This window comes from Manis pentadactyla, chromosome X (genome assembly GCF_030020395.1).
Source record: "Manis pentadactyla isolate mManPen7 chromosome X, mManPen7.hap1, whole genome shotgun sequence".
In the NCBI taxonomy this organism is placed as follows: Eukaryota; Metazoa; Chordata; class Mammalia; order Pholidota; family Manidae; genus Manis; species Manis pentadactyla.
Genome location: NC_080038.1, coordinates 35153342 through 35225430, shown reverse-complemented (window position 1 = coordinate 35225430; position 72089 = coordinate 35153342).

The window sequence follows — 72089 nt, the reverse complement described above, 5'->3', positions numbered from 1 at the left end:
TTCAGTCTCCCCTCCCCAGAAATCATGGTGTGAGACTGAAAGTTCCAACCTTCTATTCATGACTGGTTCCCCTGGCAACCAGCCTCTATTCTTAGGTGCTTTCCAAAAGTCACCTTCATTAACATAAGCCCAGTTGTGGTGGAAAGGGTCTTGTTATTAATAACGACACCCTTTTCACCTTTATGGCTCTGAAGCGTTTTCAGAAACTGAAGACAAGAGACCAAATATTATAACAAAAAATGCTCCTGTTGCTCTTATCTCTCAGGAAATTCCAAGGGGAGCTGTGAGCCAGGAACTGTGGATGAAAACCAAACATATGAGAAATATATTTCGGTTATCTGAATGACCAAAATATATATATTTTCTTATAAATCATGCTATTGAAGAAACCAAGTCCAAGCTCTTCAAGGTCTGTGTGCTCCCTTATCAAAGCCATAGCCCAGCAGCAGATAATCCAGCCCACGAATTTGCTTACGTGGAAATTTCCTTTGTTAAAAGATACAATCATTCGGTAAGTTAAAGTTTCTTCTTTTCAGTATATATCAGGCAGTGATTCTAGATTTAAGCAGCTTAATCATTACTTTAGGAAACCTAACATTTCTAGTGTTTTCCTTTAGGATAGTTCATACATAATGGTAAAAATTTCCCACAAATACTGCACTTCCTTTTTGATCCTTGGTCAACTTATCAGTTAGGATTAGGTCCCACAGCATGTCATAGAAACCAAATTATAGCAGCTTAAACATGGCAAAGGTTTATTTGATCCCTCGCATAAAAGGATTTTAGGGGTAGGCATCCAACGTTGATACGGCAGCTCTACACACATCTAGGGCCCAGGTTCCTTCTTTCTGCTCCCCTATATTTGGTGTGTGGCTCCCATCATCAAGATTGCTTCACAGTCTGTGATGGTGGTTACAACTCAGACATTATATTCACATTTCCGACAGCAGTTAGGAGGAAAGGGCAAGGGCACAAGGTCAAATCACTCACATCAGTCAGTTGCCTTTTCAAAGCTTCCTTAGGAGCCGCACACAATGATTTTTGCTTTTACCTTATTACTACCAATGCTGCAGGGAAAGCTGGAAAAGTACCATCTTAAAGCTGAGCACACTGCCACCCACAACCATGTAGAGAGTAGTAATGAAGAAGGGGAGAGTGAAAGGTAGGTAGGCTTGGATTCGGTGACTCACACACTGATGCCTCAGTCTATTTCCATTCTAGGCTCCTGCTTGGGTCACTCGGCCTGAGGACCTATCCACATCCCCTCCTGTCTGATTTTAACTCCCATCCCATTTCCAGTTTTCCAATTTCCAGGTGGTCCCTGGTGTCCTAAAAGAGCCCAGCTTTCCATAAGGAATAAATCCCAGTCCTAAAGGCTGATAGTTGCCATCTCCATCTTTGTGTTTATCTATTAAATTGTAACCTTCAAATGCTTGTGGAATTTTTAGTAACCAAGGGTTAATTGTTTAGTGGAAAGAGTGACAAACTAGTAGGTAAGAACCAAACATGGGTTCTACACCTTCATTCTTTATTCTTCAACCAATAGTTTTTGAGCACTTTGTGTGAATCACTGGCCCAGCTCTGCTAATAATTAAGTGAGGGATCTGGGGCATGTAACCTCAGCTCTCCACACATTTTTTTCCTGGACTAAATGAACTTGAAGGCTATTTTAGTTTGTGCTCTTCTAGAAGCAGACCCTTAGACAAGCATTGAATAAGCAGTCTATTTAAGAGGTGAAGAAACACTGATAGAAGAGTGGGGAAGTGAAGGCAGCCAATAAAGGGTGTGTTATCAAGCAAAAAACCACGGTGGGCAACTGGGATTTAATCTTTCTGGGGATCTACAGGAGGCAATGTGGACACACACCAGAATTATCCCACCTGAGGGGCAGGGAGCTTGGGTGTTTAAATATCACCTCCAGCCAATCATTGGTTAGGCCTGCTAGGGCAGGGAGATGAATTTTCTGATACATCCACATACCTCTTGGCTAGCAAATTAGGCTCTGGAGGCCAGAGGAAGCTCTCAGGAGAGAGAAGCAGGTGATTGAAGTTGGGAGTCAGACTTGTGCACAACCGATGATGTCGGGGTGAGGGAATAAGGGCAGGGTGTCCACAATTTCTGCTATAAGAGCCTTTCTAGCTCTGACATTCTAAGACACAGATCTAATTTATTTTACAAATGAAGGGAACTGAAACACTGAATGAGTTTCTCTTTTTAAACAAGAAAGGCTTCCTGGGCAATCCTACTTACAACACTTTCTGTAGGACAAGGGGAATTATTACTGTAAAATGAAAACTCCCATTATTGCATTAAAGGAAAATCACTTAGCAAACCCTATGGGATGTTTAGAGTCCTCATTTTCCTCTTAGACTGTAAACTCCTTGAGGTCTGAGATAAATTTTAACTTACGTAAGGGTCCTTACAAATGCCAAAAATGTTACTGATACAAAACAGGTGCTCATTAAATGTTTGAATTAATCATTATTGATTAATGAATTAATCAGTTAATCTCTAAAGTATATAATATAATCTTTATAGTTTCAATAAATTTCTTATGTTAGAATAGTTTTAGGTTTACGGAAAAGTTGTGAAAATAGTACACAGGGTTCCCGTACACCCTACACCTAGTTTCCCCCATTGTTAACACCTTACATTGCAATGGTATGTTTGTCACAACTAATGAACCAATACTGATACTTTATTATTATCTAAAGTCAATATATTACTCATATTTCCTTAGTTTTTCCCTACATCCTTTTTCTGTCTCAGGAAATATCCAGGATCCCGTTTAGTTGTCATGTCTCCCCAGGCTCCTCTTGGCTGTGACAGTTTCTCAGACTTTCCTTGGTTTGGATTATCTTGACAGTTGTTAGAGGTACTGCTCATGTGTTTTGTAGTACACCCTTCAACAAGTATTTGTCTGTTTTTCTAATGATTAGACTGGGGTTATGGGTTTTGAGGAGGAAGGCCACAGAGGTACAGTGCCATTCTCATCATATCAAGGATACACACTGTCAACATGACTTATCACTGTTAATGGTGTTGACCTTGATCACCTGGATGAGGTACTGTTTGTAAGGTTTCTCCATTGCAAAGCTACACCCTCCCCCTTTCCATGCTGTCCTCTTTGGAAGGAGGTTACTATGCACAGCCTACACTTGAGTGGGAGTTAGGTTCCACCTCCTTGAGGGTGGAGTGTTTACATATTCCATAGATGCTTTTCCTCTTCTTCCCCATTTACTTATTCAATTCTTTATATTAGTATGGACTCATGAATATTTGGGTTATAATCCAATGCTACTTTATATATTTTGTTGCTCAAATTGTTCCAGCTTTGGCCACTGAGAACTCTTTCAGTTGAGTCATTGTCCTTTGACATATCCTCTACTTGTGTGCATGTGTGCATGTTTGTATGTTTAGCACTTCCTTACCTTCTGGCACTACAAGATGCTTTAGCCTCATTTGTGTATTCCCTGCCCAAGCTCTAGAATCAGCCATTTTCCTTGGGTTCCTTTATTTAATTAGAAAATAGTATACAAGATTTAGGTACTAGGTGTGCTCATTGCTACCAGCCTATCATTGCTTTTAGATATTTTCAGCTAATGGAGCAAAAAAATGTGTGTGTATACTAACCAGTATTTATCTACATATCTATAAATATTTCTACATATATCAATCTATATCTACATTAAGCTAAATATGTGTCTCCATACTGATGTCTCCAACTTTTTTGCATGGTTTGATAGCACATTCCTTTTTATCACTGAATAGTATTCCACTGTATGGATGTACCACTGTTTATCCATTTACCTACCAAAGAGCCTTTTGCTTGCTCCAGTTCTTTGTAATTATAAATAAAGCTGCTATAAACATTCACATGCAGGTTTTTCTGTGGCATAACTTTCAAGTCAGTTGGGCAAAATTACCTAGGAGCACAACTGCTATGTTGCATAATAAGATTACATTTAGCTTTTAAGAAACTGCCAAAGAGTCTTCCAAAGCAGCTGTGCCATTTTTGCATTCTCACCAGTAATGGATGAGAATTTCTGTGGTTCCATATCTTTGCCAGCAGTTGGTATTGTCAGATTTGTGGATTTTAGGATTCTAATAGGTGTTCATTGGTATCACATTGTTAAATACAATCTTTGGTAGAACATATTGTTTTTCTTGTTCTGAGAGTTTATGCTGCCTTCCCCTTGGGCACTGACATCTGGGCTTTTGGTATCCTTTATGTAATAAGCTCCTTACTTCCTCCAGATTTCTTGGTGGAAAAAGAGCTAGCTGCAGCTTTGGATGCAGCTTTAAATGCATTGCTGATAAGGATGCTACAACATTTCTCTGTAATGAAATGGGGTCTCTAAAGCTGGTACTTCCTTACTCACAGCCCTCCAACAGCATAGTATTGAAGGTGCAGTTCCAAATTTTTGCTGGCAATTGGCTGGCCTGAGCTATGATGCCCAGAGAACAAAGTTGCTCCAGGAAATAAAGTATGGTTTTCTCAAAACAGCTTCTGGGCCCTTTTCCATCCATCTCTGCCAGGATTTCAAAACTCTGTCTTGGCCCAAACTCATAGCACAATTCAGTTGCACCTGCCCATAGGGAGCTGGGCAAATGCTTGGCCCTGAGGTGGTCTCTGGCGGCTCACCAGTTCTCTCATCATCTTTCCTTCTACTCAGCTGGCCACATCCACATGGCAGTTCTGGGTGACTCATACTACTACAGTTCATTCTTGATGCCTCACTTAAACAGGTTTTTATTGTAAAATAAAACAGGAAAAAAGTACACAAAGCAAATGTATAGAGTAGTGAATTATTATGAAGTCACACCTTTGTAATTACCATCCAGGTGAAGAAGTAGTACCTTGCCAGCCACTCCAGAAGTCCCTCCATGTCCATGATCCTGGTTTTTATAGTGCTGTGGTAATTTCCTCACACTCCTTTATTGCTTCATTATGCAAGTGTGCATCCTTACACCCTGTAGTTGAGACTTGCTCATTAAAAAATTATTGAATCATCTTTTAAAGCTCTTTTAATCTATAGATTCCTTCTTCATCCCTTTCTTTTCCTTATAATTTACCTGTTGAAGAACATGGACAATTTGACCTATAGAGCCTCCTTCAACTTGAATTTTGCCATGGCAGATTCATGGAGCATTTCAATATGTATTCTGTCTCCAGCGTTTCTTGAGAATAGTCACCTGGATCCAGAGGTTTGACTAAACTTAGGTCGGATCTCTTTTGCAGGACTATACCCAGTGCTGAGTTCTATTATCTGGAGATACAGAATGTCTGGTTGTGTCTCATTTTGCAACATTAGCAGCTGTTGGTTCTCATTGCCTAGATCAATTAATTCATTAAGTGTTGAAAAACAGTGATAATATAATTCTGTCATTTTATTTCCACTTATTAGTAGGAATAATTTTACAACATGCCTCCCTGATGTACTGTTTGGTTACATAGTGGTACAGTTTCTATTAAGAGAAGCAGGATGTTTGATTCTTTCCCTTTTTAAAATCAGTTTTCAGATGATGAATTGGTACCCTGACATCCTCCAAGGTGGCTAGTTTTTAAATGTCACTATGAATTTTAAAAATTTAAACATACTTCATGGGTTTTAATCATTAAATTTTTTTTATTGTGGTAAAATATACATAAAATTTACCATTTTAACCATTTTCAAGTGTACAGTTCTGTGGCATTAAGTATCCATTGCATTTTTATACTTACTGAAGCTCAAATTGTCTCATCTGTTCCATTTTTAAAAATCTTTAAATATTTCTTAGTCCAGAGCTTTTTGAATGAAATTAGGAGAGCTCTTCTACCACATGTGCTTTCCTCGGATGTCCCTACTTTCCAATCAGCAAAAGCAAACATGAGCCAAAGTGAGAAGTGAAACACCCCCCCTCGCAGATGCTGTCTGCAATGTCAGAAGCTATGACTCATGGTTAACCCAGAGATTGTTGCCAGAGTCAGCAGGAGGAGACAGGCTCTGTAAGTTTGTGTCAGCTGAGGTTTTAAAATTAAAACAGCTTAAACTTTGATGATGTTTATAGCTGAGCTGAATTTCTTCTATCCTGCGTGTATGCTTTATTGAAATTCATCACTGGATTTTTCATGTATGAAAATATTTGAGTTTCAAACACTTGGACATTATTTTACATTGGAAAATATATGCATATAGAGCTTTCCCTTTTGAACTTTAACCCAGACTTCAGCAGCTGAGCAGACAGCTGCAAGTAACTTGCACAATACAGCAGAATGGACGAGTTGTCCTAACCTTTATCCATTTCTCTCCTTTTGAGTCAGTTGATTCCCTATTTTAATTTCCCCCATGTTCCTTCTGGGTCTACCCATTCAGTTGGACAAATATTTGGGAATCCAGCCAACAAGTATACAGGGAAGCATTATAAGTTTATTTCTAAAGTCTAGAAGAAAAATTTCATAAAGAAATCAAAGTTCATATGTAAATGAATTTTAGAAAAGTGGGGACAACATCCCTAAGAGGCCAGGTATAACTGTGTTAGATATAAGGAAGCCCTGTATTGGGTACCATCCCAAAATAATTAAAAAATTATGATATTCCCAAGTTCCCCAGTGCTGTGATGCCACTGTTTTCACAAGTATTGGAGGGAAAAGCTTACTTGGAGTAATCATGACAGGAAATTGATGACATGTCAAGGACAATGATATTTTCAAGTCTATTTTTTGAAAATAAAGAGTAAACAAAAGGATTAATTTATTCATTTGACAAATATTTCTGAAGTGTCAATTAAATACAAGCCCTGTGCCAAGCGCTGGGAATATGGCTGTGAAAGGTCCCCATGGATCCGATGGTTGAGAGGGAGAAGCCACTGATGTCAGTGACCGTGAAGGATCTGAAGTGGATAAAAGCAAATGTGGTATATACATGTATACAATGGAAAACTATTCATCTGTAAAAAAAAAGAAGGAAATCCTGCCATTTGTGACAACATGGGTGGACTTTGACACTATTACGCTAAGTGAGATAAGTCAGACAGAGAAAGACAAATACCACATGATTTCACTTACATGTAGAATCTTAAAAAAACAACCACCAAAAACCAAATTCATAGAAAAAGAGATCAGACTTGGGGTTACAAGAGGTAGTGAGTTGGGGGAGGAGAAACTGGATGAAGGTGGTTAAAAGGTACAAAATTATAGTCATAAGGCAAATAAGTACTGGGGATGTAATGTACAACATGATGTCTATAGCTAACACTTCTGTGTGGAATATTTGAAAGTTGCTAAGAGAGTAGATCCTGAAAGTTCTTATCATAGGGAAAAAAATTTTTTTTGTAAGTATATGAGGTGATGTTAAGTAAACTTATTGTGGTAATCATTTCACAATATTTGTAAATCAAGTCATTATGCTGTACACCTTAAACTTACAAAGTGCTATATGTCAATCATATCTCAATATAACTGAAAAAAAATGGTGATGGGTCTGAGATTTTACCCTGTTAACTTGCCAGTTTCCTGGATACTGGCAGGAGACTTGTGACTTCTGGGTCAAAGGCAAAGGATTTTATTTCTCATGGCACAGCAAGTAGCAGGAGCATGAGTGTATTTGCATCCATTCCCCTTGATCCCCAAGTCTGGTGAGGGTGATGTGGATGAGCTCAGATAGATGCCTGTGCACACAGTGGATCATGTTATAGGAGAAAAACTCTTAAGTTAGGGAACTGGAATTTTTTACAATAGATGGTCACCATGCTTGCCCTTTGCTCTGGAGGGAGATAACATCTCTATCTTCCAAACCTGTTAGCCATACCAACATTCAGGAAAAGACAGCCCAGAACAAACCAAGCCCTGTCTAGATCAGCTAATTGGCAACCACTCTCAGACATGTGAATGAGCTTCAGCACGACCAGCAGGGTCGCCTAGCTGGCCTTCAGCTGACCCCAGACATGTGAGCATAAACACTGTTGTGTATCTTGTATATTGCAGAGATTCTGTGGTTCTTAGCTACACACCATTATTGTTGCAGTAGACAACCGATACCATCACCAATGGCTTCATAATTCCAAAATCTAATTTATCTTTCCCATTGTAACCAGAGCTCTCCTTCTGAAAACAGATTTTATCAGACCATTTTCCTGTCTAAAAGCCTTCAACTACAGACTGCAACCCAGACATGGCATCCAAAATCCTTACTGGTCTGGTTCTCATTTTCATTTTCAACTTTACCCTTCTGCTCTCTTCCCTTCCATCCCCTTTCTTGCTTCTGGCATTCCACTACCATAGACCACACAACTTTCTCTGCACTTAAAAAACGAAAAACAAATTCTTTAGAATACTTTTTAAGATTATAAAAGTTAGTTACTCATTTTAGTAAACTTAGGAAGTTCAGAAAAGTACAAAGGGCATTACCCAGGCAACTGAATACTTTGTATGGTCACTCCCATGTATATCTAGGTGAATAGCTATAAAATATTTCTTTAAAGAATATGCTAAGATATTATGAGTGGTTATCTCTAGGTGGGATTATGTTAGTTTTTCCTTAAGTTTTACTTTTTAATTTGTCTAAAATGAAATATGGATTACTTGTATATTTAATTAGGAAAAAATGGAGGATTGGTGTTTTCTTTTAGTTATTTTTATTATATTTTCTTATATTTATTGTATGTACCTGTTGCCAAGAAACAAGTTTAGAACACAACAGGAAATAAGTTTAGAACATTGTTGGTTATGCTTTAATGGATTCCAGACACCAGGCTACTTCATAATTACCCTGAAGTTGAAAAATCTTTAGCTCTTCCTTCACTCAGTCCTTGGGTGGCAGCCTTGGGTCAGGCAGCCCTGGATCTCTGTGCGAGGTTTTCAAGACTTCCACGTATGGCACCTGTTCAGAGATTACCAATTTGACTTGGGTCAAGCATAGTTCATTTGACAAGATTTTAGAATAATGACTTTGCACGCTAAGGGAGGAAGGATTTAAATATAAAGTGGTATGAATGCCAAAGGCTCAAATAGGATTTCCCATGTGAAGATTCTGATGTCCTTTTCTTCTAGAAACCACACTCTTTCTTACAGAGTTTCTGTATTATTTTATCTATTACTGAATGATAAATTATTCTAAAACTTAGTGGCTTAAAACAACAATAATCATTTATTATCTCTTATGGTGTCTGTGGGTCAGGGATTCAGACAGGGGACAGCATAGACAGCTTGTCTTTGGTCCGCAGTGTCTGGGCCTCAGCTGGGAAGATGCAGTGACTGGGAGCTAGGAGCATCTGAAGGCTCACTCACTCATACATCTAGTGTCTGATGACAGCTGTCAGGCAGAACACTAACCCATTGCCTCTTCATATGGCCCACATAGCATGGTGGCTGAATTCGAAGAGCAAGTATCCAGAGACAGCACAGAGCAGAAGCTGTACCTTTTCATGACCTAGGCTTGGAGGTCACATTAGCATCATTTCCACCACACTCCACTGGTCGGATCAGTCACAAACTTCCACCCAGATTCCAGGGGAGGGAACAGAGACCCCACTCTTGGTGAGAAGGATGTCAATGGCACATTGAAAGAAGAGCATGTGGGATGGGAGACGGATATTCATGCAGCCATGTTGGGGAAACACAATCTGTCACACTTCCCAAATTTCTATAGGAACTTTCTTGGATCTTGGATCTGTAGTTGTATAAGAGAAATAAAAGTCCTAGAGGACTTTCTTCTCTTTCTTCTTTCCCTCCATCTGCACCTTTACCTCCCTCTTTCCCTCTTATCCTTCTTTCCTTCCAGTTATGAATAGCCCAACCATCAGTGAGTTATTGTTTCATGGCATGAAATCTTGCAAGCAGGGTCATTTTGATGGTCTGCCTGGGGCTCCCTAAATAAATTTATTTTTGCTTTTATTTTACATTTTATTGTCCACATCGCCAGAAGAAGGCTTTTTCCAAATAGTCTTTTGTTATATATTATCCACTCATTTTCAAGAAAGATCTTATAACATTAAAAACATTCAATTTGGGACAATGCTTTTATTTAACAAGCTTATTATGTGTCAGCAGACACATAATATTCCAAGCAGACTCTTTACAAATATCAATTTACTTAATCTTCATAACATTATTCTCAATTTATAGAGGAGAAAACTGAGGTACAGAGAAGTTAAGTAACTTGCCTGAGGTCACAAAACCATCACATGGCAGAGCCAGATATCAAACTCAGGGCATCTGGCTCCCAAATTTGTGTCCCTGACCACCGTGTTATGCTGCCTCTCTATCATTGCTCTGCTCCATTGCCCCTTATTCACTTGAGCAGTAAGGAATAGATAGCCCCTGGAAAAAACATCAACTCTCAGATATACAAAATAATTGGAGGCTAGGGAAATATGCCTGGATGCAGGGGACAGGCCTGGGATGCAGGGGCTTGTAGGAGCCCCAATCCTGTCCCTGCCCCGCAGAGCAGGTTCACAAGGAGCCGTTCCCCTCCCCCCTGAGGCTGCCCTCTGGCCAGCCTTACCACTCCTCACAGTTCTCGGCCCCAGACTGACTGACTGGGATGAGGGAGATTAGTTTGCTAGATCTAATATGGTGAAATATTCAAGAAGTTCAAAGCATTTTGTTAATATTTTGTAATATTTTTCTCATAGTACTTTTGTAATGGAGTACTGTTGCCTCCGTATTGTGGTTGAGAGAGACAAAAAGATGTAGAGTGACTTACCCACATCACAGTCAAAGGAGTTCTGAGGAGTGAACAAAATTCTACAGACATCAGGCCTCTGACTTTGACCACTTCAAAGTAATCTCCCTCCAACAGCCTCTCCCAACAATATCAGGTTTCCTCAGCTGAGTATTTAGGAGGCTGCTGGCAAGTCTAATCACCTGGGACATCTTAATAACTGAAGTCACGTTTGATGGAAAAAGTCATAAAGAAGCTGTGGGTGATTGAGGGGATTTTGTCAGAAGCCTGGCTCCAAATACGTGTGATGCCACATATTTGGAATTCTGAGATGAGAATGCGGAAATATTTCAACAAAAGCATCAGAGAGGTTTATCTGATTCTTTTAATACAGTGTTTTCAAAGGAGAAGTATGTTTTCTCAACAAGAAACAAGTTCCCCCATGAGCTGAAAAGAAATATTTATTCAAAATAGTAAATGAAGTATTCGTTATTGGTACAAACAATAACATAAAATGAATCCTCAGGCAGACTTCCAGGAAGCCAGGGGCAAAGGGGAGAAAGGAAAGAACAAAAAGAGAGAGAGAAGTCTTAGAAAAATATGCAGTTTTGTCTTGAACATTTGCCAGGGAAAGCAGGGTAATGAAGGATTAAAAATAAAACAAAACAAAAAGGAAGTAAGGGTAAGGAAAGTGCTACAAGGAATAAATTGCTGGCCACATTGTCAATATGGATGAAAAGATCAAATCTTGTAGGAGGGGGCTGGGCATGGGGGCTGCAGGCTGAGGTGAAACTCAGGGGGAAGAAATAACAGGAAATAAACGAGCTGAGGGGAAAAGATGAATAAAGAGCAAGTCTAGAAAGAGGAAAGGAAGGATATTTAACAGGAAACCAACCAAAATAGACATGCATAGTGTCATTTGAAGAGAAAGGGGAAGAACAGACCATGAATACTCTGGAAGCCAAGGAATTTTAATAGAGGTGATTTTAAATATTAAAAATGGAGGCCTTTCAAGTTACCTGCAAATTCTGTCTATGAATTATAGAGGATGGAAGCTCTGGATGTTGTTACAGGAATGATTGGCTCCTACAATCTTCCATCCCTGAAATCAGCTGCCTTTCTTTCTTTTTTTTTTTCACTGAGGAAAAACCCAAAGTTTAATATGGACCCAAAGAAATGACCAAGATTAGCATCTTTTATACATTTTAGACAAACATAAATCTGTGAGGAATTGACAGGACAAAGAAAACAGGTTTGGGAGCTTCAATTAGTAAGAAATTCTAAAAGCATTTGGGCTGGGATAGCAAAATTAATTTTTTGTTTTTTTTAAATTTTTTATTAAGGTATGATTGATATACACTCTTATGAAGGTTTCACATGAAAAAACAATGTGGTTACTACATTTACCCATATTATAAAGTCCCCACCCATACCCCAATGCAGTCACTGTCCATCAGTGCAGCAAGTTGCCAGAGATCCACTATGTCTCTTCTCTGTGACACACTGTTCTCCCTGTGATCCCGCACACCATGTGTACTAAACATAATACCCCTCAGTCCCCTTCTCCCTCCCTCCCCACCCGCCCTCCCACACCCCTCCCCTTTGGTAACCACTAGTTCATTCTTGGAGTCTCTGAGTCTGCTGCCATTTGGTTCCTTCAGTTTTGCTTCATTGTTATACTCCACAAATGAGGGAAATCATTAGGCATTTGTCTTTCTCTGCCTGGCTTATTTCACTGAGCACAATGTCCTCCAGCTCCATCCATGTTGTTGCAAATTGTAGGATTTGTTTCTTTCTTATGGCTGAATAGTATTCCATTGTATATATGTACCACACTTCTTTATCCATTCATCTACAGTTGGACACTTATGTTGCTTTCATTTCTTGGCTATTGTAAAAAGTGCTGCAATAAACATAGGGGTGCATATGTCTTTTTGAATCAGAGAAGTTGTATTCTTGGGGTATATTCCAAGGAGTGGGATTCCAGGGTAAACTGCTATTTCTATTTTTAGTTTTTTGAGGAACCTCTATATTGCTTTCCACAATGGTTGAGCTAGCTTACATTCCTACCAGCAGTGCAGGAGGGTCCCTTTCTCCGCATCCTCACCAGCATTTGTTGTTCTTAGTCTTTTTGATGCTGGCCATCCTTACTGGTGTGAAGTGGTATCTCATTGTGGTTTTAATTTGCATTTCCCTGATGATTAGTGATGTGGAGCATCATGTGTCTGTTGGCCATCTGAATTTCTTCTTTGGAGAACTGTCTCTTCATATCCTCTGCCCATTTGTTAATCAGGTTATTTGCTTTTTGGGTGTTGAGGTGTGTAAGTTCTTTATATATTTTGGATGTTAACCCTTGTCGGATATGTCATTTACAAATATATTCTCCCATACTGTAGGATGCCTTTTTGTTTTGTTGATGACGTCCTTTGAAATCAGCTGCCTTTCAAGGCCAGTGGGCAGGATCCAGATTGCCATTTTTTAAGTGCTCCAAAGGCTTAGGCTGGTGGTCAGCATGGTGGTGGATGAGGGGATGCTTGAGGCCATGAAGAGGGCATTGGGATGGATGGGTGGGCTGGTTGGCAAGAACTCCTGACCACCTAGCTGCAAACCCACATAGGGGGCCAGGTCTTGCCTGGGCTCAGAGAACTTTACCCACTATTGCTAGGGCTGCTGCCCATCTATTGGAGCAGCCTTCCATAAGCTCCAGACAACTTCTGGCTTTAGGTGGGACTCTCAGGAGCCCTAATGCCATATGCTGGAACCCAGAAACAGGGCATCCTTGCTCTTTCTGTTATCTTGACCTTGGGCTTTTTGTTTCCCTAATTGGAAGCTATTGTTCAACTTGTGGCCTTCTCCTGGACTTGGATTTGTTCTCTGTATTTAAGGCCCTGCGTCCGACAACCTGTTTGGTTCCTAGAACCCTCTAAGGTTGGGGGCCCTGACTTATTCTTGGTAGTCTCCCTCACAGAATCCAGAGTTGTGTCCAAACCCTTTCTTGGTGATTGGCCCCAACTACTGGAGACAGATAGCTCTGCTACCCACTGCCTATCTTCTTGGCTCTCTAAGCATCACCTATGCCTGGATTCCCCTCACATGCTCTGCATACCTTTAGGGATATTTTGTTCACTCAGGTTTGTCCTTCCTAATGCAGCCTAGATCACACAGTCAGCTGGGCTCTGCCCCAGCTGTCAGATGTCATGGGCTGTCTGCTATACTGGACTGCTCTCATCTTAGAAACTGGGACCTGTGCCCTGTGTCCCTGCAGCTGAGTCTGTCCCACCAGCATCTGTGCCATTCCAGGGAATGAGGGGGCAGTTTGAGGTGTCAGTCCTTTCCAGTCTGTCCCTTCCTACTGCAGCCAACCTGGTCATTCCCAGGTGGTTTCTGGGACTTAAAAAATATATATGCATATTGCTTGTTTCAGTATCCTCAAAAATATTTTACTAATGGGGTTGTGTACTTCAGTACACTAGAGTCAAGAGGAGATTGGGAAAAATGCATTTAGAATTCAGAGATGTGGCAGATACTACCAGTGCCTCACTCACAGGCCATTGGCAGTCACTCTTCCAAGAAAAGACTAAGCTTCCTACTGCAAGTACTGGTGACAGCCTGCACACTTTCTCCCAGCTGTGGGCAGGGCAGAGCAGGCAGGAAATGCCAGGGAGTTAACACCCCTGGGAGCAGTCTTCAGCCAAAGATGGAGAGGAGTTCAGGATAAATACCCTAATTTCCTTTCTTCACTGTGAAGCAGTGACTAGACAACCCCAAAGTGTGTTCTATGCCATCTCCCAGAGCTCCCCGGTGGGCCTGAGCTTCAGTTGCCCATAACTGTAACCTGCTCCATAACTCACACTTTTTGGCTTTTTTCTCCTCCCCATTTTACTTTCCCTCTCCTCTACTGATGTTTCCTGAGATTATCTTCCTCCTGCCTCCCAAATCTGTGCTCAAATCCTTGTCTTGGGATCTGCTTCTTGGGGAGCCCAAACTAAAATGAGGGGTATTATATGCAAGGTTATGGGTTTAATTGTTTTCCTGAGAAGATATACCTGCTTCAAACACTGGCATGATACTTTCTATAAATGAAAGGAAAGAATACCCAAGTCCTCTGTGAATAGCATTTCCTATCTGGGTCACAGACTCTGCCGGCATTTGAGATGTTAATAGGTGTTATGAGATTTGAGGGTCAATTATGCTTAGGTCAACAAAATTAAGCAGGTTTCTTCACTTCAGTACTCCTGTAGCCTTCAAGAAATTAATGGGCTTTGTAAACTTCCAGAAGTGCAAGCTACAGGGTTCCAAAATTCAACTGATCTTAGAATCTCTTTTCCTCAAGAAGCCCTATTAACTACTTGCAGGAGGCTGACATCACAGGAAATACAGTTTAGGAAAGGCTTTGGTGCCCAAGATACAGAATTAAAATATAATAGTGAGAAGTACATGAGGAAAGTTTTTCTAGAGGTGAGAATGCTGCCTTTCAGACCACCCATGGTTTCTTTCATGTGTCTGCTAACTAAAGGGACAGCCATCTGTGGGCTTAGCTCAGGTGTTAATGTTTTTTTTTTACATAGAAAACCAGTTATTTAATTTGGTTGATTTAAGGATTACTCATTGAGAAAAAAGGCAGAGAAACTTGTTCTTCAAAGTGTGTTCTGTGGAGCAGCAGCATCAGAATCACTCAGAAGCTTGTCAGGAATGCAGAATCTCAGGCAACATCCCAGACTTATTGAATCAGAATTTACATTTTAACAAGAGCCCCAACTGAGCATTAGGCACATGAGTATTTGAGAAGCACTGGCATAGACGTCAACTCATCCAAACTTCCACATGGTGGAGGAAATCTCCTCCACTCTGACCTTGGGAGAGTGATTTGTCACCCAACTTCTGCTTGAATATTCCTGGTGAATGGGAACTCACTACCTCACTGAACTGTTAGAAAGATCTAATTGTTAGAAAACAGATCCTCTTATTGACCAAAATATGCTACAATGTACCTTCTACCCTTAGTTCCTGCTTTATTCTTGGTAGAGAATACCACAAAACAATTTGAACCCTTCTTCTATAAAACAATCTTTTGGATATTTGAAGGCAGCTATTGGGTCTCCTCTAAGTTTTGTCTTTTTTCAGTTAAATGTTTATTTAATTTTCAAATAATTTAGGCCACCAATTATGTGCCAGACACTGTGTTAATTGCTGAGGATATAGCAATGAGCAAGACAGAAATGATCCTTGCCAATACAAAGCTCATTGTCTAGGAAGGGAAACAGAATTCATAAAATTTTATTAATCTTGACTTCTCCTTCTGGAAAGATAGAGTAGAAGTGTATTTCCTTGTCCTTCACACAAAGTGCAGCGAAAACCCCTGGATATTATATATAAAATGAACATAAAATTCTGAAAGGTGGAGAGGAGATAGACTGGCTAAGGACCTAACAAACGACATAGCAGTGAGTTCCCTGGGTTTTCCTTTTTGCTTCATCTATCCCTCTGGATACTGGGAAGGCCAACAGCCCAGAAATGCCAGCCTTTCCCCAGGCTGTAAGGAGGAGCTCCAAACCTCTACCAGGGATTGTCAGAGAAGGCCAAGTAGGGAACCAGGACTTTCATTCCTAGTGTGTGGCAACACATACCCCTCTCTTGTCACTGGAGACCATTTGGGGGATCCTGGAGATCTGCCTCATCCCACCAGTAATGAGAAGCCTGAGGAAGTATCAGAGGAGTCCTGCTAGAGAGTCAGGACTTTAACCACTGCTCAGCGGTAATGAGGATACCCCCCCACTGGTGTCAACAGAGACAATGAGATACCCTTTCACCTCCCAGCCAGGATAGTATCAACAGAGGCCTAATGGGGAGCCTCAACTTCCATCCCTACCCAGAAGTAACAAGGGGTTCCTCCTCACCACTATCCCAGCATCAACATAGACTGAGTAGAGTATATAGACGTCTAGGCCTACCCAGCAATAATGAGGTGACATCCTCCATTGTCTTGCCAGAGTGGTGCCAGAGGAGGCCTGTTAAAACACACAATTTAAATAGAATCCCAAGTCTCACAACATATGATTCAATAGAAAATCACTCATCCTACTGAGAGCCATGAAGGTTTCAACTTGAAAAAGATTATCAATACATGCCATCGCTAAGATGACAATGATATTAGAATTAACTGACAAGGATTTTAGAGCAGCCATCATAAAAATGCCTTGGTTAGTAATTATGAATATGCTTGAAACAAATGAAAAAATAGAAAGCCTCATCAAAGAAAGTCTTAGCAATGAAAAACAAGATATGAAGAATAACCAAATGGGATCTTTAGAACTTAAAAATAAATGCTGAAATGAAAAACACAATGAATGGGCTCACAGTAAAATGGAAAGGACAGAGGAAAGAATCATGACCTTGAAGATATAAAATAGGAATAACACAATTTGAACAATAGAAAGAAAACAGACTGAACAAAAAAGAATAGAGCCTCAGGGATACACAGGACTATAATAAAATATCTAACTCTTGTCATCACAGTCCCATAAGCAGAGGGAAAAGTATTCAAAGAAAGAATGGTTAAAAATTTCCCAAATTAGGCAAAAGACCTGCGGATTCAAAAGCTGAGTGAATCTCAAACAGGATAAATCTCAAGAAATCCACACCAAGACATGTCATAGTTGAACTTCTGAAAAATAAAGAAAAATTCTTGAATGTAGCTAGAGAGAAGTGACACATTATCTATAGGGGGAAAAACTCTTAGAATTACAGTGGGTTTTTCATCAGAAACCATGGAGACCAAAAAGAAGTGGCACAGCATTTTAGTGCTAAAGAGACAGAACTGTCAACCCTGAGTTATATGGATTCATATAGATACTACCATTTTAAATACTATATAGATTCATAAAACACTACCATTTTAAACATTGTTTACTGTTTGTCTTACATGCAAAGAAAATATACTTCAGGAATGAAGGGGAAAAAAAATTCTCACATAAAGGAAAACCAAGAGAATTTGTTGCCAGCAGACCAACTCTAAAGAATGTCTAAAGAAAGTTTCCTAAACAGAAAGCAAATGGTAAAAGAAGGAATCTTGGAATTTCAGTAAGAAAGAACAAAGGAAAGAGTAAAAATATGAGTAAATGCAATAGACTTTCCTTCACCTTTTCGGTTTTATAAATTATGTTTGATATTTGAAACAAAAATTATAATGTTATCTGATATGGTTCTAAATGTATGTAATGAAAATATTTAAGACAATTATAAATTGAGAAGGGTAAAGGGACACAAAAGGAGGTAAAGTTTCTACATTTCACTCAAACTGGTAAAATGATGGCACTTGTAGACTGTGACAGTATGTGTGTGTATATGTGTGTGTGTGTATGTGTGTGTATTAATACTGCCCAGAAGAACCAATAAGAAAACTATACAAGGAGATATACTCAGAAACACTACAAATATATAAAAATGTAATTCTAAAAAATATTCTAGTAACCCAGAGGAAGGCAGGAAAGAGAAAACAGAAATGAAGAGCAGAGAATAAAGAGTAAACAAAAAATAAAAAGGCAGACTTAAGCTTTTAACTTATGAATAATTACATTACATTTAAACAGCCTAAATACATCAATTATGACAGAGATTGACAGAATGAATTAAAAAACATGATTCAATTATGTTATCTATAAAGAATACATTTCAAATATGATATGGGTAGGTGAAAAGCAAAAAGATGGGAAAGATATGCATTAATTAAAACATTAATCAAAAGAAAGCAGGAGTGGCTATATTAATATTAAATAAAGTAATGACTGCAGAGAAAAGAAAATTACCAGGGACAGATGGTGATATTACAAAATAGTAGAAGGGTCAGTACACCAAGAAGACATAGCATTCTAAATGTTTACACACCAAGAACAGAGTAGCTAAATATTTGAATAAAAAACTGATAGAATTGTAAGGATAAATAGATAAATCCATAATTATAGTTGGAGATTTCAACACCCCTCTCTTAACAATAAATGAACAATTGGACAGAAAATCAGCAAGGACATAGAAGAATGTAACACTACCATCAACCAACAGGATCTAATCAACATTTATAGAACACTTTAACAGAGGGCGAACATACATTCTTTTCAAGTGCCTATAGATAGAACATATCCTGGGTCATAAAACAAACCTCAAAAAATGTAATGATAATTACCAAAGGGAAAGGGACTGGGGACAATGGGTGGGAAAGGAGGGATAAGGGCGGGGAAAAAGAAAGAGGGCATTACGATTAGCATGTATAGTGCATGGGGGGCACGGGGAGGGCTGCGCAACACAGAGAAGACAAGTAGTGATTTTACAGCATCTTACTACGCAGATGGACAGTGACTGTGAAGGGGTATGTGGGGGGGACTTGGTGAAGGGGGGAACCTAGTAAACATAATGTTCTTTCTGTAATTGTAGATTAATGATACCAAAATAAAATTTAAAAAAAAATTTAATGAAAGAACTGAAATCATATAGTATGTTCTATGGCTATAATGTAATCATACTAGAGATCAATACCAGAAAGGCAACAGGAAAATGTCCAAACACTTGGAAACTAAATAAAATCCTTCCAAATAACCCATGTGTTGAAAAGGAAGTCTCAAATGAAATTTTATAAAATTCATTGATACCAAAGCCAGATAAGAACAGTACAAGAGGGGGATAAAAGGGCACAAAAAATTTCAATCATAATATAAGTTCATCGTGGGGATAGTAGTACAGCATGGAGAATACAGTCAATGATTCTCTAACATCTTTCTATGTTGACAGATAGTAACTGCACTAGTGGTGGGTGAAGATTTAAAAATATGGGTAACTGTTAAACTACAGTGTTGTATATTTGAAACCAATATAAGATTGTATATTAGTGATACTTCAATAAAAAAAGGAAAAAAGATCTCAAACTATTTAAAAAAAAGTACAGTACTAGAAAAGAAAATTCCAGGCCAATATTCCTGATGAACACATACACAAAAATCCTCAAGAAAATACTAGCAAACTGAATTCAACAGCACATTGAAAGTATCATACACTATGATCAAGTGGAGTTTATTCCTGGTATGCAAGAATGACAGTTTTTGACTTCAAGTCTATTTTGTCCAATATAAAAGTAGCCACTTCTGCTCTCTTTTGCTACCATTTGCATGGAATGTCTTTTCCATTCTTTCATTTTCAGCTTATGTGTATCCTTAAATTAAACTGAGTTCTATAGACAGCATATAGTTAGATATCTTTTTCTTCATTCAGTTACTCCACTTTTGATGGGGAAGTTTAATTCACTTACATTTAATGTAATTACTGATTGGGAAGGACTTAATTAATACTACCATTCTAGACATTGTTTACTGTTTGTCTTACATCTATTTCTTTTATCCCTCTTGCTGTCTTCCTTTGTGTTTCATTGTTTTTTTGTAGTGATATGCTTGCTTTTATTCCTTTTTAACTTTCTTTTGTACATCTTCTATAGGCATTTTCTTTTTGGTTACTATGGGGCTTACATGAAACATCCTGTAGTTATAACAATCTATTTTAAGCTAATAACAACTTCAATCATAAATTAAAACTACACTTGTACTTATCCCCACTCCATTTTATGTTTTTGATGTCAGGAATTACATCTTTTATATTGTGTACCATTAACATATTTTTATAATTATTTAAATTCTTTTGTCTTTTAACTTCTATACCAGAATTAAAAGTGATTTATGAACCATAGTTACAGTATAATAGTATTCTGTATTTGTGTATATAGTTACCCTTACTAGTGAGCTTTATACTTTCATATGCTTTTGCGTTACTGTTTAGTGTATTTTCATTTCAACTGGAAGGACTCCCTTTAGAATTTCTAATAAGGCTGGTCTAGTGGTGATGGGTTTGTTTTTGTTTATCTGGGAAAGCCTTTTTCTCTCTTTCATTTCTGATGGACAGTTTTGGTGGATACAGCATCCTTGTCTGGCAGTTTTTTCCAGCACTTGTAATATATTCCTTCTGGCCTGCAAGGTTTCTGCTGAAAAATATGCTTATAATCTTATGGAGGTTCCCTTGAATATGACAATCACTTTTCTCTTGCTGCTTTCAAAATTCTCTTTGACTTTTGACAATTTGATTGTAATGTGTTCATTGGAATTCTTGAATCTGGATGCCATTTCCTTCCCCAGATTTGGGAAATTTTGAGCCATCATTTCTTTAAATAAGCTTTCTGCTTCTTTCTCTTCTCCTTTTGAGACTATTATAATGCTATATTGATCTGATCAGTGGTGCCCCATAAATCCCTTAGGCTTTCTTCACCCTTTTTCATATTGTTTCTCTGATTGGATAATTTCAAAATGAACTGTCTTTGAGTTTCTGATTCTTTTTTCTGCTTGATCAAGTCTGTTGATGAACCCCTCTAGAGCATTCTTCATCTGCAAAACTCTGTTTTTTAAAAAAATATATTCTCAGTCTCTTTTTTGAGCTCATTTTGTTCATGTGTCATTTTCCTGAGGTCATTGTGCATCTTTATGATGGTTACTTTGTCAGGTAACTCATATACCTCCATTTCTTTAGGGTCAGCTTTTGGGGATTTATTTTGCCCTTTTGATTGGGCCATTTCCCTGTTTCTGGATATTCCTTGTAACTTTAAGTTGATATCCATTGATATTTGAAAAAGCAGCCACCTCTACTGGTTTTATGGACTGACTTTGTACAAAGAAAGTTCTTAACCAATCGGCCTGGCTAGAGATCCTGGGGGCCTTTCAAGCCTTTTCTGTAGATATATCTTCTCTGGACATGTATGTGTAGATTTCAAAAAGGATTTGCTTCTTTTTTCACTAGAAATTCATAATTTCTTGCTTACTCTGGTGTCTGTTGTACTGTGGGTCCTCTGAAGCAGTAGCATGACATCTAGCATTTTTTTCCCAGGAGCCCCTAGGCATCTAGAGTATGCCAGGTCCTGTCAGCACCCCAAGTAGTGCTAGGCAGAAACCAGACCCTTGTGTAACCCCCAACAAGCTAGAATGTTGGATGCATTTTCCACACTTCTCTTCCTCCTGAGAGAGAGGCTGCGAACATGTATCAACCTCTGTCTCCTGTACCATGGAGTACCTCCAGAGCAGAAGCAGGCTGCACTGGTCTTTTCTGTTCTCAGCAGTCCCCAGACATCTGGAGTATGCTCGGTCCCATCCATTCTCTGAGACAGAAACCAGTCCCTTGAGTAGCTCCCTGTAAAGCTGGAACACTGGACACATGCTTCACTGTTCCCTTTTCCACAAGGGAGAGGCTGCCAAGCTGTATTGGCCTCTGTCTGCTGTACAGCAGGTCCTCAAGAGCAGCAGCATGCTGCCCAGCTGTTTTTTGTTTACAGTGGCCCCCAGATATTTAAAGTATGATGGGTCCTGTTGGCACTCTGAGACAGGCAAGACTGAAGCCAGTCCCTCAGGTAGTCCCCTGAAAAGTCAGAATGTTGGATGTACAATCTGCAAGACCTGGCTAGGAACTCCTTAACCTGATGAAGAGGGATTAGAGTTACTGTTCATCACGACCACCATCTGGAGGTAATATTAGAGTGTTCATTACCCCAGAGTTCCATTAACATAAGTATCTGAGCTTGTAAGGCCCATGATAGGCTCACCCCCCCAAAGAAAATGAACTCCCTGTGGTGCTTGTCCATGAGTGCTAAACCAGTTATTATTCTGCAGTGACATTTTAGGCATTGTTTATGAAAATTGAAAATACTATTTATCCTCTCTGGGAATGACTTGTATCCCACTGACTTAATCTGTGCCAAATTCATGATGAAGCTTTAAATGGCTTAATTAGTAATGCTATTCCAGAGGCATTGATATTGTAGAAGAACACTATTTGTGGTATGTCTAATGATCCTCCATCTGCTCCCAGATTCATGACATTTACACCTAACTACTGCAGCATCTCCTTGTGCTGGTATAAGCAATATTCCATAGTATCATCTCTATTGTAATGCCTAACAACATGACAGAGGTTAATAACCAATCTAAACTTTATCTTTAACAACACCAGCATTCTTGCCTTTGTTTTGTTACTACTGCTGTTAACTTGATTTAAAACTTCATTTTCTTTCATTAACTACTTTAAAAGAAGCTACACATTCACAAATGTTTGGCCCTTTTGAATATTTTTTATTATTTTCCTTTTAAAATTATCACACAGTCGACTTTTTTCTTTGGTATGTAATTCTACAAATTTTAAACCATATATATATTTGAGTAAATGCCACCACACTCAGAATACTGAATAGTTTCATGGTCCCCCAAAAATCTCTCATGCTGCCCTTTTATAGTCATATAAGCTCTTATCATTGATTTACATTGTCTCTACAATTTTACACTTTTGACGATGTCATATAAGTGGAATCATACAGTATGTACCTTTTGAGGCTGACTTCTTTCACTCAACATAATGCCTTGAGTTCATCAAAGTTGTGTGCAACAACAGTCTATTCCTTTTTATTGCTCAGTAGAATTTCATTATTATGGATATATCACATACAGTTTGTTAATCCATTTACCAATGCAAGGACATTTGGGTTGCTTCCAGTTTGGGGCAAAAGGAATAGAGGGGATATTAAAGTTAATGCATATGCTTCTGTGGGAACATAAGTTTTCATTTCTCTAAAGCAGAGGTTGGCAAATGTTTTCTGTAAAGGGCCAGATAGCAAATATCTTAGGCTATGTGGGCTATGTATAGTCTCTGTAGCTTATTCTTTTTTAAAAAAGAAAACTTTAAAATTGCAAAAAGCATTCTTAGCCTGTGGACCATACAAATGCAAATCCTTTGCTTGGTGTGACCTGCCTACCTTAGTTTGGTGACCCTTGCTCTAGGACAAATCTGTAGAAGTAGGATTGTTGGGAACATATGGGAAGTATATGTTTAACTTTATAAGAAATTACTGTACTGTTTTCCAGATGGCTGTACCATTTTTCATTCCTACCAGCAGTGTATGAGAGTTCCAGTTGTTCTACATTGTTGGCAGCACTTGGTATTATCAGTATTTATTTTGTTTTTTAAGCTATTCTAATAGGTGTGTGGTAGTATCTCACTGGGATTTTGTTTTGCATTTCCCTAATAGCTAATGATATTGAGCATCTTTTCACGTGGTTATTGCCATCTATATATATTCTTTGGTGAAAGCCTGTTTATGTATTTTGCCCATTTTCTAACTGATTGTTTTGTTACTGTTGAGTTTTGAGAGCTCTTTATATATTTTATATACAAATCCTTCGTCAGATTTGTGGTTTGCATATAGTTACTTCCAGACTATAGCTTATATTTTCATCCTCTTAACAGGGTCTTTCACAGAGAAAAAGTTTTAATTTTGATGAGGTCCAATTTATCAATTTTTCATTTTATGGATATTGCTTTTGGTGTGAGGACTAATAATTCTCTCTGTCTAGCCCTAGGTCCCAAAGATTTTCTCCTACTTTTTCCTAAATGTTTTATAGTTTTTTGTTTTATATTTAAGTTTATGTTCTATTTTGAGGTAATTTTTGTGTAAGATGTAAGTGAGGTTTAGGTTGAGATTCTTTTGTTTTTTCTCTAGGGATATTCAATTGCTCCAGCACCATGTTGAAAAGGTGATTTTTCCCTCTATTGGATTGCTTTTACACCTCTGGTGAAAATCAGTTGTACACATCTCTATGGATTTATTTCTGGTTTCTCTATTTTGTTCCATTAATCTACATGTCTATTAATCTATGTGTCTATCCTCCTGAAAATGCCGCACAGTTTTGACTACTGTAGCTATATAGTAAATCTTAAAATCAGGTATTGTGGTTCCTGCAACTTTATTTTTCTTTTTCAAAATTGTTTTAGCTATTCTAGTCCCTTTGCTTTTCCATCCAAATTTTAGAATCCACTTGTTTATACCTAAAAAAATTATGCTGGAATTTTGATAGAAGTTCTGTTACATTGATAGATCAATTTGTGGGAATTGACATCTTTTGTGTTGAGTCCCTCAATTCATGAAGACAGTACGTCTCTCTAGTTATTTATGTCTTTGATTTCTCCCATCAGCTTTTTATAAGTTTTAGTATACAGACCCTGTGAATGATTTATTAGATTTATACCTGGATATTTCATTTTTTTGCTATGTAAATGGTATTTTATAAATATTTTGGTTTCTAAGTCATTAATATATAGAAACATGATTGCCAAATTGTTGATATACCAAAATATTGTGTCTTGATATTGTATCCTATCACCTTGCTAAACTCCCTTATTAGTTCTAGAAAAAAAATTTTGTGGATTCTTTGGGATTCTCTCCATAAACAATCATGTTGCTTGTGAATAAGGATGGTTCTATTTCTTCCTTTTCAATATGTATACTTTTAATTTCTTTTTCTTACCTTACTCTACTGGCTAGGACTTAAAATATGAAATTGAATAGGAGTGGCAACAGTGAATTTCCTTGCCTTATTCCCAATCTTATAAGAAAAGCATTCGGCCTCTCACCATTAACAATGATGTTTGCTGTAGGGATTTTTTTTTGGTAAGTGCTTTTTATCATGTTGAGAAAGTTCCTTTCTGTTCTTAGTTTGCTGTTTTTTTCATGAATGGATGTTAACTTTTATCAAATAATTTTCTGCATCATTTGGTATGACTGAAAATTTTCAATAGCCTGTTGATATGATAAATTACATTGATTTTTGCACATAGAGTGAGCCTTGCATTCCTGGGATGAACTCCATTTGGCTACAGGGTATTAATCTTTTTACATACTCCTAGATTGGATTTACTAATGTTTTCTTGATGATATTTGTGTGTATGGTCATAAGGGAAATCAATATTTTGTTTTCTTTTCTTGTAATGTCTTTACCTAGTGCTGCTATCACATTAATTCTGCCCTCATAAAATGAATTGGAAAGTGTTCTCTCTTATTTTATGAAAGATATTGTGTAGAAGAGGTGTTATTTATTCTTTAAATGTTTGGTAGACTTTCCCAGTAAAACTATCTGGATATGGAACTTTCCTTTTTGTATGGTATTTAACCATGACTTTAATTTCTTTAATAGGTATTGGACTGTTCAGATTATCTGTGCCTGGGAAGCTGACCTCTGGGGATAGAATCAGTGGGCTCCTGTGCCCCCTGTTGGGTTTTGAAAATGGTATACCTGTAGATGGAAGGGAGGAAGGAGAGTGAGGTTGAGGATTTTTAATTTCCCAGGCTCTTCCCTTATGAGTCACAGTAAGCTGGCTGCCTCCTTTAAACAACCACAAATTTCAGCTCCTGCCAGGACTCTCCCCTCCCACCCCTCCTTACTGCTGGTCCCTCTTCTTGCCCCAGGGTACTGCTCTATCCCTAGTGGTTTCCTTATACTCCACCCACACTTTTATAAAAAATTCCTTATTAAACTCTTCTCAAGTTACCCAATTTGAACATGCCATCTGTTTTTTGCTGGGCTCAAGATAATTGGCAGCAACAGGCAGAATCAGGGGACAAAGCCCAGAGTATTGGGGAGGAGGCAGTAGAGGCAACTGAAGTGAGAGGAGAAGCACCTGAGGACAGAGGTGATAGCCAAAATATTTCACAACTGAACAGCAGACTACAGGCACCAGCCAGCCAGAATGGACTCCAGGTGTAGACCACTAGTACTGATGCTAGCAGCCATATCCAAGCTGAATCTCAATTCTGCTTGAGATGGATTCAGGTGTGCAGGACAGTGCTGGTTGGGTTATATGAACTCAGATTTTCCCAGGTGATTGGGGCCTGGTAGTTAGCAGGACCCTCAGATTTCTTGAGTCCCAGGGGAATCTCAGCTGCCAGCAGGGGCCCTGGTGCAGATGGAAAGCCTTGGTGGCCTCTGGGAAAACAGTCGTTAAATTCTCCCCAGGGAGCTGGGGTGGGAAAGGTAAGTGGTGGCTCCATTAAAAGGATAGTGCTCAGGTGGCAATAACCAAACCTGGGGGCTGGGGAAGTGTCTCCTTTCCATGCTGACATCCTGGTCACACACAGCAAAGGAAACCAACTGGTGCAGGGGCCAGGTTGGGGTGGAGGGGGGTGGAGGAGTGTTGTGGGGGGTGGGATAATGCTGCAAAGATCACATGGTTCCCAAATTCTGTGGAGCCAAAGCCTCTTTTTAAAATGTTTCAAGTTTTAAATACATGCATTTAATCTTTTTATATAGCTGATAGTTCAAAATAGTTCAAAATAAAAAGTGTAACGGGATACACAGTGAAAGGTGTCTCTCTAATGCCTGCCCCCATCTGCCTAGGCCCCATCCTCCCCAACTGAGCAGCAACTATAACATTGCAGAGAGGTTTTTAATGCAGGTGTGTGCAAATGTGAATATACATCCTCACTTTCCTCCTTTAAACATGATGTATCCTCTACTCTGTTTTTTCACTTGAAAATGTATTGGAGATCTTTCCATTGATACATACAGGTTGTTTTTTTCCAGCTACATGATATTCTATTGTACAGTAATATATTTAATTATCTCTATCGATAGAAATCGAGGTTGTTTCCAGTCTTTTGCTATTATTAACAATACACATGTGTTGAATGAATGAATGAGTGAACAGGGAATGTTCAAATGGGTAACTTTGTACATGGATCATTTCCCATATCTAATATATGTGTGGGGTAAATTCCTAGAGGTGAAATTGCTGGGTCAAGTGTCATATGATCTTGTAGTTTTGATAGGTACTGCTAAGTTGATTTTTGTGGAGGATGTACCAGTTTACAGTCCTACCAGGCAATGTCTGAGAGTGGCCAAGGCCCCTTAAACACAGCTATGGCAGGTGTGGGATGTCCTCTACATTGCCTCAATTGAAGTTAGCACTCTGTGGGATCCATCTACCCAGCTGGGCACTGTCACCAATCCTCTTTGATTCTGACACTCCTGAATCCAGACCAGATCTCTATATTAGTTTTCTATACCTGCATAAAAAATTACCACAAACTTAATGGCTTAAAACACGATGAATTCATTACTCACGGTTTCAGCAAGGAATCCTGCCCAGGTTAGCCGGGTCCTCTGCTCAGGGTCTCACTGGGCTGAAATCAAGACACCAGCCAGATGGGGCTGTGATCTCTTCTCTGAGGCTCAGGGAACTCTGCCAAACTCATTTAGGATGTTGACAGAATTCATTTTCTTAAAGTTTTAGGACTGAGATGCCCATTTTCTTGCTGGCAGTTAGCAGGGGATTTCTCTTAGCAGCGACAGACTGGCCTCAGGTGCTAGCCATGTGACACTCTCATAACATAGCCACATCTGCAAAGCCAGCAGGAGAACCTCCCTACAGACTGCTATGGCAGAATCTTGCGTGACATAAACTAATCAGTGGAACGACTGTCTCACCATATTCATAGATCCTGCTCACACTTAAGGGAAGAGGATGATACAAAGCATACACACCAGGGGGTGGGAATCTTGGTGGCCATCTTAGAATTTTGCCTATCACACCTTCATTTGTTCCTGAGCCCATTTTTGCTCAGCCAGTAGCTTCAGCCTGAATTCCAGCTCCTGCTGATCTGGCTACCATCCCTGCTTCAGGGTTCCACATAACCACCTCTCTATCTTTGTGTGCACCCGGGCCCCTCCTGTTTCCTCGTGGTGAGCTGAATAGCTGTATTCTTCTAAAAACCAAACCATTTTACCAGGTGGTTCTCAGTTGCCTAGGTGTCCCTGCCTCCAGCAGTAGGTGTCCCTGCCTCAGCCAATCCATGAAGGTTGGTTAGCCCTTCTGGAGTAGGATTCAGAACCTGCAGGCAACATGGGCCAAATGCTAAGCCCAAGACCACCAACCACACCAGCTGCCTCCTCACCCCTCCTCCCTCTCTTCTTCCTCTGAATACTCAGTCTTACAGGTACCCACATTGATTCATCAAGGCCACTATCTTCATGGTCATGTCTGTAAAATGTATTTCTCCTGAATCTTTTGGTCTTCACACAGTTCTCTTTAAAATCTGAGTGATTGAATCATTAGTACAATTCCTTTTCATCTTAAGACATATTTTCTAAACTTCGTAGACTTAACCAAAAAGAGCTATTGGCTCCAAGAGTCTCTCTTTAAGAGTCTCTCCTGTCATCCCCACTCCTCTAGCCCTCACTTTTGTACCTTCCCACCAAAGCACCACAGGAGTTACATAGCATGCCCAGAAAAAAGAAACGCATGCCCAGAAAAAAGAAACCTCTTTGATTTGACAAAATTTGGCTTTTTCATTTTTACAACCTTATTTGTAATGCCAGAGGTATTTTTTCCCACAGAGAAATATTTTATGAGTCATCAGGAGACCATTATCCTGTAACCACATCAGAGGCCATGGGTATTTTCTAAGAAAATTTAGATATTTTGAAAATTTACCTAGATAGGACTGAGATGTTTTCAGCTACAAATTCCTCTTTAGTGTAGATTAAAATTGTGTTAATATCTTTATATGTAAATTACCATAATGAAATAAATACACAGAGCACCAACTAAGACTTTTAAGTCATTTATATCTGGGGCTAAGAATATCAGTTAGATGTTAAGCATAAACTCCTGTCTTCCCTTTATCAATGACTCTGAATTTTACAAAAGATAATAAACAGAGAATTGACCTTAAATCATCTGTAGGTAAATATTAATACCTCTCTATATTTGGGGCCGGGGTTGATTTTTAAAGTAGGTGGTCATCTCTGATGCCACATGCATTGACGTACCTCGTTACAGCCTGGCAAGGGTGGAGTTCTAGGCTCCCGGCTTGGCCTTTGCTGGCATGGATGGGGGTGGGGTCACACTGCTCTGTCATGTTTCATTGAAGTAGAGCAGTTACTGCCTAAAGTTTTCTGTTCTTATGCTGTTCCTCTCCTGGTCCTTTGTCATGAAAGAACAGGCTTTTGTTGGGCTTTTTTTTGTCCACACTTGCTTGTGTTTCTGGGTGCCAGCTTCTTCAGCTACAAAGCTGGGATATATGAGTCAAAAAGAAAATTCATGTTGTTCCTTGGGTACTGAGGTCCTTAGCAGGTCTTCCTTCTTCTCTCTACTTTCAGAGTTTTCTTATGTTTTTTTCATATATAATGTCCAGAGTTTTTAGTTGTACTAGTGGGAGGAGTAAAGAAGAGTATGTGTATTCCATATTCTTAGAAACAGAAGTCTTCATGATTTTAAAACTTGTTATTAAAGCATAACAGATGTACAAAAAAATGGCACATATATCTTAAGCATACGGATCAATGAATTTTCACTAATAGTACACCCATGGAAACAGAACTCAGGTCAAGAAACAGAACACGACCAACACCTCTTAGTAGCCCCCTCCTGCCCCTTCTGATCACTAGCCTCACCCATAAAGTTAACCACTATCTAACTTCTGACACTATAGATTACTACAGCCTATTTTTGTACTTTATATAATGGATCCCTTTAAAGAATGGAAATATACCTGGAAGATTTAATGCCTTCAGATGTCACTGACCAACACCTTATAATGGGTTAGTTTATCATAGAATTTTATTTATGCTTAATAATAAATTTATTACTAGTAATTAATACTACAAAATACTTTAAGGTTTATGGCAGCCTTTCTCATGCTTTATATCATTTGGTCCTCACATGTTCTTATGAATTGGGTTATAATATTATTTTCATTTGAGAAAACTGAGGCCCAGAGAAGTTAGATTATTTGTCTAAGGTCACCCAGGTAATAGGCAGAAAGATTTAACAGCTCCAGGAGAAAGAGACTTTTGTTCCCCTGTGTACATATCAGTTTTAGAGAAGTTTTTGATTCTGGCTCTGCTTTGGTCATGTGGCCACCAAATGCTTGTCAAGGAGGGGGCAGGGCACTATGACTGACCTGCCCACCAGGGTCATGAGGAGTTGAGTATGGAATCTTCAAATGACCCAGAGGAAGAAATGGGAAGCCATGCTGGACAGAGAGAACTTCCGTGACCATAGTCACCAATGGGGACAAAACCAATACTACCTATTGCTTTATTTTTATGGAAATGTTAAAATAATCAAAATCCCTCTCTCTCTTTCTTTTGTTTCCCCTCTCTTTCTTATATCCACATTTTGATGACTCATTTTAACAGTTCAGAATCACATTTTGTAAAATCTGGAATGGACTGTAGAGAACATTTATCTCATTATAAGACGAAGAAAAGGAAGCTAAAAAGAAAATGCCTTGCCCAGTTTCCTATAAATACCAGCTTGGTGTTTTTTCTTTCATTTTATTTGTTATGAGAATAATGTTATGAAGTTAAGAGTTTTTTAATGAAAAAAATCTGCAATATGCAAGATGAATAAGTTTCAGAGATCTGCTGTACAACATAGTACCTACAAATAAATCTGTTGAGAGGATAGATCTCATGTTGTGTTCTCACCAGAAAAACTCAAAAACAAAAACAAAAACAAAAAGCACCACAAAAGAACATGAGGAAATTTTTGAGGATCTGTTTAGTATTTTGATGGTGGTGATGGTATCACAGGTGAATGCATATGTCCAAACCCATCAAGATGTATACACTAAATGTATGTACTTTTTTGTATATTATACCTCAATAAAACTGAGAAAAGGAAAATCATTCTATAACATCAACACTCAATACCATATTTTCATGTGTATTCCAGTCTTTATCAAGATACATATATATTTAGACAGCTATAATCATGGTGTTTATTGTTCATTTTATCAAAAATGATAAAAGGCCACATATACATAATCTTCTAAAAACTGTTCGTATATTTCTATACAGCAAAATGTGCAGGTAACTTGCCTACAGCTGCCACCTGGTGAGAAGTGGAAACTCCTGCACAGTGGCGGTTTCCACCTTTCTCCTGCCTCTCTTGAGCTGGATCAGCACCTCCTGGCCCAGAACTTTAGCCTTGAGAGAAGTTGTGGAGTTGGGGGAGGCCTCTGGAGCCCTCCATTTCTCCCTGTTAGGGCATATTCTTCCTCCAGTGCTGTTCCTGATCCTCATCTCCTCAGCCCCTGCTGCTCCCTGGAGCCTGTTCTTCCCCTCAGTGTTGGCATCTAAATTCTGCTCAAGGATTCACTCATCTTTTTCATTTTAGCATAAATAATTATTCAAAGTGCAACGTCTCAGGGACATCATTGTTTGATAAGCGGACCCCTCTAAGACAGCAAAGTGTTCCTGAACTAAGGGAGAGGAAACCTGCTTTTAGAGGTCCCCTACTAAAAGACAGGCCCTGCCTTAATGCTGGGGCTGCAAAGACATGAGGCCAGTCCCTGCCTCCAAAGAGTTCAAGCTCCCAGCTCCATTCCAGGTGCCCACAGTAAGTACCCTTCAGCTACCTGCAGGGTGCCCCACCTCTGCCTAACACAATAAGGGGACCCTGGATTCACCATCAATAGGCTCTGTCAGACAAACCATCTGTATTATTCCCAGTCCTGGCATAAAACAGATGGCACCCCAGATTGGGTAAATTGAGACGAGTTTAATAGACTGTTTACAAAGGCATATCAGGGTGTAGGGAAACCACAGGCCAGAAGGAGCAGAAGGAGGGAGCAGTTACTGGATCCTCAAGAGAGAATTCTGTGAAGAAGGCCTCTTGACAGGAGCAGTGGCTGTTGGTTCAGGCAGGCAATCAGCCCACCACAGACCCAGCAAGGAGGCATTTGAGGGAAATAAATACTCTGACCTCTCTCCTCCCAGGCCCCCATCTCCTAGTGGTGGCCAAAGGCACCTGGAAAGCAGAGGGCCCAGCAGTCCACTGATGGAGTCCATTGAGGGCAGCTTGCAGGGCCACAGTAGATGGAGGAGGGGGAAGTGTGTCTGGAAGGCTGACAGGAAGCCATCTGACACACTGAGTTTCAAAATACTCGGCTGCAGTTTTGCCCAGGGTGGTTTCTACCACTATTCCTGAGGGGTGGTGTGGAGGGGAGGGGACTGGGGTGGTCTCCCTCCTGAGGAGTTCCAGAAAGAGGTGGGGCAGCCTAAATGGTCCTCTCCTGCCTGGGGCTCTTGAATATTCTCTGTTCATCGTCCAGTGTCCATAAAGAGGGTACCTGCCCTGGGCCCCAGCCCCTGGGCAAGGGGCTAGCTTCTGCACCCATCCTGCCACTATCCTGTTCCCTGACCAGCTAGCTGCCTCTGCAAGTGGGCTGCCAGACCACCCCTCCACTGCCAGTGCACAGGATCACACCCCCATCTGATTCCCTCAGGTCCCCCATGTCTGCCAGAAATCAGGATGCACTCCCCCTGTGTCTGTGAGGACTTCAGCAAGACTGTCAGCCTCCACGGGCGCCCCCTTGAGCTCTTTCCACTCGCCATGCCTCAGCTGGCCTCTGTTCTACTTTCTCTAGCCAGTCCAGTTCCTCTTTATTCCTAGCCTGCAATGTGGCAGCTGCTGAAGTAGAATGCTATTTCTCTCTATAAAATTTAACCAATTTGCAATTTAATAAACCAGGAGGTTAATGTATAATGAGAAATCTAAGAAGATTGGATTCTTGGTTTATTTATAGGAAGCTTCCCTCCGTGTAAGTAAGACATGAGAGAAATTAAGGGGAGACTGTAGGGGGGGTGGCTGGGGTGCCTGAGAGACCTTCTATCCATCCATTTTTATTCTCTATGTCCATTTTTACTATCTCAAGGTGTTTTTTTTAATCAAATTCATATATTACTTTTCAACTTTTATAACGCTATTTAAAAAAGAATTGAGGCTAATTGTAATCAGTGACTCTGAGTGATATGGATAATAGAAGCACAGTGCAAATGGCAGACACACAACACAAAAATGATGAGAGCTACAGCAAGGCCACCGAAGAGGGATTTTAGACTTCCGTTGAAGGTTACCCTCACTTCAGGGGCAGTGGGACCATGTGTATTTCCATAGTTAGGTCAGGAGTTTAACTGGTAGTGGGTGTGCTATTTCCATGATTTATTTCCCCCAGTCTGTAGAGGCAAGCACTCTGGGATGCTGTCTGGTCGCCATGCCCCTAACCGGCACTCAGCGTGTCCTCACCACTTGCTGAGATCCAAAGTGGCACATTGGAACTTACACATGTTTCCTTTAATAATCGATGTTGTGGACTGACAGGCAGAGGTGTTGTTATTTACATATTGGGTTACTTAAATATTTATTAAGAAGGCCGTTCCCAGCCAAAACTCTGAAGCAGGTAGTTTGTTTCTGCTGCTCTTACACCTTCCATTACTACCCCATCTACTTGGGAGGTTCATCCTGAGAACAGTGGGGGACAATTATGAGCAACCACATGTCTATGTTCAGGGTTTCTGGAGAGACTTGTTTCTTCCTCCCTTCTGCTCCATATCCTAGCCAGTCCTTTGCTGAAGCTCTGCCTACTGGCCTTCCAAGGGGAACAAAGCCGACAGGCTCTCAGTAAGTGTTGGTTAAGCTTGAACCCAAATCACTTCATGAGCTGAGGGAGAAGTTAAGATGTGCAAGTGCTCTACCTGTTAACTAGGGATATCTGGAGATTTGCGTGAAGAACAATAGTGTAACAACTCTGTGATAATTACTAATAAAACTATGGGAAACAAGACCAGTAATGCCCTACTAGTATCTTGCCCTAATGGTATTAAAACTTTCTATAAAGCTAGTGTAATCAAAAGAGTAGGGCACTGGGACAAGAACAGGCAAATAGATCAGTGGAAGAGAATAAAGAAAAAAGAAATAGATTTTATGGGAATGTAATGCAGTGTATAATAAAGGTGGCATGTTAATTCAGTGATGGCCTATTTAATAAATGGCACTAGAATAATTGCCTATTACATGGAAAATATAGTTAGACCCCCATTTCTTTAATTACACATGGATTAAAGATGCAAAGGTAAAACAAACAAACCTAGAAGTAAATTTAAGAGAATATCTATATAAAATTCCAGCAGGGATAACTTCTTAAATAATACAAGAAACACAGAAGGCATAAAAGAAATGAAACAGATATGATAATATTGACAATAAAAATTTTCTGGTGGTAGATGACACCATAAAAAGTCAGAGGATAAATAATAAGTTGTAAAAAAATGGTTGCAACAAATTGCAGAAAAAGGATCAATATCAATTTCATTTAAACTATATGAAATTGCTCATAATCAACTGTTTAAGACCAAAAAGAATGGTGTTCTCAGTATTTCAACCCAACATATATAAGGCTTGTCTCTCTCTCTCTATATATATATATGTATAAAATATTGCTTTTATATATATTTTAGGGCTTCTATATATTGAAAAAAAAAGACAACCTAATAAAAAAGGTGAAGACAGTAAATTATAAATAGGAAATTCATAGAAAAGAAAATGTAAATAGCTAATATATAAACATATAATTATAAATATGTAAGTAAATATATATATATATGTACACATATTTATATATAAGAGTGAAAGTTAAAATGATAGGAAGGTGGGTACTTATCAAAGAAACAGAAACTAACAAGTGTTGATATACATATGAAACCTATATAATATTGTATATCAACTATACTTCAATTCAAAAAAATGACAAAAAAACCCACAAGCATCAGTGAGGATAAAGAAATTGGAACTCTTGTGCACCATTGGTGGGAATGTAAAATGGTATGGCTGCTATGGAAAACAATATGGTGGTTCCTCAAATAATTAAAAATAGAATTACATATGGGTAAACACCCAAAAGAATTGAAAGCAAGGTCTCAAAGAGACATTTGTACACCCATGTTCATAGTAGCATTATTCACAATAGCTAAAAGATGGAAGCAACCCTAGTGTCCGTTGATATTTGTATAATGTATAAACAAAATGTGATCTATACATATGATGGAATATTATTCAGACTTTAAAAGAAAGGAAATTCGGACTCATGCTACAATATAGATGAATTGTGCAGACATTATGTAAAGTAAAATAAGCCAGTCACCCAAAGACAAGTACTGTATGACTCCGTCTATATAAGGTACCTAGAATAGTTAAATTCATAGATGCAGAAAATAAAATGATTTCTAGGGGCTAGAGGGAAGGGGTAATGATGAGTAAATGTTTAATGGGTACAGAGTTTCAGTTTTGCAAGAGGAAAAAAGTTCTGGAGATTGGTCACACAATAACATGAATGTACTTAACACTGCTGAGCTATAACACTTAAAATGGTGTATATGGTAAATTTTATGGTATGTATATTTTACTAGTTAAAAATTTTAAGCACACACACACTAATGACAGGATACCATTTTTTTTAACCATCAGGCAAACTTTAGAACTAATTTTGACAATGATGTAGGAAAACATGTACTTGCTTTAATTCCTGGTTAGAGGGAGAATTGCTATAGCATATTAAGAAAGTAATTTGGTAGGATTAATTAAAATTAAAGATGCACGTACTCTTCAACACAGCCTTCCCACTTTTGGAACTCTAGCCTACAGAAATAAATGCACCAATATGTAAGTATATATGTATAAAGATGTTCTTTGCATAGGTCATAACTGGAAATAATCCCCCAAAGAGGACAAATGGTTGAATATTGTACAACTATTTAAAAGAATGAATAAAATCTATAAGGATTGACCTGAAGAGATAAGTATATTATTTTATTAATAATAATATGCTATATTGTAAGATTATAAGCAAGTTGCACAGAAGAGCATATGGTATGAGTCTGCTTGTATGACAAGCAAGTTTAAAAATCCCCATAGTCTGTTTATATGCTGCAATGGTTAATTTTATGTATCAACCTGGTTAGGCTATGGTGCCCTGTTGTCTAGTCAAACTATAGTCCAGATGTTTCTGTGAAGATATTTTTTAGATGAGATTGACAATGAAATCAGTAGACTTTGAGCAAAGTAGATTTCCCCCTATAATACAGGTGGACCTCATTCATTCAGCTGAAGACCTTAGAGAAAAGACTGAGGTTCCCTGAAAACAGTGGAATTCTCAAAACTGCAATGTAGAAACCCTGCCTGAGTTTCCAGCCTGCCTGGCCTGCCCTGTGGAATTTGTACTCAAGACTGCAACATCAACTCTTACCTGCATTTCCAGCCTGCCAGCAGATTTCAAAGTGGCCAGCCCCCACAATCATGAGCCAGTTATAATAAACCACCTCTGTGTTTGTGTGTGTGTGTGTGTGTGTGTATACCCATACACTACACAGACAGATATATATACAGAAAGATATATATATTTGCAGACATATATCTCTCCATCCTGTTGGTTCTATTTCTTTGGAGAACCTAATACATATGCATTTGTATATTTTTCTGAGAATATAAGAATGGTGTGGAAGAATATAAACCAAATTTAGCACTGGTGACCTCAAGAAGTGGGATCAGAGAGGGGAGGTAAAGGTTTTTCCTAAATGTCCTATGCTTTGTTTAATTGGTTACAAGGTGCATAAAGCACCATTGCAAGTAAACCAGAGCAAAAGAGAAAGAAAAAAGAAAATCTCACAAACCATGTTGATTATATTGCTACCTCATGGAAGGCAACATTAAATTGGGTCAGGGAGTCCTAAATTCTCATTTATTAGCAAACCTTTATTAGGTATCTCCTATGTATCGAGGTCTAAACAAGAACGGAAACACAAATGCCAACAAACCATAATTATCCTTGGAGAGCTCAGGAATCCATAAGAATGGGTGCAATCAAAATGTCCGCTTTTGGGGACTATTTTACTGGATATTAAATGAATTAAATCTTCTTTGCTCTAACTGGTCTCTGAAACTGTCATCCAGCATCATGGGTGTTTCTGAGAGGCCCACTGGGAACTGTGTCAGTACACATAAAGAAATGGTTAGAATGATAATGGTACAAACTATGCTTGATGGAAGTTAGTTCAGTTTCTCCTAGTTAACCAAGCACGGTTTTATAACACTCAGAAAGAAGGACTGGGGTTGGGGTCAGATTCGTTTTCTATTTGAGGATCTTTTAAATTCATTTCCTAATGTGGACACTGAAGAGGGAGATTAGAAAACTATACAAAGCAAGTCATCAAGTAGATCACAAGTGTGGAACTAGGATTCAGCCCTGTGGTGACCAACTGTAATGGTATGTTGGTGCATTTTAGGTCTGGGTTAGTAAGATCAGCTCTCAAAAGTCTGTGATTTCCTGCTGCATGGTTATACTTTAGAATCATCTGAGGCCTTTTAAAAATAAAATTCCCAGGCCCCTTCCCTAGAGATTCTGATTTGGTGTGCCTTTCCTCCTTCCCTCATGAGAATTCACCTCTCAGATTTCTGACTCCTGGAAGTATAACCGCTGCAGCCTCTGAAAATCCATCACGTATTGGTGAGGCCATGCTTTCCACAGGCCTCTTCCCATCAATGAATGCAGCAGGGTTACTAAAACAGGCCTGTTCCTGAGAGACGTGGGAACTCTTTTGACAGGGAACTTTGGCTTAAGGACTTCCCTTTAGGCTTTGTCCAACCTTCCTTAGACTGAATTACATTCTAAGATGTTTCCACCTAAACTTTCTTCCTCCCTCTCCTCTCTCCTTCACAGGTCAGATTTGCAGCATGGTCTCCTCAGTTTCCAGTCTTTTCCATCTTCCTCCTGCATTTTCTCTCACAGGTGTTTTATTTAATATGTTTCCTGCATGTTTCACCCTATCTTTGTGTCTGCTTCTTGAAAACCCAAACTATTACAGTCCCTCTCTTTCTCCCTCCCTCCCGTTCTTGCTTCCTCCTTTCTATACTCTGGGCCACCCATCCTGGAGGTGCACAGATTAATACTATATGGTTCCTATTCTCAAAGTTCACACAGTCTATTAAAGGGGACAGACCCAAATCAATAGTTACAACATGGTGAGATAAGGGCAATGAAGGGGTATGCACAAGGCATCAGCAAGGCCCAGAGAAGTGGTATCTGACCCAACTTGAGGTTAAAATGGAGAAAACCATCAAATTAAGAGAGTATAAGAGTCAGTAGATAAACAGAGCTGACCAGAGGACATTCCAGGTTGTTGTGCTGTTGGGCCTGATGTTTTCAGGCAAAGAGGGTCACTTTCAGGCAAAGTGAGCAGAGGCTGGATGTTGGAGGGCTTTTGGATGCTGCCCTGAGTTTTGACCCTTGTCCTAGGGCTAGTGTTTCCCTAATGTTGGTCTAGGCCAGGCTACATGGCAAACATCTGGCATCCAATACAAATACCACCTGGATAGACTGCCCAGCCAGAGGGGATTAAATATATTTTTTTTCCTTGTCTTTTTGTATTAAAATTTGTCCCTTCAAGCTCTAGAGAGGACTAGAAAATCCCCCATTTTTTCCCTTATTTTCTTAAGAATCACTTGACTAGTCTGCCTTCACTATGCGGCCATAGTGCTATTTGGTTCATTGCTCTGGGTAAAGCTTTTTGTTTATTTTCTTTTTTGTTGGTTAAAGATTTTTTTTCTGGCTAGGCAAAACAAGAAAGGCTCTGCTTATGGTCTTCCCTGTGGCAGTTGAGCCATGGATCTTCCTGTCCTTCTAAGGGGGCTGGGATACTTGGGGCCATCTTTTCCTTAAATAATTGCAGCAGAAAGGCTCATTTGAGCATCCAGGGTGGCAAAAGAATTAGAGGGCACAGTCCCCCCTCCTTCCCTATCTGTCAACTAGAAATTTCAAGGAAAGAGTTTCCCTCCAATGTGCCTGGCCTTCCTGATCCTTCTCATTCCAGAACCCAGGTCTCTGCCATCCTAATCCTGTGAAGCCTGACCCTAGAACATGTCCCATCTTACCATACTGGGGATGGGAGTGGGGCCAAGCACCTGTGGGCTTGGCTGGATGAGGGCCATGAAAGAGCTTAGGCCCAAAGGCCCTGACCTCGGGTGAAGAATGGGTTGTCTCTGGGGAGCTGCATTAGCAGGGGACAGAGTTCAGATTGGGCAGTGTGAGTGTAAGGAGCTGTGTGATAGCAGAAGAGCTCCCAGGTAGGCAGTTGGGTGGGGAAGTCCAGGACCCTGAGGTGTGGCCTGCTCTGCATTTGTGCACTGGGGAGAAAAGTGGCCATTGGATGACACAGTAAGAGATGGCCCAGGAACAGGGTGTAGAGTGAGAAGAGAGGGGAATACCAGCATTTAAAGTACAAGCAGGGAAAGAGAAGTCCTTGGACTACAAGAAAGAATGGTTCATGATGTCTTTTTTTAAAAAGAGAGAATGAAAGCAAATGTTATCAAAACAACTGAAATAACACTGAATCCTTACTCTGTGCCAGGCATTATTCTAAATTCTTTACATACAATAATTCATTTCCCACAGAAATCCTCTGTGGTACCCTGTAGCAGATGCTCTTGGTGCCCACCCTATCCCCCCAGCACCCCCACATCAACCCCTACCCCCACCCCCAGTGCTAAGGCCCTACCATTTCCATGTGCTCCAACTGCCTGTATCTGCCTGAGGGCTTGGCCAAGAGTATAGCAGGCTGGAATTGCCAAGGATTTTGACATACCCACGAGCAGCCCTCATCCAAAGACTATGGCTTGTTAGTGGATAAATGCCCCAGCTCCCTCACTCCCATTGTGGGATGACCTAAGGCTCATGTTCTACACTATTTTCCAGAGTTTCCCAGTGGGACTGATCAGGCCCCAGTGGTCCACAGTTGTATCTTGTGGGATAATCCATCCTTTTATGCCTTCCCTTCATGGACTCACTTCCCTCCTCCCCTACCCGTGTTTTTCTTCACCTCCCAAATAAACTAATTTCTCTTGAACCCTTGTCTCACAGTCAGCTTCTGGAGGAATCCAAACTAAGATATAAGTGAAGATGATAGAACACCTGAGAACAACAATTAGAAAAAATATAAACATCTACATGTAATTGAAAGACAATTACTGAGATGTAATAGTTGTTGATCACCAACTCTCCAGGCTTGACAAGAATGTGTATTTAAACTCAGACTATATCTTTGAAGAAGCAAAACTCTTCCAGGATTACAAACACTTAAAATCCCTAAAGGGATTTCTCACCTTTAACAGGCATCAAAGCCTTTCCTCCCTTTTATTCTAGAGGAAAAAAACCCTCCAATGTCTACCTAAAAAATGTTAGCTTAAAATGAGTCCAACTTTACTTTTCTATATCCTCTGTACTCAAAATTAGACATATCTGCTATCTGATTTTAGAAGGATCCTAACTTGTTCCATTTGCAAATCTGAGCTCACTAGGAAATAAGATTTTATAAATCATATTTTAAGAGACTGTAATAAAGACAAGAACATTAATGTGGTCTCTCCACATGTACTCTTCCAACTTACTAAGCTGTTTTTCTAAACACTGCAAAGTAGAAATCCTACCAGTGTTTTAAGTTTTGCATTGATTATGCTAGTCAAAGCTTAGTGAAACTTTTGCTATATTGCAATTTGAAAAATGTGTCAGAATATACCACCAATTAACAAAACTAATGTCAAATAAAAGGCCCTGTATTGAATTTTTAGAACAACTATGACTATAGCAGGATAAGAATAGGGGGGAAATGAGTGAAATGCCTAACTGAAATTTTGTTGGCACTCCTTGATTATTTCCACCAGTGGCCATCAATTTGCTTAAAAGGGCTTTTGTGACTCAAAATTATGATAAAACTTTGTAAGTCTTGCATTTTGTACAAGAGAACCTGGTTAAGTCAACACTTCCAATTACTCAGCCACATTGTGGGCTTTATTAAACAAATAAATACTCTTGAGAATATATAAACAGAAACATGAGTTATATATATATGCTTGTTGATTCCACCTGATTAGGGTAAAATGAGCAATCCAAGATATTAGAGACAACTTACTATTTAACTGATAAATGTTGCTAATAAAGCTATGCCTTCTGTCTCACATGAAAATGTATGTGTTTAAAAAATTATGAAAGAAGCAATTTTAAAACTGGAAGATGGTAACTACATCTCGCAGTCTGTAAAAGCCTTTTAAATGGAGAAAAGTTCTTGGCATTGTATCTGAATCATCACTATGACTTACAATAAACAATAACAATATCACTTATTTGAGGCATATTTGCTACTATACCTTTGGGGTTTATTTTCCTTTCATTCAGTTCAGGAAACTTTAATGCTAAAATTTCTTCTTTTGTAGATAGTCATGGTTAAACTCTTTTCATATTGTCTTAAAAGCCCCTTTAATATGGTTTGGCTCATATATACCATATCTGCATAAAAAGCTCCTTTAATATGCCTAAAAAGAATTAGATAAAATTGCATGGAAACTCTACTACAAAGGCACAGTAATCAAGACAATTTGGGACTGGCACAAGAACAGAGCCACAAACCAGTGGAACAGCATAGAGACTCCAGACATTAACCCAAACATATATGGTCAATTAATATACGATAAAGGAGCCATGGACATACAATGGGGAAATGACAGCCTCTTCAACAGCTGGTGTTGGCAAAACTGGACAGCTACATGTAAGAGAATGAAACTGGATCATTGTCTAACCCCATACACATAAGCAACTTCGAAATGGATCAAATACCTGAGCGTAAGTAATGAAACCATAAAACTCTAGAAAAAAACATAGGCAAAAATCTCTTGGACATAAACATGAGCGCCTTCTTCATGAACATATCTCCCTGGGCAAGGGAAACAAAAGCAAAAATGAACAAGTGGGACTATATCAAGCTGAAAAGCTTCTGTACAGCAAAGGACACCATCAATAGAACAAAAAGGCATCCTACAGTATGGGAGAATATATTCATAAATGACAGATCTGATAAAGGATTGACATCCAAAATATATAAAGTGCTCACACACCTCAACAAACAAAAAGCAAACAATCCAATTAAAAAATGGGCAGAGGAGCTGAACAGACACTTCTCCAAAGAAGAAATTCAGATGGCCAACAGACACATGAAAAGATGCTCCACATCGCTAGTCATCGCAAATTAAAACCACAGTGAGATATCACCTCACACCAGTAAGGATGGCCACCATCCAAAAGACAAACAACAACAAATGTTGGCGAGGTTGTGGAGAAAGGAACCCTCCTACACTGCTGGTGGGAATGTAAATTAGTTCAACCATTGTGGAAAGCAGTATGGACGTTCCTCAAAAAGCTCAAAATAGAAATACCATTTGACCCAGGAATTCCACTTCTAGGAATTTACCCTAAGAATACAGCAGCCCAGTTTGAAAAAGACAGATGCACCCCTATGTTTATCGCAGCACTATTTACAATAGCCAAGAAATGGAAGCAACCTAAGTGTCCATCAGTAGATGGATGGATAAAGAAGATGTGGTACATATACACAATGGAATATTATTCAGCCATAAGAAGAAAACAAATCCTACCATTTGCAGCAACATGGATGGAACTAGAGGGTATTATGCTCAGTGAAATAAGCCAGGTGGAGAAAGACAAGTACCAAATGATTTCACTCATATGTGGAGTATAAGAACAAAGAAAAAACTGAAGGAACAAAACAGCAGCAGAATCACAGAACCCAAGAATGGACTAACAGTTACCAAAGGGAAAGGGACTGGGGAGGATGGGTGGGAAGGGAGGGATAAGGGGGGGAGAAAGGGGGCATTATGATTAGCATGTATAATGGGGGGGCACAGGGAGTGCTGTGCAATACAGAGAAGATAAGTAGTGATTCTACAGCATCTTACTATGCTGATGGACAATGACTATAATGGGGTTTGTGGGGGGGACTTGGTGATGGGGGAAGTCTAGTAAACATAATGTTTCTCATGTAATTGTAGATTAATGATATCAAAAAAATTGCATGGAAACTGTAATAACAACAACTACGAGAGCAACAATAAAGGCTAACATCTATTCAGTACTTACTGTGTGCCAGGCATTCGTTACATACACAACTTCATTTTAGCCTTATAGCAACTCATAGGGGAAGTATCATTATTATCCTTTGTTTTAGGGATGAGAAAACAGGCACACAGAGCTAAAGAACTTGGCCAAGATGAAACCATCTGGGGTGGCAGAGCAGGATTCAAACTCAGCATCCTAGCGCTAGTCTAGATCCTGGGCTGTAGTTAGCCATGGCTGGGCCAGCAAAAGTCAGTTATCTAAAGTAACTATGAACAAATAAGAGAGACCAAACCAAGTATAGATACTTGTCAAGAAATGTTCTTAACTAACAACTTTTGTTTTTACTTTCCAAATGGTTTACTTGTATCGACTATGAAGCTAACTTCATGTCAAATGGATTAATCACTCTAAGAACTAAGTCTGGGGGCAGGAGTCATCTAATTTTGCCAAATTCTGAGGATGCTGGAGCTTGGCTGATGGGATTTAGAAAAGGATCTGACTACATAACAACTTACTGGTGCCAGTCTTGCCTGACTCTTCTACAGCTTCATTTATCACTGCAGTAGGCTGAAAAATGTTCCCCAAAGATACCAGGCCCTAATCTCCAGAACCTGTGAATGTTACCTTATTTTGAAAAAGGGTCTATGCAGTTGTGATTAAGTTAAAGATCTTGAGAGGAAGAGATTACCCTAGATTATCCAGGTGGGTACTAAATGCAATCACATTTATCTTTATAGGAGGAAGAGGCAGAGGGAGAACACACACACACATGCACACACACACACATGCACACTCTTCCTCACCTCTGCCTCCAAATGCATGCCACACACCACATACACAGCAGGTGATGTGAAGATGGTCGCAGAAATTGTAGTGATGTAGCCATAAACCAAGGAATGCTGGCAGCCATATAAGCTAGAGACAAGGAATGGATTCTCCCTTATAGCTTCTTGGGGGAGTGTGGCCCTCCCTACACCTTGATTTTGGCCCAATGATACTGATTTCAGACTTCTGGCCTCCAGAACTATGAGAGTAAGTGTGTGGTGTTTTAACCTATCAAGTTTGTAGTCATTTTTATAACAGCCACAGGTAACTAACTGAACTCCTAATGCTTGCTGAGACCTTGTGTTGCAGCTTTGAAGAGGAAACTGAAGTGTTCTTTCAGTGTGTGGTTTTATCAGGGCGATGAGCATCTGAACTTCTATCCAGGATTTTCCTCAGGGATGAACATCAGCACAGAATATCACTGGTGGTGTGTGTGTGTCAGGAGACATTTCCTAAGCCATGTGTCCCTTTTTAGCTATTGCCTGCTGCGTTTCTGCTGACTGGGGTCACCCCACCTGCACAAGATCAAGAAGACGGTCTCTGTGCCCTAATGGATAGGAAATGTCATATTTCAAATGTCACCGAGGTAGTGTGTAGAGAGGTCAACAATGTGGAACTGGAACTCTTTGTACATTCTGCCTTAGGCTCATTCAACAAATGAACATTTTTTCCCATGCCTTTTGGCTGCCAGGCACTTCTGCACAACCTCCATTTGTTAGGAGGACTTTGTACATTTTGCCTCCCAAGGCAGAAAGCAGACTTTCTGTGCTCTCCCAGACTTACTTGCAACTGGACTGCAGGCATGCAACAACGCTCTCATGACACTGATGTGGAAGAGATTGAAGGTGGAGGCATGGCACAGAATCCACTCTAGCAAGGATGGCAGAGCCTCAAGGTGAGAGTTCCAGCCTTTACGGCAGCAGTGGCAGAGGGGCTACTGGGATCATCCTATGCCCAGCATTGCCATGTGAGCTCAGTGCTCATGCCCAGTGGTGGGAGCAGGCGAATGGCACAGTTCAGGCTTACAAGCCTAAGTCTCTCACTGTCCTAGAGATTCTGTGAGCTCCCTTACTATCCCTTAATACATTCCTTTTTTGTTTAACCAATCAGAATGGATGTTGTTTGCAACAAGCAATCTGATGCACCTGTCATGTGGTTCTGTATTACCATCTCATGGCATGGTTGCTTCAGGCAAAAGACGGGCCGGGCATAGACTGTGGGACTTGGTTTTCCTGATACCTCCTTCTTATAACCCAACTTTCTACAGCTTATTAGGAGGTAAATGGTAGCTTATGGTCACACAGGCATCTGGGATTTTGAGATCCTGAGCACATCAGCTCTTAAGGTTGGTGGGTTTCAGCAATAGACTAAAAAAACACATGTTGGCCCTCATGTTCACTTGGTGTGGCCCAGCCAAGTACACTGTAGAAAACGAGAACATCACTCTACTCAACAGCCCACTCAAAGGTGGCAGGACTTCTCCATATGAGACACAGAATGGTATCAGGGACACAGATCTCTTCAATCCACACAATGTATCTCTTTATTAGCTGCCATCTGATAGAACATCTAGTTGTTTCATAAGTACCTAACAAGACCAGAACTCCATCTCCTTTCAGCTCTCTATGGTGCCTGGCTCAGAGGTGCACACACAGGAGTCATGAAATATGTGCTGCTGGACATAAGAGCATGAGGGGTGGAGAAGCACCCTCCATTTCAACCCTTTCAGTTCGTTATCACACTCTGAAGAAAGAGGAAGTGATGGTGTTGGTGAGCACAAGCTTCTTGCTACTTCCATATTGTCAGGTGGAGTGGTGATGTTTTCCGGAGGCAAGGTCTCTAGGGACAACCCCTCAGGCTCCCCTTCACCCTCACACTATCATTCAGATCTAAATATACCCTGGATTGAAAGGCTGTTGTTTAAGGGCTGACTTTCAATTGATGATCCATTCACAACTAATTGTTACAGTCAAAAATATACTTGAAAGCATTTATTAGGGTTTATCTCGTGATTGAAAAGTTTGCCCTTGTTATTTGTGCTTAGAACTCTGAAGAACTCAAATGGATAGACATTCTGGTACATGGGGATTACTGGTTTTTTAGTGCCACCTGTTATCCTCTTTACACAAGCTGGTGTAAAAACTGGTTTAGTTCCTCATTTTCCTCCCAATGTATATATTCATATAGTTACCTAAATTATAGGAAAAACATAGTTGGAATTCCATAATTATATAGTTTCAACTATGTGTGATAAATATGGCACCTTCATGAAGATTCAACTCACTTCTGTCCTAGATGGAAACAGGATACTTTTTCAATTTATTTCGTCAGTCTGGACCTCATTTTCCATCTCTCTAGCAAAAGGAAAGTTAAATGCTTATTCCTATGCTGTTTTGTTTTTACATTGTAGGAATTTCATTAGCTTAAGCCCTGAATCACCTGGCTTGTAGTTTAAGTATCGGTTAACTGCAAATCGGTCTCTATTTCCATTCCATTTCCTACTGTACTGGATGTAATTTTTATTCTTGCCTGCTAGCCTTATTGTGGTGTTCCTCCAGCTCCATCCTGAACAATTATATTTCTTAGCAGGTAGTGGCTTCCTTGATAAAACAATGTATCATCCCAATAGAGAGGCTCTGGATTTATTTCTTTATTAGCTGGTGAGCCAAGAACATTATAATGCACAGGGTGAATATAATAAGAGCTGCATGTGGGACTGTTAACTTGGCAGGGCCTCACAAAAGTGCAGTGAATTATTACTCTGTCAGCTATTTGAAATATAACTGCATCCACAGAGAATAACATAATCCTTTAACCCCATTTGGTTGGGATATTTACTTCTTTGCCCTGTCTTCAGCTGCCATTCTTTTAGAATAGTGACTCTCAAGCTTTTTTGAGCCCAACTTACAATAAGAAATACATTTTATATCACACACATACACACACACACACACACACAGATAGATGAAACTAAACAGCTTAACAAAATCATATTTACTCTCACTACTTTTGATAAACACTGATAATTTCCACTCTGTTCTAGTTAATAAAAGAATTGACTGATACTCACTAAATTGATCTCAAAACCTACTAATGGGTCCCAAAACCACAACTTTAGAAGCTATTCCTCAGACATTCAAATAGTAAAGCAGAAATAGCATTCATTTCCTCAACTCTTTTTTGCTATTTCTTCTGGGATTTACTTCCATATTTCTAAATAACAAGAATGTTATTTCTTAATTTCCTTTTTTTTTACTTTTAGATAAAATCTACTTTCTTCTTATGGAAAATGAGAACTTAGCTCCCTTTCAGGCACCTTCTTCAAATATTCACATATTTCACCTCCTTAACCTCCCAATATATCATGAGTTTTTATTAAGTCAACATACCTTGTTTATATTATCATGGTTGTGTGCATCAGTCAGGGGCCCAGCAAGAAACAGATGGCATACTCAAATTGGTAATTTGAGAAAAGTTTAATAGCGGACCATTTGTAAAAGTGTGGGTGGGTGTAGGGAAGGCCCTCTCCCCACTACTTTCCCTACTGTTCACCTGGGATATGACTGGCCTTGAGAAACCTTGAAAACACAGCATGTTGTACCCATGAGTAAGGAGCTAGATAAGGGCCTTGAAGGCAGGACACCTGGCCATGAAGGCCACATGCATGTGCATCTTCAATACTTATGTAACCATGAATTAGCAGTATAGCAGTATAAAAAGCACAGCTTTATGCAGAATAAAGTGGCTTCTTTTGAGCACCCTCCATGATGACTCCTGCCTCCTTCTTTGCTCTTTGTGTCACCCCAAGACCTCAACGGCAACCCCCCAACCCCGACACTTGGTGCTGTGAGCAGGATGAGGTAGGTGGTCATGAGATCAATGGTTCTTTGGCTTCCCTGGCCGTGGAGAGGCAGGTGGAGGAGATGTGCCCCCAGCCTCTATTTGGTACCAGGTGGCAATGTACTTGATCACTTGGGTGGTGCCAGAGGATTGGGAGTCCGTACAGCCAACTCCAGAGGCCATATGGATGACGCTGGAAATGCTAGAGTCCCTAGTTCCTCTAGCCCACCAGGAATCGGCTGGGCGAGTGGTGTGGATGTTCCTGATGGTCATCCGCATTGCCGCTCATGAAACTGCAGAGTTGCAGCAGCAAGTGCAGAGTCTACAGCGGAAGGAAGGAGACTTGGAGCAACAGCTGGCAGCCGCCAAACGTATGTTATGGGGATTGGTGAGTGCTGCCCTGTCATCGTGGGCCGAAAGCCCTGAGAGTGACACAGCACCATTGGTTTTGCATGCTCGTCTCACCATGTGGCAAGGCATGGAGATACAAGAACCAGTAGCTGCAAGGGGGCAGCCGCAAGGGGGCAGCCGCAAGATAGCTACCCAGCAAACAACATACACAACACTTATGGCCACGGAATTGTGGGATTTGGCCAAGCAGTGTAAGCAACATTTGGGGGAATCTGTGCCTGCCTGGCTGTTGCGGCTGTGGGATGAGGACACTGAGAATACTGGGCTCTCACCCTCTGAGGTGTCGCAACTTTCTAGCATAACAGCTGTGCCCTCTATGCGGCGCGTATTGCAGGGTGCTAGATGCACAGACCCACACACTGGCAATAAGACCCTGATAAATTGGTTAATGGCTGCAACAAAAGTGGTGTGGGATACCCCAGGAGACATGCTGGAACACATAACAAAGTTGGTATCTGGAGTTGGTGCTCATGATGATGTTTGCTCCCCATTACCACAGTCCAGATGAGGAACTGTTAACGTCTCATATGAAAGATCTTGTTCTAGCCAATGGTCCTGCAGGTACCTTTGGAACTGTCACCATGTTGCTAGTGCCATATACTGACCACCCAATATACGAAGCAGTGTTGGCATTAGCCCGCTTGGGGGACATGGAAGTAAAGCAACCTCAAGCAAACAAAGTGAGAACTATCATGGTGAAGCAGCACAAGGGAAAAGGAAAAACAACAGTGGTGAAAACGGCGCTGGAGACGGCTGTGGTAGGATCACTGAAAGTAAGCCGCAGACAGATATGGACTGACCTTTTGGCTGCTGGTTTGGCTCATGAAAAGCTTGATGGACAGGCTTTAGAGGTCTTAATGGGGCTATGGTAACAGTTGCGTCCAGACCAACACTATTGCCCACTGCCCCCAAAGCAGTTGCAGGCAAGTACTGTGGCGGACCAGGAACTTGCGCCTTAAGTGCTGATTTCTTCCCGACTAGGGGTGAGGCCGAGGTACCGGCATATTGGGACACTGGAAGACGAGAGGCCATTTATTGAACTTCCCATTCACTGGTCCCTACAGACTGTACAGCATGTGTTGGCACTGGTGGATACAGGTGCTGACTCAACTCTCCTCTACGGCAACCTGGACAGGTTCCAGGGCCCCTCTGCAGTCATAGAGGGGTATAGTGGACTAACAGTGTAGGTGCAATGAGTGACTCTGACTTTGGGAATTGGATGTGATCTATGTGTCTCTGATAGCAGAATATATTTTAGGGGTGGATGTACTGTATGGCCGAATGATGCAAACAACTTGGGGGGAGTTTCGGTTGCATGTGTGTGTCATAAAAATGGTGCGACGAGGTCACCCCCACCACACACCTTTGGTGTTGCCACAAGCCACCCATATAGTGAACATTAAACAATACCAACTGCCAAGTGGACAGGAGGAAATTGGCCAAACCATTTTGTGGTTGGAGGAAGCACACATCACCCACCTGGCACACAGCCCTTTTAATTAACCCGTGTGGCCCGTGAAGAATCCAGATGGCACTTGGAGAATGACAGTGAACTATCAGGAACTAAACAAAGTGACTCCCCTGTTGCATGCTGTAGTACTAAACATTACTGACCTGATGGATAAACTGACTGTGACTTTGGAGACTTACCACTTTGTGTTGGACTTGGCTAATGCCTTCTTTTCCATTGACATTGCACCAGAAAGCCAGGATCAATTCACTTCACATGGGAGGGCTGCCAATGGACGTTTGTGGTCCTCCCACAAGGATACTTGCACAGTCCTACTTTGTGTCACAGCTTGGTGGCTAGTGACCTGGCCACCTGGACCCATCCGCCCTTGGTTCAAGTGTTTCATTATATAGATGATATCATATTGACTTCTGATTCTCTTCCAGATCTAGAAGCTATGGATCACAGTTTGCACCAGGACCTCCAGTGGGTGGGGATGGGCCGTCAATGAAGACAAGGTTCAGGGGCCTGGTTATTCTGTCAAGTTCTTGGGTGTTGTCTGGTCGGGTAAGACAAAAGTATTACCTGAAGCAGTGATTGATAAAATACAACAGTACCCCTTCCCAGAAACTGTTAAGCAGCTACAAACATATGTGGGCTTGTTGGGATATTGGAGAGTGTTTATCCCTCACTTAGCTATACTGTTAAAGCTGCTGCATTGCCTGATAAAGTGAGGGGAAACATGGGACTGGACGCCAGAGGTAGAAAAGGCTTTTGCTGAGACAAAAAGAGCAGTGGCTCAGGGCCAGATGCTGTGAGTCACTGAACCCTCCATACTGTTCCTGCTGACGGTGTCTGCCAGCACAGTTGGGTATGGGTGGGGATTATGGCAGAAGCACAAGGCCCACAAAGTCCCAATAAGGTTTTGGTCTCAGTTGTGAAAGGTTGAGCAGAGGTTCGCTATTCGCTGTTGGAAAAACAACTGGCAGCAGTGTATGCTGCCTTACTGGCTACTGAAGGAATCACAGGACTACAAGCAGTACAGGTCATTACTGCTATCCTGATTGAGGGGTGGGTGTGAGCCTGGGCTCTCCCCAGACTGGGGTTGCCCAGACACCCACCCTGACCAGGTGGGGAACCTATTTAGAGCAACAGGCTAGATTCCCCAAAAGCCTCTCTCACAGGAATTGCAGCAAATCCTGGGAGCATTAATCTTTGTGGTCGAACCTGAACGCACCCTATGAGGAGGGGACGGGAATGCCACCAGCAGAGGCCTGGTATTCAGATGGATCCACAAAGGGCCATCCACCAACATGGGTGGCTGTTGTCATTCAGCCTTTACAGGAAGAGTTCTGGGGTAGGACAATCCAGCCAATGGGCTGAATTACAGGTGGGGTGGCTTATTTTGACTAGGAAATCAGGTCAGATAACTGTCTGTACTGACAGTTGGGCTGTGTATCATGGCCTCACTGTCTGGCTGCCCATTACAGGACTGGGAAATCGGCAATTGCCCACTTTGAGGACAAACGATGTAGAAAGACCTTTACACCTGAGGGTTAAAGGAAGGTGCCCTGATATATCACGTCTCAGGACGTCACCCAGCATTAAGTCCTGGGAATGACATGGCCGACGCCCTGGCCAGGGCTTGTATGCTTCAGGAGCTGCCTGCTATGGACATGGGACCATGGTTACACAAGAAACTAGGGCATGTAGGCCCTAGTACCATGTGTAAAGTTGCCCAGAGATGGCACATTCCACTGACGTTTGCTGAAGCAAAACAAGCTGTGCAGGCATGCGCTCAATGCGCTTCCTTTTACCTGCATCGTCGTTGGGTACCCATGCAAGAGGGACAGCTCCCCTGCCCTCCAGAACCCTTACAGGTGTGGCAAGTAGATTACAAAGGGCCCTTTCCCAGTAATCAGGGATGTAAATATGCATTCACAGCAGTGGACATGGCTACAGGATTGGGTTTTGCCCATCCTGTGGCCCAGGCTACCCAACAAGCTACTAAATGGGCCTTGGAGCACTTATGTACCAGTTATGGGCATCCACTAATGGTCAACAGTGACGGAGGGAGCTACTTTACAGGATAGGAGGTACGAGAGCAGGCTCAACAACAGGACATTGTATGGTGATTACATGTGCCCTATCGACCCCAGGCAGCTGGAATGATAGAAAGGCAGGCTGTTAAAGGACAAATTGAAACATTTAGGATGGACACAGTGGGTGGAGCATTTACCCGTAGCAGTACACTTGCTGAATGAGCAACCAAGGAAAACTGGTAAAGTCCCATAGGGAGGTTGTTGGTAGCTTGCCCACATGTCTTGAAATATTTAAAACAAGGCCCCAGTGAGTTGCAGCCACAGTTGCTGGAAGAAACATTGCTCCTTCCTGCCCCATGTATGCTGTCTCCTGGCTGCACGGAGGAGTGGACGTGGCCATGGACCTTGGTGTTCAAAGGTCTATGAGGACATTGGTGTATGAGGTATGGGGGGAGGGGACGACCCATGGGCTACACATTACACCATGGATAGGAAAGTGGCCTTTTAAACTGATTGCTTCTTGCTAGAGAGAGCAACAGCCATATTGGCAGGGACTTTGGTCATGTGGGTGTGGCCAATTCCACAATTTCTGTTGAAGGCTGAACCTCATACTCTGCCAGTGTCTTTGAGTACTCTAGTCTGGTATCACAGACCAGGAAAATAGCCCCTGGCAGCCACTGTTTTGTTGCAGGATGACAAGGTTGCTTGTATCTTCCCAGATAACCAGGACTTGCCACTGATGGTGTCTTTGCTCTGTCTTTCTGCACAGGTTGGCAGAGAGCAATAGTATGGTAGCATGGGCTCATACTTTTGCCCAAGTACATAATGTCTCACTGCTGGGTATGTATCGAACTGCCTACAGATATCACTGCTGGAGTGCTGTGGAAAATGGCTCCCACCAATCTGTCTGTGTGGGAACACCTTCAAGCATGGAATCATGGTGATGCCAAAGGTGAAGCAAAATGGCGTGCAACTGAACAGTTGATCCAACAATCAGCACACACTCTGTCTGGGGAGGGTACCATGTATACCGGGCGGGGATGGATGCCTAGTATACATGAAACCTTGCAAACATAGCTCTGCTGTGTATTGAACAGCAGGTTTCCATACCCAATCGCACAGTTGGCTGGTTACCCAGAGAACTGTGTGCCAATGTCAGTGTTAATCGCACCCCTAAGTGCTGGTGGGACAGTCGCACCCACGTGGGCACTGTGTCAACTGACTCCCTGCCAGGAGAAAACATTTGGATATGTGGGGAATATGGCTGCTCCTATCTCCCTGCAAATTGGACAGGCTGTTGTACATGGGGCTGCCCATACATAGCAGGACAGATACTACAAACCCTGCTGTGGCCCATGCATAATTGGGGTGCTGTATATGCCCCTTGGCATCATCCCAAAGGGACGGCATGGTGGTTTTACCCCCTGGCTATTTTCCTTCCAGGAGCCAGCACTATAGATGTAGAATTACAAATAGAAGCCCTGGCACAGCATGTTGCTCATGCCCTGAATATAACAAGGTCCTCGCTAGCCCCATTGCTAGATGAAGTCACCCAAATGCGGAAGGTGGTTTTACAAAACAGCATGGCTCTGGATATACTCACAGCAGCACAAGGGGGCACCTGTGCTTTACTGCACATTGACTGCTGTGTTTATATTCCAGACCACCAGCAGCATACAAGCTGAGCTCTGAAAAATAGATGATGAAGTGTCTCAGATACAAGCCTTAATCCCAAGATCTCCTATCTACTTGGTGGTCACAGCTTGGTCCCATTTGGTGGTGGTTCCTAACCATAGTGGCCACTGGGGCATGTGGCCTTCTTGTCTGTTGTTATTCGTTATATTGTTTCTGTGGGCTCTGGGCACAGAGCTCTGCTTTGTGTGCAAGAAAGAAGCAGATGGTTGCTGTCCTATTAGAAAGGGGTAGGATGTAGGGAAGCACCCCCCCAGACTTTCCCTACTGTTCTATAAGGACAGCTGTCTGCCTCTTCACCCCAGATATGTCTGGCCTTGAGAAACCTTGAAAACACAGTATGTTGTACCCATGAGTAAGGAGCTAGATAAGGGCCTGGAAGGCCAGACACCTGGCCATGAAGGCCACGCACATGCATGTCTCCAATACTTATGTAACCATGAATTGGCACTATAACAGTATAAAAAGTACAGCTTTATGCAGAACAAAGTGGCTTCTTTTGAGCACCCTCCATGATGACTCCCACCTCTTTCTTTGCTCTTCACGTTGCCCCAAGACCTCAACCCCTGGGCCCTGACAGTGGGATAGAGGGAAACTACTAAAGACAGGCTGGTAAAATTGTGGGGGCTCCATTATCACACCTAGGCACCAAAGAACCTGGAGACAGAGAGCTATATAGAGAGCACCACCTGATAGCAGCAGCTGTAACCATTGTCAAGTTATGCAGCCAGCCTGAGATGACCATGCTAGGAAGACAGACAGGGAACTCCCACCTGTCCTCCTTTCTCCCTCTGATCTCCTGCTGGGTCTCCTCAGGGACAGAGCTCACCCGGAAGCCAAAGGACACAGGAGCCTATTGGTGGAGTCCATAGAGGTCTGCTTTCTTGGCACAGAGCAGGTAAAGAAGGATAGATGGGTCTGGAAGGCAAAGAATACATAGTCGGTACATGTAACTAGTATTTACAGCTGAGCTCATTTAGTGTTTTTTACTTTCTTGAGTAACTATTTGCCTTAGAGTCAATAATGGGCTCTTTTCCTTTTAAAATTATTTTGGTTTCTTATGTTTTAAATCTATTTTTTACTTTTACTAAAGTTATTCAGACTCCTAAATGATCAGTTCCACAAGGCTAGTAATGAAAAAAAGACAGTCTTCTGCATCCCATCACCCCCATTTTCCACTCCCCAAAGGCAACTGTTTGCTTCTCTCTTAACTGTTTCTTTTGGCATTTCTCTTCATATGATTAAATGATGTACTTACAGTAATAACTCTTGTTTTGTGCAATGTAGGCATTATCTATAGATGTCTTAATTTGAAAAATGAATATTTTTGCTCTTTCACTAATTCTTCCCTCCTTGCTTACCACATATAGCCACACTATCCTTTCCCTAAGCTTCCCAATACAGATGTATCACAATTCGTCTAAACCAATAATCATTCTTTACATTATTATGATTATGTAAATGTAATTCATGGCTAAAATATGTAGTACCCCATGATTACTTTTCCTTGCTCATTCGAATTTTTCTTTTTCTGGAATTAATAGTTGTCTGGGTTTTTTGTTTGTGTTGTTTCCTATATATGTAAAATGAATTCATCCCCCAGATCTTTCATTAATGTCTAACTCTCCTTTCAATATATTCAAATTTATTAAGTATTCCATCAATTTCAACTTCTTGAAAAACACATTCCTGGAGATATCAGACCTGCTCCAATCTATATTGGTTGCTTTCTACTCCTAGTGCTCAGCTACTGTCTTGGAGTTTCCTGTCATTAGCATCCTTGATTCTCCTGTCACCTCTCTCTTGAGTTACATCCCCTGTTTCCTGGTTCCCATATCTCTTTCTTGGTTCTATCCCTTGTTTTCCTGAAGCAGTTCCAGTAGCTCCTGAGAATTAGGTACATGGGAGGTAAATTTTTTGAGACTTTGCATATCTGAAATGTCTTTAATTTGGCCTCACATTGATAAGATTGTTTTGTAGGTACAGGATTCTAGGTTGAAATTCACTTTCCTTGGAATTTTGAAGGTATTGGCCCACTGTCTTCTAGGTCCCAACCTCAGTTTACAGGCTTACGTAGGCTCTCTCCCCTTATTGTCATAAGATCGCTTCCATGGGTCCAGGCATCACATCCAACCACTACAATATGTAGTTGCAGAAGAGAGTAATTTCTTCCTTGTGTGTCTTTTTGAAAGTAAAAAAACCTCCCCCAGAAATTCCTCACTGACTTCCCTTCACATCTTTGGCAAGTGTCGGGTCACAAGTCTGCCTTTAATTTAGCCACTGACAAAGTGGAATAGGATCGTCCTGATTGGCTTGAACCATCATGCTGGAGATAAGGTCCCTTTTCCTGAGGAATAGACATGTGAACAAAATTAGGATTCTGTTAGTAGATAAGGGGTGAGTGCCTGATGGCTAGGCAACCAACAGTATCTGTTACAGCATGGATTATTGGAAATAGTAAGCATTAAATATATGTTAGCTATTGTTAGTAACTATTATTAGCTGTGTGAACTTTAAGTCACATACCTCCTAAAGTTCCAATTTCCTCATCTATAAAACAGGGATAGTATTAAATATTTTGTTGGATGGTTATCAAATTAAGAGAGATGATATATGTAAACTCTGGGACTTAATAAATAACAGCTATTTATTATAGTTGCACATAATTATTGCCAGAGTACTTGGGTAGCAGTTTTAAGTCTGAGATTCCTGAGGTTGGCCCCAGCCTGGCGTATGTAATTTTTTTTTTCTCTGCAGCTCATAGGATCTTTTCTTTGTCCCCTGTGTTCTAAGATTTCATGATTATGTGCCTTGGTATAGTTTTCTTTTTGTCTTAGCCTTTGTGCTGGACAGTGACCCTTTTCAATTTGGAAACTGATATCCTACAAGTCAGATAAATTTTCTTGAATTATTTCTTTTATGATTTCTATCCATCCATTTAACATGTGTTCTCACTCTGGAAACTCCTATTATTCACGTGGTGGTCTTCTTGACTGGCCAAGTGAATTTATTATCCTTTGTCTCCTATTTTCCATCTCTTCATCTTTTTGCTCCACTTTCTAGGAGATTTCCTCTATTTTAGCCTCCAATCCTCCTATTGAGTTTTTCATTCATTTCTGCTATCTTATTTTCAATTTCTAAGGGTTCTCTCCTATTCTCTAAATATTTTATTTTTATTTGCTTCCTTTTATTTGATTGCAATATCTTCTTATTTCTCAGAAAATATTAAATATCAAATATAGTATCACTCAGCTTAGTCTCTGTTTCCTCTAAGTTCTTCTTTTCTCAATGTTTTGGCCTCTGTCTTGCATGTTAGTTTCCTGAGATGTCTGGTAGTCCTAAAATATATGCTCACACTTAAGATTATAACCTAAAAATCTAATTGGAAGAGAGCTTGGTGGGGATTGTTGATTACAGACTTCATTGTAATCTAGCTATTGTAATCTATTATATTGGTATCCGGATATTTAGGTCTATTGTCTTGGGCTGTCAGATTCTCAGAGAGGAAGCATTCAATTTCTTGCCCAGAGAATATATATCTGACTTTCAGTGGAGGGCATTTGGGAGAAGGCTGAGGTCCTGATGTTTGATAAGCTTTTGCTTAATCCCTATTTTCAATATAGGATCCCACCCTCAATATTGCTTAATGTTACCCAGTCCAGAGACTATCTACCCATAGAGCATAGACCTCAGTATTTAGCTAGAATCAGAGGAGCAGCAGTTGCCTTGCTGAGGTGGTGATCTGGGTTTAAACTTGCTTCTAATACCAACACTGCCAGTTATTTTAGTGTCTACCAACTCTAAACCCAACCTTCTGTATTCAGCTTTGCAACACTGGGGTTGGGACTCTGCAAAGCACAGTATTTTTGCCAGTTACTCCTTTTTAGATTGCCCATAGAGGGCAATAGAGAGAAACTGGAAGGCTGGGGAAAGAAGGGACAAGTGACTCCCTGTTGTCTTCCTGCTGCTGTGAGCAGTCCCCCCAGCAATGCTTGGCTCCAGCAACAACAGTTGAAGTCAGTTTGCAGTTTTTCCAAAACTCACAGAACCAGCCTCATCATGCCCCCAGACCAGAAACAGCAGCACCAGCTGAGCAGCAATCCCTCCTCAGGGTTCTGGAACCCAGCCCCATGAGCGCCTCCTCCAAGCTTCTAAGTTCTAATAATTCCATCCTTTTTCCTTCCCAGCCCTGGGAGTGACAGCTGCTTCCTGTAGTCACTGCCTCCATGAATCTTAGAGCTCTCTTTGTACCTTAGGGCTCTTTTCAGTTACATAGTTAATGACTTTATGCCTAGTTGACATTTCTTTATATTAAATTCCTCCTTTTCAAATAATTGAAAATAAATAATTTCTGTCTCTAGATCCTGGCTGATACACCACTTTCAATAAAACCTTTTGTTTTCCAGCCCCACTTACACCACACTTTCAGAGGTATGGGTGGCCTCCAAATCCTGAATCTGGAGTTTCATACCAGATATTATCTTCCTTCTTGGTCTCCCTAATCCACTTGAGAAACTTAAGAGTCAGCCTCTTCTGGTCTGCTGGGTCAGTAATTATTTTTCCATCTGCTTTCTTGCTTCTAAAATTTTGTTGTTTTCTCTCCCAAACTCTTTGTCCCTGTAGGATTTTGCTTTTTTAAAAAATCTTGTTTGTTGTCATAATTTGGAAAAGTATGGAATTTGGAAGAGGGAACTCATTACTTTTTAAAAAGTAAGAACAAGGGACTAGTTTTTAAAGGGATGACAACAAACTTGGAAAAAATACTGCCACGTCAGGATGGCTGTCTCCTATGGTGGAAAAGAGTGGAGCAGGATCCAGGAGGAGGCAGATGGGGATCTTATTTTACTCTGTTTCTAATTTCTGTATATGAATTTCAATCATTCTGTGCATGATAAATTTCACAATTTTTAAAAGACTAAACTTCAGCATACAACTGTATCAGTTAGCATGTATTCAGCTTCATAGAAAAGAAACTTGACCACAGAGGTTTAACCAACAGGAGCATAATTTCCCCCCATATGATAAAATTTAGGGAAAGGCAGACCAGGATTAGTACAATATCTCTATAGTGTCATGGGCATTCAGGCCCCTCCTGGCCTTGGGAGTGATCATGCTTGCCTTTTGTCTTTTTTTTAGGTGCATTTTTTTAGATTGAAGTATCGTTGATATACAATCCTATATTAGTTTCAAGTATACAACACAGTGGTTCAACAGTTACCCATATTATTAAGTCCTCCCCCATGTCACCCAGTACAGTTACTATCTGTCAACATAGGAAGATATAACAGAATCATTGGCTATATTCTCCATGCTATACTACTATGCCCATGACAAACCTAAATTATGATTGAACATTTTTGTGCCCCTTTATCCTCCTCAACTTCTCCACCTATGCACCCCAATTCCTCCCACATGGTAACCACCAGTCACTTCTCAGTGTCTATGAGCCTACTGTTGGTTTTTTTTCATTCCTTTTTACTTTGTATTTATATTCCACAAATAACTGAAATCATACAGCATTTGTCTTTCTCTACCTGGCTTATTTCCCTGAGCGTAATACCTTCTAGATCCATCTGTGTTGTTGAAAATGGCAGGACCTCTTTTATTTTTATGGCAGAATAATATTCAATTGTGTATATGTACCACTTCTTCTTTAGCCATTAATCTGTTGATGGATACTTAGGTTGCTTCCATATCTTGGATATTGTAAATAATGCAGCAATAAACATAGAGGTGTATATATCTTTTCAAATCAGGTACTTTATTTTCTTTGGGTAAATTCCTAGAAGTGGAATTACTGGGTTGAATGGTATTTCTATTTTTAGTTTTTTGAGGAACCTCATACTGCTTTCCACAGTGGTTGCACCAATTTACATTCCCACCAATGGTGTAGGAGGGTTTCCATTTCTCCACATCCTCACCAACAATTGTTATTTCTTGTCTCTAGGATAGTGGCCATCCTATCTGGTTTGAGGGGATATCTCATGGTGGTTCTGATTTGAATTTTCCTGATGATTACAATGTGGAGCATCTTTTCATGTGCCTGTTGGCCATCTGTATGTCTTCTTTACAGAAATGACTGTTCAGGTCCTCTATCCATTTTTTAATCGGGTTATTCATTTTTTGTTGTTGAGGTGTATGAGTTCTTTATCTACATTGGGAGTTTACCCCTTAACAGATAAATCATTTATGAATATATTCTCCTATACTGTAGGTTGCCTTTTTGTTATGTTGATGGTGTCCTTTGCTATACAGAAGCTTTTTAGTTTGATGAAGTCCCATTTGTTCATTTTTGCTTTTGTTTCCCTTGCCTGAGGAGATGTGTTCAGGAAAAAGTTGCTAATTTTTATACTCAAGAGATTCTTGCCTATATTTTCTTCTAAGAGTTTTATGGTTTCATGACTTACATTCAGGTCTTTGATCCATTTTGAGTTTACTTTTGTGTATGGGGTTAGACAATAATCCAGTTTCATTCTCCTACATGTAGCTGTCCAGTTTTCCCAACACCAGTTGTTGAAGACGTTGTCTTTTCCCCATTGTATCTTCATGGCTCCTTTATTGTATATTAATTGACCATATATGATTGGGTTTATATCTGGGCTCTCTAGTCTGTTCCATTGGTCTATGGGTCTGTTCTTGTGCCAGGAGCATCCTGTTTTCATTACTGTAGCTGTGTAGTACAGCTTGAAGTCAGGAAGCATAATACCCCCAGGCTTGTTCTTCTTTCTCAGTATTGGTTTGGCTATTCAGGGTCTTTTGTGGTTCCACATGAATTTTAGACTATTTGTTCTAGTTCACTGAAAGATGCTGTTGGAATTTTGATAGGGATTGCCTTGAATCTGTAAATTGCTTTGGGTAGGATGGTCATTTTGACAATATTAATTATTCCTATCCATGAACACAGGATATATTTCCATTTATTTGTGTCTTCTTTAATTTCTCTCATCAGTGTCTTACAGTTTTCAGAATATAGTCCTTTCACTTCCTTGGTTAGGTTTATTCCTAGGTATTTTATTCTTTTTGATGCAATTGTAAATGGAATTGTTTTCCCAATTTCTCTTTCTGCTAGTTCATTGTTAGTATACAGGAATGCAACAGATTTCTGTGTATTAATTTTGTATCTTGCAACTTTGCTGAATTCAGTTATTAGTCCTAATAGTTTTTTTTGTGGAGTCTTTAGGGCTTTCTATGCATAATATCATGTCATCTGCAAATAGTATCAGTTTGACTTCTTCCTTACCAATCTGGATGCCTTTTATCTCTGTGTTGTCTGATTGCTTGGTTAGGACCTACAGTATTATGTTGAATAAAAGTGGTGCTAGTGGGCATTCCTTGTCTTGTTCCCTATTTTAGAGGAAAAGCTTTCAGCTTTTTGCCATTGAGTATGATGTTAGCTGTGGGTTTGTTGTATATGACCTTTATTATGTTGAGGTACACATCCTTTATGCCCATTTTGTTGAGAATTTTTATCATGAATGGATGTTGAAGTTTGTCAAATGCTTTCTCAGCATCTATTGAGATGATCATGTGTTTTTTATCCTTTTTGTTAGTGTGGTGCATGACATTGATTGATTTATGAATACTGTACAATCCTTGCATCCCTGGAATAAATCCCACTTGGTCATGATGGATGATCCTTTTGACATATTTTTGTATTTTTGAAACCAGTTTCCTAATATTTTGTTGAGCATTTTTGCATCTATATTCATCAGGGATATTGGTCTAATATTTTCTTTTTTTGTAGTTTCTTTGTCTGGTTTTGGTATTAGAGTGGTGCTAGCCTTATAGAATGAGTTTGGAAGTATTCCCTCCTCTTCTACTTTTTGGAGTACTTTAAGAAGGATGAGTATTAGTTATTCTTTAAATGTTTGGTAGAATTCAGCTGTGAAGCCATCTGGTTCTGGAATTTGTTTCTTGGGAGGTTTTTGATTACCAACTCAATTTCAGTGCTGGTAATTGGTCTGTTCAGATTTTCTGTTTCTTCCTGGGTCAGTCTTGGGAAGTTTCATTTTTCTGAGAATTTGTCCATTTCTTCTAGGTTGTCCAGTTTATTGACATATAATTTTTCATAGTATCCTCTAATAACTCTTTGTATTTCTGCAGTATTTGTTGTGACTATTCCTTCTTTGATTCTGATTTTTTTTTGTGTGTACTCTTTTTTTCTTGACAAGTCTGGGTAGGGGTTTATCTATTTTGTTTATTTTCTCAAAGAACTAGCTTAGTTTCATTAACTTTTTCTATTGTTTTATTCTTCTCTATAAAATTTACTTCTGCTCAAATATTAATTATGCCCTTTCTTCTACTAACTTTGGGCTTCATTTGTTCTTCTTTCTCTAGTTTCTTTAATTGTGAAGTTAGACTGTTTATTTGGGTTTGTTCTTGTTTCTTGTGGTAGGCCTGTATTGCTATGTACTTCCCACCAGGATGACCTTTGCAGCATCCCACAAATATAGGACTATTGTATTTTTGTTTTTATTTGTCTCTGTGTATTGTTTGATTTTGTTTTAATTTGTTTATTGATGCATTATTTAGAAGCATGTTGCTTATCCTCCATGTGTTTGTAGGCTTTTTTGTTTTCTTTGTTATTTATTTCTAGTTTCATACCACTCTGGTCTGACAAGTTACTTGATAAAATTTCTATGTTTTTTAATTGATTGAGGCTCTTTTTGTGGCACAGTATGTGATCTATTCTGGAGAGCGTTCCATGTACACTTGAGAAAAATGTGTATCCTGATGCTTTTTGGTGGAGTGTTCCTTAGATATCTGTTAAGTCTATCTGGTCTAATGTATTGTTCAGTGCTTCTGCTTCCTTATTTATTTTCTGCGTGGTTGATCTGTCTATTGATGTGAATGGTGTGTTAAAGTCTCCTATAATTAATGTGTTGTATTCTATTTCCCTCTTTAATTCTGTCAGTATTTGTTTTACACATTTAGGTGCTCCTATGTTGGGTGCATAGATATTTATAATGGTTATGTCCTCTTGTTGGACTGACCACTTTGTCATTATGTAATGTCCTTCTTTGTCTCTTGTTACTTTCTTGGTTTTAAAGTCTATTTTGTCTGATACAAGTACTGCTACTCCTGATTTTTTCTCCCGATTGTTTAAATGAAATATCTTCTTCCATACCTTCACTTTTAGTCCGTGTATGTATTTGGGTCTGAAATGAGTCTCCTGTAGGCTGCAGGTAGATGGGGCTTGTATCCTTATCCATTCTGGCACTCCATGTCTTTTGATTGGTGCATTCAGTCCATTTACATTTAAGGTAATTATTGATAGGTATATACTTATGGTACTTTTTATTATTTCCTGTTTGTTTTTATAGCTCCTCTCTGTTCCTTTCTTCCTCTCTTATTCTCTTATTTTGTTATTTGATGGTTTTCTTTAGTGCTGTGGTTGGATTTCTCTTTTTAAATATTTTGTATCTATTATAGGCTTTAGGTTTGTGATTACCAAAAGTTCAAGGATAGTTTCCTGACTATATAACAGTATTCATTAAATTGCTGATTGCTCTATTTTAAACACAATCTAAAAGTACTTTTTTCTTCTGCTTCCTCCTCACTTTATTATTAAATATCATAATTTGTACTTTTTGTGTATCCCTTGATTGATTTTATGTATAGTTGGTTTTGCTACTTTTCTTTTGTTTTAATTTTGTATTTGCTTGGTAATTAATTGGGCTACTATGTTTACTTTGGGTTTGTTTCACTAGAGAAAACTATTTAGCCTTAGGAACATTTCCATCTACAGCAGTTCATTTAACATATCCTGTAAGGCTGGCTTAGTGGTGGTGCATTCCTTCAACTTTTGTTTACCTGGGAATTGTTTAATCCCTGATTCAAATTTGAATGACAATCTTGCTGTGCAGGGGATTCTTGGTTGAAGGTTCTTCTGTTTCAGTACATTAAATATTTCATGCCATTCAAATCTGGCCTGTGAAGTTTCTGCTGAGAAGTCTGCTGATAACCTGGTGGGGTTTCTTTCATAAGTAATCTTTTTTCTCTTTCTGGCTGTTTTCAGTACTCTCTCCTTATCCTTGATCTGTGCCATTTTAATAATTATATGTCTTGGTGTTGTCTTCCTGGAGTTCCTTTTGTTATGGGCTCTGTGTGCATCCATGTCCTGAGTGTCTATTTCCTTTCCCAGACTGAGGAAGTATCAAAGATTATTTCCTCAAACAGACTTTCTATCCCTTTGTCTCTCTCTTTTCCTTCTGGTACCCCTATTTTGCAAATACTGTTTCATTTGGATTGTTGCATAGCTCCCTCATAATTCTTTCATTCCTAGAGATCCTTTTTTTTTTGTCTGTTCCTCAGCTTCATTGTGTTCCTGTTCTCTAATTTCTATCTCATTGACTGTCTCCTCTACTTGCAGAAATCTATTACTCATTTCCTCCATTGTATGTTTCATTTCAATTACTGTATTCTTAAGCTCTCATATCTCTTTGTTGAAGTCCTTGAGATCTTCAACACTTTTTTGCAGGTCAGTGAACATGTTTATGACTTTTACTTTCAAATATTTATTAAGAAGATTGGTAATCTCTGTTTCATTTAGCCCTCTTTCTGCTGTCTTATCCTGTAGTTTTGTTTGGAACATATTCCTCTGCCTCCTCATTTTGTCAGGGTTTCTGTGTTTCCTCCTTTGTATTAGATGTATCTGGTATGCTTCCTGGCCTAGAGAGTAATGGCTTTATGAAGAAGGCATTATGTGGTACCCAGAAACTCAGGACTCCTTCCTTTCCAGTGCCTGGTTCTCCTTTGCTGTGGAGTCCCAGTTGCTGTTGGTGGACAATGGGCGGGGTCGCCTTTCTGTCTATCTGCCAGCAGTAGTTTCCCTCAGTCTGCTCTGGTGGGCAGTTTGTCTCAGCCAGTCCTTCATGATCCGAACATTAGCTTCTGCTAGGATTGTTGTGGGCAGGGCTGCCCTCTGCCTGCCCTGCAGTAATGGTGGGGCTTCTGGGTTAGTGGGGGTGGGCAGGGTGATCACAGTACGAGTTGCACATTGGCAGGGTACACAGGCTTTTGGTAGTGGCATGTTGCCCAGATGCAGAGTGTGGGGGTGCTCAGCAGTGGTGGCAAGCCCCAGGTGGTGGGAGGGCATACAGGTGTGCAGCAACAGTGGCGAGTTACATGGTGGAAGGGCACGCGGGCTCATAGAGGCAGTGCCACGTGTGTGGTGGGAGGCTGCACCATTGGCAGAGGCACCAGGTTATGATGACGCAACACCCAGCTGCTGCAGCAAGTCACGCAGGTGCCCCCAGCAGCAGTGAGGCACACGGCACTGGGCTTGGCTGCCTGTGGGGATGAAGGAGCTCTTGGAGGTGACTTCTGCAGGTGCCTCCCCAGTTGGGCTGAAACAGGGACATGAAAACTGTGAGAGTCTCTCTGCCTACTAGGTAGCAAAGTCTGATCCTGCTTGTCTGAGTGAGGTGGCATGTTGGTGTGTGTGGGGAAGTGCCTTGGGGCTGAGCCAACAGTGAGGAGGATTGAATGTCTGGAGCTCCTCCTGAGAATGCCTCACCTATTGGGCTGAGGGAGTGCTCGGGAGGTATCATACACCCGTCCTTCCTCATGCAGAGATAGCTTTATCCAGCCTTTTCCCCTCTGACTCACCTCCCACTGCTGGCAAGTCTTCCAAACTGCTGCCTCTGTGTTGGGTCTCAGCAGGACCAGTGGAGTGTGTCTGTCCTCCACAGGCAGTGGCTTGTGTCTCAGCCTCCCAGAGTGTTCCAACTGTCCCTGCTGTCCAGTCCCTCTAACCACCAGAACCCAGTGCAATGTGAACTCATGTTCCTGGAGCAGATCTCCAGGGCCAGGTGTGCAGAGTACCTGGGGGCCTATCCCCTCCTTGCTCTGTTCCTCTTCCTCCCACCTGTGGCCTGGGATGGCAGAGGCTTCAACTCGATCATGGCTCTGCCACTTTACATTTTTCTACGTGGGCTCTTCTTCCCCAGGTGTAGGTGGTCTGTTCTGTGTTTTCAGGGTTAGTTGTATTTGCTGTAGTTCCTTCCTTGGTGTGTGTGGGAGGAGGTTTCTGTTTTGCCTTCCTACCCTACCATCATGAGAATCTGTCAGTTTGGCTTTTGTCTTTATGTTACCGAGTCCAAGCTTATGCCACTTGCCCCATGACATGTCAATAAGTCAAGAGACAAGTTGTTGGGACAAGGGGAGTGACTATTCAGAAAGTCAACAGACCAAGATGGCAGACTAATGCCCTAAAACACCATTTTAATGCAGGGTTGATTTCAAGCTTCTTTTATGTTAGGGAAGGGGGAGCAAAAGGGAGTTAAGGTCAGGAGGTGACAGTCAACCTCAGACATTTAAACATCAGCAAGGGTCTGAGGAGGGTTGTGAAACTCTTTGTCCTTAGTTAGTTGACTCCGGTCATTTTGTTGATGTGGTCTGGCCATGATGTTCCTATAAGTCCTTGATAATCCAGTCATCATTTTTGTACATGCCTCTTTATCTCCTTGGGGGAGGTGAATTTCTGGTAAGAAGCTGTTTGCATCAAACTTAAGCTGTGATCAAAATTCCTTTTGATGATTAACCAGCCTACATGCAGGGCTACAGGGCTGAGCAAAAGCTTTTTGACCCAAAGATTAAGGCAGCAAAGAAGACAGATAAAATATGAAGGCAGAGATATGAAGCTTTTTCACTCAGTTATGTTTATGCTTCTAGGATGGCTGCCTCCCCTCTAGGTATCACATCCATATTCCAGGAAGAAGGGCAAAGAACAAAGGGCAAAAAAGCAGAGACAAGCTAGGCTGTATCAGCTCCCCTTTAAAAAGCTTCCCTTGTGGGGGGAGGAGTCAAGATGGCAGCATGAGTAGGGCAGCGGAAATCTCCTCCCAAACCATATATATTTTTGAAAATACAACAAATACAACTATTCCTAAAAGAGAGACCAGAAGATACAGTACAACAGCCAGGCTACATCTACACCTGCGAGAACTCAGCACCTCACGAAGGGGGTAAGATACAAGCCGCAGCCCGGCAGGACCCAAGCACCACCCCCACCCCAGCTCCCTGGAGGGAGGAAAGGAGTAGGAGTGGGGAGGGAGTGGGAACCCAGGACTGCTAAATACCCAGGCCTAATCATCCGCACAGGGAGTGCAGAAACACAGTGTGTGATGTGCTGGATATTCGGGAAACGGAATGGTAAAATCTGCGAGTGGGTCCCCGCAACTGGTGCCACTGGGATAAAATAAAAGCGAGTGCTTTTAGAAAGTCTTAAAGGGACAGGGGCCTCACAGCTGGACAGAAGTGTCTGAGGACACTTAGCTCAGCAGCTGGGAATCCCGGGGAACTCTGGGCGCCCTAACCCCCTGGGAAGCAGCACAGATCTGAGGCCCCTCACAGCAATAAACAGCCTCCCGTCCATTCCTCCTCTGGCACAGCCCCGCCATAGCAGGGGAGCAGCCTGGGATAGGCCACACCCACAACAACCACCCAGAGCCTCCTTCGCAGCTTCCCAGGCCAGACTCAGAGGCCCCCGTCGGGTGCAGCTCCCCAGCACAAGGCTGCTAGGGGTTGCTGTTCTCACAGGAGAGGAAGGCGACCAGCAAGCAAGAAGGGACTTTGTTCTCCCAGCTGAGACACGTGCCAACTGCCCACGACTACCTCTATCACCATGAAAGGGCAGAAGAATTTGATCCAGACAAGATTAACCCAGACAACCACAGAGAGGGAGCCTGGGGAGATAGATTTAACCAATCTTCCTGAAAAAGAATTCAAAATAAAGGTCATAACCATGCTGATGGACTTGCAGAGAAATATGCAAGAGCTAATGGATAAAGTTGGGAGGGGGAATACAGAAATAAAACAATCTATGGAAGGACTTAAGAGCTGACTGGATGAGGTGCAAGAGGCCATTAATGGAATAGAAATCAGAGAACAGGAACACAGAGAAGCTGAGGTAGAGAAAGATAAACGGACCTCCAGGAATGAAAGAATATTAAGAGAAATGTGTGACCAATCGAAAAGGAACAATATCTACACTATGGATACCAGAAGAAGAAGAGAGATAAAAAGGAGAGAAAGTGTATATGAAGAAATAATTGCTGAAAACTTCCCCAAACTGGGGGAGGAAATAGTCGCTGAGACCATGGAAGCACACAGAAATCCCAACACAAGGAACCCAAGGAGGACAACGCCAAGACACATAATAATTAAAATGGCAAAGATCAAGGACAAGGAGAGAGTATCAAAGGCAGCTAGAGAGAGGAAAAAGGTCACCTACAAAGGAAAACCCATCAGGCTATCATCAGACTTCTCAACAGAAGCAATACAGGCCAGAAGAGAATGGCATGATTTATTTAATGCAATGAAACAGAAGGGCCTTGAACCAAGAACACTGTATCCAGAACGATTATCATTTAAATATGAAGGAGGGACTAAACAACTCCCAGAGAAACAAAAGTTGAGGGAATTTGCCTCCCACAAACCACTCTACAGGGTATTTTAGAGGGACTGCCCAAGATGGAAGCACTCCTAAGGCTAAATAGATGTTACCAGAGAAAATAAAATCACAGCAAAGAAAGCAGACCAACCAAATACTAACTAAACGCAAAAAATAAAATCAACTACTCACAAAAGCAGTCAAAGGAAACACAAAAGAGCACAGAATAAAACACCTTACATATAAAGAATGGAGGAGGAGGAATAAGAAAGGAGAGAAACAAAGAATCATCAGAATGTGTTTATAACAGCTCCATAAGCAAGTTAAGATAGATAGTTAGATCGCAAAGAAGCTAACCTTGAACCTTTCATAACCATGAATCTAAAGCCTGCAATGGCAATAAGTACATATCTTTCAATAATCACCCTAATGTAAATGGACTGAATGCACCAATCAAAAGACACAGAGTAATAGAATGGATAAAAAAGCAAGACCCATCTATATGCTGCTTACAAGAGACTCACCTCAAACCCAAAGACATACACAGACAAAAGTCAAGGGATGGAAAAAGATATTTCATGCAAACAACAAAGAGAAAAAAGCAGGTGTTGCAGTACTAGTATCAGACAAAATAGAGTTCAAAACAAAGAAAGTAACAAGAGATAAAGAAGGACATTACATAAGGATAAAGGGTCAGTCCAACAAGAGGATATAACCATTATAAATATATATGCACCCAATACAGGAGCGCCAACATATGTGAAACAAATACTAACAGAATCAAAGGAGGAAATAGAATGCAATGCATTTATTTTAGGAGACTTCAGCACACCACTCACTCCAAAGGACAGATCCACCAGACAGAAAATAAGTAAGGACACAGAGGCACTGAACAACACACTAGAACAGATGGACCTAATAGGTATCTATAGAACTCTACACCCAAAAGCAGCAGGATACACATTCTTCTCAAGTGCACATGGAACATTCTCCAGAATAGACCACATACTAGGCCACAAAAAGAGCCTCAGTAAATTCAAAAAGATTGAAATTCTACCAACCAACTTCTCAGACCACAAAGGTATAAAACTAGAAATAAATTGTACAAAGAAAGCAAAAAGGCTCACAAGCACATGGAGGCTTAACAACATGCTCCTAAATAATCAATGGATCAACGACCAAATCAAAATAGAGATCAAGCAATATATGGAGACAAATGACAGCAACAACACAAAGCCCCAACTTCTGTGGGATGCAGAAAAAGCAGTTCTAAGAGGAAAGCATATAGCAATCTGAGCATATTTAAAGAAGGAAGAACAATCCCAAATGAATAGTCTAAAGTCACAATTATTGAAATTGGAAAAAGAAGAACAAATGAGGCCTAAAATCATCAGAAGGAGGGACATAATAAAGATCAGAGAAGAAATAAATAAAATTGAGAAGAATAAAACAATTGAAAAAAATCAATGAAACCAAGAGCTGGTTTTTGAGAAAATAAACAAAATAGATAAGCCCCTAGCCAGACTAATTCTGAGAAAAAGAGAATCAACACACATCAACAGAATCAGGAATGAGAAAGGAAAAATCATGACGGACCCCAGAGAAATGCAAAGAATTATTAGAGAATACAATGAAAATCTATATGCTAACAAGCTGGAAAATCTAGAAGAAATGGACAACTTCCTAGAAAAATATAACCTTCCAAGACTGACCAAAGAAGAAACAGAAAATCTAAACAGACCAATCACCAGCAACGAAATTGAAGCGGTAATCAAAAAACTACCCAAGAGCAAAACCCCCAGGCCAGATGGATTTACCTCGGAATTTTATCAGACATACAGAGAAGACATAATACCCATTCTCCTTAAAGTTTTCCAAAAAATAGAAGAGAAGGGAATACTCCCAAACTCATTCTATGAAGCCAGCATCACCCTAATACCAAACCAGGCAAAGACCCAACCAAAAAAGAAAATTACTGACCAGAATCCCACATGAACATAGATGCAAAAATACTCAACAAAATATTAGCAAACCAAATTCAAAAATACATCAAGAAGATCATACACCATGACCAAGTGGGATTCATCTCAGGTATGCAAGAATGGTACAACATTCGAAAATCCATCAACATCATCCACCACATCAACAAAAAGGAGGACAAAAACCACATGATCATCTCCATAGATGCTGAAAAAGCATTCAACAAAATTCAACATCCTTTCATGATAAAAACTCTCAACAAAATGGGTACAGAGGGCAAGTACCTAAACATAAAGGACATATATGATAAACTGACAGCCAACATCATACTTAACAGCGAGAAGCTGAAAGTTTTTCCTCTAAGATCGGGAACAAGACAGGGATACCCACTCTCCCCACTGTTATTCAACATAGTACTGGAGGTCTTAGCCACAGCAATTAGACAAAACAAAGAAATACAAGGAATCCAGATTGGTAAAAAAGAAGTTAAACTGTCACTATTTGCAGATGACATGATATTGTACTTTAAAAAAAAACCTGAAGACTCCACTCCAAAACTACTAGAACTAATATCAGAATTCAGCAAAGTTGCAGAATACAAAATTAATACACAGAAAACTGTGGCTTTCCTATACACTAACAATGAACTAACAGAAAGAGAAATCCAGAAAACAATTCCATTTGGAAATTGTTTGATACACAACTGTATCAAAAAGAATAAAATACCTAGGAATAAACCTAACCAAGGAAGTGAAAGACCTATACACTGAAAACTATAAGACACTCTTAAGAGAAATTAAAGAGGACACCAACAAATGGAAATTCATCCCATGCTCTTGGCTAGGACAGTTAATATTGTCAAAATGGCCATCCTGCCTGAAGCAATCTACAAATTCAATGCAATCCCTATCAAAATATCAACAGCCTTTTTCAACGAACTGGAACAAACAGTTCTAAAGTTCATATGGAACCACAAAGGACCCGGAATAGCCAAAGCAATCCTGAGAAGGAAGAATAAAGTGGGGGGGATCTCACTCCCCAACTTCAAGCTCTACTACAAAGCCACAGTAATCAAGACAATTTGGTACTGGCACAAGAACAGACCCACAGACCAGTGGAACAGAATAGAGACTCCAGACATTAACCCAAACATATGTGGTCAATTAATATACGATAAAGGAGCCATGGACATACAATGGGGAAATGACAGCCTCTTCAACAGTTGGTGTTGGCAAAACTGGTCAGCTACATGTAAGAGAATGAAACTGGATCACTGTCTAACCCCATACACAAAAATAAATTCATAATTGGATCAAAGACCTGAATGTAAGTCATGAAACCATAAAACTCTTAGAAAAAAACATAGGCAAAAATCTCTTGGACATAAACATGAGTGACTTCTTCACGAACATATCTCCCAGGGCAAGGGAAACAAAAGCAAAAATGAACAAGTGGGACTTTATCAAGCTGAAAAACTTATGTACAGCAAAGGGCACCATCAATAGAACAAAAAGGCATCCTATAGTATGGGAGAATATATTCATAAATGACAGATCCAATAAAGGTTTGACATCTAAAATATATAAAGAGCTCAAGCACCTCAACAAACAAAAAGCAAATAATCCAATTAAAAAATGGGCAGAGGAGCTGAACAGACACTTCTCCAAAGAAGAAATTCAGATGGCCAACAGACACATGAAAAGATGCTCCACATCGCTAGTCATCGCAAATTAAAACCACAATGAGATATCACCTCACACCAGTAAGGATCGCCACCATCCAAAAGACAAACAACAACAAATGTTGGCGAGGCTGTGGAGAAAGGGGAACCCTCCTACACTGCTGGTGGGAATGTAAATTAGTTCAACCATTGTGGAAAGCAGTATGGAGGTTCCTCAAAAAGCTCAAAATAGAAATCCCATTTGACCCAGGAATTCCACTTCTAGGAATTTACCCTAAGAGTGCAGCAGCCCAGTTTGAAAAAGACAAATGCACCCCTATGTCTATCGCAGCACTATTTACAATAGCCAAGAAATGGAAGCAACCTAAGTGTCCATCAGTAGATGAATGGATAAAGAAGATGTGGTACATATACACAATGGAATATTATTCAGCCATAAGAAGAAAACAAATCCTACCATTTGCAACAACATGGATGGAGCTAGAGGGT